This window comes from Dermacentor variabilis, chromosome 2 (genome assembly GCF_050947875.1).
Source record: "Dermacentor variabilis isolate Ectoservices chromosome 2, ASM5094787v1, whole genome shotgun sequence".
NCBI classification, from domain to species: Eukaryota; Metazoa; Arthropoda; class Arachnida; order Ixodida; family Ixodidae; genus Dermacentor; species Dermacentor variabilis.
Genome location: NC_134569.1, coordinates 109,168,930 through 109,241,018, shown reverse-complemented (window position 1 = coordinate 109,241,018; position 72,089 = coordinate 109,168,930). Strand labels below are relative to the sequence as shown.

At 45.9% G+C, this 72,089-nt stretch overlaps 1 protein-coding gene and 2 long non-coding RNA genes across 4 annotated transcripts in view; all 3 read left to right on the top strand.

Moving 5' to 3' along the window:
- Positions 1 to 5,461, top strand: part of LOC142570933 (uncharacterized) — a 23,760-nt gene extending 18,299 nt beyond the window's left edge. For both annotated transcript variants that reach the window (XM_075679232.1, XM_075679231.1), the window contains one exon: positions 4,844 to 5,461. In XM_075679232.1, coding sequence (XP_075535347.1) covers positions 4,844 to 4,995 — 152 coding nt within the window. In that variant the 3' untranslated portion in view covers positions 4,996 to 5,461. The remainder of the gene's footprint in view (positions 1 to 4,843) is intronic.
- A 28,105-nt stretch (positions 5,462 to 33,566) lies between these two features.
- LOC142570932 (uncharacterized) lies at positions 33,567 to 55,187 on the top strand. The gene is made up of 5 exons (XR_012825717.1): positions 33,567 to 33,806; positions 43,450 to 43,610; positions 44,687 to 44,778; positions 51,649 to 51,747; positions 55,089 to 55,187. It is a non-coding gene; the product is annotated as an uncharacterized LOC142570932 (long non-coding RNA).
- Positions 55,188 to 68,841: 13,654 nt separating this feature from the next.
- On the top strand, positions 68,842 to 70,798 carry LOC142570931 (uncharacterized). Its single transcript, XR_012825716.1, has 3 exons — positions 68,842 to 69,416; positions 69,871 to 69,951; positions 70,468 to 70,798. It is a non-coding gene; the product is annotated as an uncharacterized LOC142570931 (long non-coding RNA).
- Positions 70,799 to 72,089: the final 1,291 nt, after the last annotated feature.

The window sequence follows — 72,089 nt, the reverse complement described above, 5'->3', positions numbered from 1 at the left end:
TGATGGGCGGTGTCGTAGGGTTTTTTGACATTCCCATACCATGTGGTAGAGGGTATTGGGTGTGGAGGAGAAGGCGCATTTGTGAGTATAGCTCGTAGGATACATGGCGTGTAGCAGGGTGCCGTGCGGGAATGTGCCGGTCTGTAGTCTTCGGAAGATGACCGCCTCTTCTCTTGTCAGCTGGGGATGCGGGGGTGGATAGATCCTCCTACCCAGTCTGTAGTGGCTCAGGATATCGGCGTATCTTTTCGGGACGCTATCTTGTTGGTCTACCGGTGCTCGTGAACCTGGTGGGATAGCCCGGAGAATGTGGCCTTGGGCAGCGGCATTAGCCGCTACATTACCCGCCAGGGACTCGTGTCCCGGGGCCCAGACAATGTACACTTCTGGAAAATTGTCTCGTTTTTCGAGGATGCTGAGGGCTTGTTTGGAGGGTATTTTTTTCAGATCATGCTGAATTTTCAAAAGTTGGTTGTGGCAGAAAACACATCTCTAGTAATTTGGCTCGATTACTCAAAGAAGCAGGCATTACTTGCACTAGAAATCAAAATCTGTTATGAAATTATCAACGAAAATTCTCTATGTAATTTTCAAATTAATTACTTCACGGCATATATTGCAATCTACGAATTGCAGCTGCTGAGTTTTCACGAATTTTCAGCATGTCACCAGTTCCGGTGCATAAATTTCCGAAGTTGGCGACGAAATAGATTGGCGACAGAATTACGTTTGTGTTCGAACGCATAAAATGACGTTTTCATAAAAAAAAAACAAGAAGCGGGACAACAGTGCATTTTTACCGCGAGTGTGACGGCTAATTAATGTCTCGAAACCGGTGCCATGTTTTGTCTCTAAGTGGACATGCCTTGCAAACTCGCCGGCTACAAGTCCTAAATTGCAATAGGGACCGTAAGGTATCTAGTTAAAAGATAGTAAGTGAACCTTTCTTTTATTTAAACGACTATGCATTCTGCGATTAATGTCCGCCGGTTCGAGTAATTCAGCTCAAGGAATACAATGGCGCCATATGCGATAGGTGATTTTTAAAATTTTCGTATAATATAAAGATAAAAAAACACCCCGTATATCGGTCACCTTGTGCACGTCGTCGTTTTCTGCAGAAACTATTACAGATGCAATAAACGGTAATTATAACATTGGACATATAAAGAAAAGACATCGTGCTGAATATAGTGTAACCAAGCATTACGCGTAAGCCAACTTATTGTGCTATATCGGGTTCAGTTTACTCATTCATAACCAATTTATACAAAGTTAAATTTCGCTCCAGTTGGCCTTTAACTAAGTCCCGACGTGGCTAAATTTGTAGCTGTAAGACAATATTTTAACTAACCGCAGACATTGACCAACGGTCGTTCCTGTCCGTGTTCGCTGATGAAGCGAAATAGGGAAAAATAATAGATCTCCTCTGCGCGCCAGACGTAACACTGGAAGTAAAGCAGGATTTTGCAGTCGTACAAAAACTGTATGCGTTCTTATGACCAGAAATTAAGGACATTTGAGCACTCCACTATCAGTTGGCATCACCAGAAGGCGCCGTGAGCTCTAATAATCAACGACTCTGAGAAAGTCAGCGCCAACTGTAGGACCGAAGGCATTATGGAATATGTGAGGGTCAGTTTCGGCTTTGGGGCTTCCGGTTTAACGTAGCGATCCAGTGCAATTCGCCTGTAGATTCGTCGCAACTATCCGGAGGCTCGTAAGAGGCGTCGACGCTGGAAGTAATTTTTTTTTTTTTTTCGTGAGACTGCGGCTAGTTCTCTCTTTTTTTTTTTATACACCCCCTGCAAATGCACCGGCTTTTCCCGCTGTGGTGTGTGTAGTGTTCTGAGCGGTGATGGTAGAAAAAGAAATGCAAATTGGAAAGGCTTGCTGCGTGCCGGACGAATATGTACAAGGGCATGCTTAAGGATCCGCATTAGTCTGTCTGCTCGATAATTTATATCACGAAAGTAAAATAAAAGCAACGACAGAAATTGGGCCACCATTAAGGGGGCGCAGTCGCACTGGGGTACGTGAAGCGCCTTGTGCGTGCTGTAGAGGGTCTGTGGGCCCTATAGGGTATACAAGCAATGACGTAGCCGAATGCACAAGGGACGTTTATTAGCACATTGCAAAGCTTATACAAACTTCACTTAGGATACAGCTGGAGGGGCTCCTACTGTGTAATCTTGCAATCGTGTCCGCTCCCTATTCATATTGGGCCCGCCGTGGTCAAAGGTGGTGGGCGTGAACTGGCATCCCCCTTGTTTCGCTGCCAGAGTCCCTTCACGCCATTTCTACGACCCTATCCGTGTCGAACGTGGGAGCGCCATAACCGACCAACACTCTTAAATTTCCATAACAAATTTCGCAATTGTAAACCTCATAACTACTTATGAGCACGAGTCTGAGATTGATGGATTTTACCTACTATATTTGAGTGAGCTCACTCAAATTTAGCCACTCCCGCTCAGAGTGACTATCGTACTGCTGAGCTATGTCTCTTTCGATGACGAGTGACAGGGTAAATTTGGCTTCGACTGGGTCCTGCGGGACGCGACAAAGGCGCCATCTGTATGCGCGATATATGCACGACGAGTAATCGTTTCTTTTATCTTCACAATGATATCAAACTAAGGCGCGTGGATAGTATACACTTGCAAATATACAAGCAATAATAGTAGTGCATGTTTTCGCTGCATGCGGTTTTAGAAAGCGACCCCATACGCTGACCGAACTGAACAACGTATCACATTATATAGAGCTCCGGGATGTCTTAATTATAGTGTGAGCTCTTGCGGTAACGGGACACGATCACAGCTACCAGTTGCAGTGTATAGCACAAGCGAAGTGAAGATTTCCTGCATAGTATAGTACCGGCGCTAACCTCACGACAGGCACACAAAGCCTCGCACGGCGACCTATGAAGTCTGGGCCTATGCGCGGAAATGTCTGAGGTCAGCAAAGCAATTTATTTTTCACTAGCTCTTCGGGTATACGCTTGCCGCAGCAACCACCGCTCTGCGAGAAATATCTGAGTAGTTATTCGCCAGTGAAAACGCGCGAAACACGGATAAACACCATCAGATGGTCGCTGCAATCAATACAGGTGGCGCAGCGTTTTGTGAAACGTTGTGCTCTCGCGTACTCTTAAAAATAAAAATAGCACAGTCGCAGGAACCTCGTAGCTGCTACCAGTATATACACCAAGGCGAATTTGTCAGCACACGCTCGGAAGAAAGTGCGAGCGGCACGCAATGTTTACGTGCAATCTGTCGGCGGTGCCCGACAACTTGTCAGAACGTGTCAAAGGCCACACCCACAAATATCTGTTCAAAATACCATTTTCGGCATTCTAACCAGCACGTGGTGTATTCCAGTGCAGAACACATACGTCGAAGGGCCCCACGAAGAACTGTTTACGCGCCACGTCGGTGTAAGCGCGATTTCCGTCGGTATGTGTCCGCGCATACGGGCAGCCGAAATGCAACAAAGTAACTGCGTAAAACTTATCCAGGGTTCCGATGGCGTGCCACTGTCTTCTCAGTAGTATGTCGTCGCTATGTATTTCATGCGTTTAAAGAAAACAGTTCCAAAGCTTCGCTGCATGCACCCGGCAGGCAAAAAGCGGGAGGGGCAACAGAGCAGGCGGTTGCAATCGACGCACCGACTGCGCTTAGACGTTATGGCTGCATAACACGCACAGCTTTCCGGGGCAACTTGGGGTTGCACGCGTCTTGTTAAGCGATAATTCAATAACTGCCTCTCCTCCTATGGTTAGCAAAGATGGCCGAATAGAGCTTTGGCAGCAATTAGACGAGACACGTCCTATACCTGGGTGGCTGCAAGTGAAGCACGCGATCGACGATGCTTTTGCCCTCAAGATTCCCATAATACCTTACCGGCGGCCCCCCGAGGGCGCCTGCCACTTTATAAAGTCGTCTATTGAAGTTATCGTGATGACACGATCAGTGACGTATCCAATTCATCCGTGTGCATCCAATGAGCTTGAGCCGAATTAAACAGAACAAACATTCACCGCGTCAGGGATACGAATCGGCGAATTTACGTCGTCTCGTCAGTGTCACCTGCGTTCCTCGAAAGTGGCCGTCCGCAGCCGAGCCGAACCCGATTGTGTAAAAGTCGGCTTAATTTTTTTTTTTTTTGCGTTTCATGGTATTTTGCGTTTCGTTGGATATAGCACGATAAATTGCACTTAACAAAAGGTCATAGAAGATGCCCGACGCAGCAGAAGGCGAATACAACCAAGTCAGCGATAGGAACGGATTAAAGGAAAATTACACGGCAGTGGGCGTGGTTGTTCAAATGGCTGAAATGCTGCCGTTTGTGATTTGGAGCAACACCAGCACTCGAGTCGAGTGGTAATGGCTGTGCACTCGAATGAAGGGCATTGAGTGGACGTGGTAGTAAGTACACGTAGTAAGTTGATATTTATACATTTTTCCTCCTGTTATCTTTCTTTCACTGCCGAGTCTGCGTTCTGGTGGTTTTTTTTCCTCTTTCTTTCTGTTTTTTTTTTTTAAGGGCTGTGCGCAAGAGCGCATAATTTATAATGTTCTGCTCACCTGAACTTCTTTTGGAGTCTGCTAAACATATTCAAAATTTTCTTGTTTTCTTGTCTTGTTTGTTCTTTTTTGTTATTCGTGTCAGTCATATTGGCTGTCAGTTATGCTATTATTTCTTGCACAAATTTCTTGTAGCGATAGAGTTTAACGGACAATGCAGTGGTGTCACTGTCCCTCCTGCGCACATTGCATCTTATGAGAGATGCCGGTCTTCTCTCTATGTAAGTTTATTCATTCATTTCAATCTTTTCTAGGGTACCATGTCTGGGCCGAACAAAACTACGTAAAAGAGCATCAGGCAATTCCCTACATATGCGTGCTACTGTATGAAATATACGCCGGTGTATTGAAACACTGGATATACGACTGGGATGTCTGCCCCAAGAGCACCAGCAAGAGTTCATAAAACAACTCGTATTCCCAGAAAAAAATGACGTGTGCGCGTCTGTGTTTTCAGTATAACGACAAAAACTATATGTGAACTGGTCTAAAACGTTTAGAGTTCAGTAGAGAAATTACGTCTGACTCAGAAAGTAGTATTCTGTTCGCCGTTTGAGAAGCGGTATAGAAGATATTAGGCGTAACCTAGTTAAGCAATGAAGCAGCACAAAAGTTCATTCAGAAAGTGCATGCTAAACGTCATCCACAACGTTAGCAAAGCATACTCAATCAATGGCGTAACTTTTCGGGAATTTCGGCACTGTGGAAACAAGTCAGCAAATATGCAATGTTGAAATATGGCCCTTAGAAACTTTACTTTCCTGATTGCGGATCTCACGGCCAGTTTTACTGTATTACGTTTACCGCAAAGGATGCCCGCAGCGGAAGTTCTTGGCAAATGGAACCGAAGAATCTGGTTAATTAGAAGGCATAGAAGCGGTTAAATTGATGGAGCGTGCTGGTTTGCGCTAGTTGGTAAGACATATTAAGAGATTAACAGCCCAACTGCCGACGAAGACAAGAAAGGCAACAGGATATGGAAAAAAAAATTGATTTGGCCACGCATTCGAAGCGGTGTGATTGCGAACCCAAGTTTGAGCGTTGCTCTGTTGTTGGCAAGGGTGGAAACAGAGTCACAAAATAAATAACAGAAGCCGCTGAAATGTCGTGCTGGGACCCATTAGGCGTCAGTGTTCCTTCACCTTCTTTAACTAGCAAGGAGCTACATTTCTTGAATGTCACACATGCAGGCCATACCGATCAGACAGGTGCCTCAGCGTTTTTGGCTTTTGCCTTTTGTTTATTAAATGCGTAAGCATTTCTATGCCTACCCAACGAGAAAGCCCTTCCGCCCGTCCGTACCCCCATGCGTCCGTCACGTGACGCGATCGCTTTCAAGGTATGGCCCACAGCAGCGAGGGAGTCGACCTTCGTGCTGCATCTCGCTCCAACACGACCTAAGCGGCGAGAACACAGCGCACACGAAGCTATCAGCACTCGGCCCACTGTGTCGCCATCGCAGGTCGCTTTCAAGATAGGGTTCGCGCGGGCATGCCATGATGATAATGGTTGATAATGGTCCGCGTGGAGAGGAGGCAGCGTTAATCGAATCGTGGGGCTTTACGTGCCAAAACTACGATCTGATTACGAGGCACGCCGTTGTGGGGGACTCCAGGAATTTGAACCACCTGAGGTTCTTTAACATGCACCTAAACCTAAGTGCAGGGGTGTTTTCGCATTTCGCCCCCATACAAATGCGGCCGCCGTGGCCAGGATTCGATCCCGCGATCGTGCTTAGCAGCCCAGCACCATAAGCCCTAAGCAACCACGGCGGATAGGAAGCAATGTTAACGACCACGTCTACGTACGAAGTCTACAAACGTGACACTGTTCACTTAGGCCACGTACTACAGAACGCTGCGGCCAGTGCTCATCTTCCGCGAAGCAGCGGCGTCGTCACAACGCGCAGTCATCCAATTTGAAGACAAAGAAACGCATCATGAAGAACTAAACAAGAAAAAGTGCACATAATAAGTGCTGTATATATTTGCTTGATTTACAAACTGTCTCTGGTCAGTTCATCCCACGTCCACATCCTCTGGGAGTTACCTATAACGTGTGTGAACATTGCTACTAATCTACTCTTCTTCGTCCTCTCATGCTGTTCTCAGTTAACATTTCAGTATTGCAAGCGCGCTTCTACATTTCACGATTTTTTCGCGGTATTTCTCGCAGATATTATTATTATTATTATTATTATTATTATTATTATTATTATTATTATTATTATTATTATTATTATTATTATTATTATTATTATTATTATTATTATTATTATTATATGGAAACATACAAGCGCACAAAAGAAACATGGAGGGAGCAAGCTGACAACTGCCACCGAGAGGGGCAGTTGTCAGCTGGCCTGCCTACTCTTTCGGGAGGAGGGAATTAAAAGAGAAGAGGAGAAGCAGATAGGTAATAAAATAGGAAATAAACAAGTGACTAAGACACGGTCAAAAGAAAGCAAGAATACGGAAGAAATGTTTATAAACGGGAGGCCAAATCAGTTTTCTGCATGAAAGTTAGCAATGCTCTGTGGACACGTTGAGCAGCACTCCCTCTCGGAAAAAGGCAATCGTCAAGGGTCATACACTTGAGTCCAATCAGTCCATATTCCTTAATTAGCAGTGCACGTTCCTTGACGAATGTGGGACACCCCAATATCAGGTCTCCAAGAGTCTCACAGGACCCGCAGGACGTACACAACGGACTGTCCACACGTACTGTGGCTTCTGTGAGACACTTGAACACCTTATATTGGAGTGTCGCGCATTCGTCACACAACGTGCACCGCTAATTGTGCCAAACACAGCAGCATACGACGACGAAACAGCAGGTGATTAGTTGCAAATGCTTACGCAACATTTAGATAATTCCCACAGGAGATTATGACCGTAATTTTCATTTCTATTTGCCTTACTTGGTTGATCATATGTCGTTGCGCATCAGTGTTTCATGTAGTTGCCAATGTGCACACGATTCTCTTTAAAAAAATAGAGCAGTTTGATATCAGGTGATCCGTCCAGCGAGCAGGAACGAAGGCCATCCAATAGATACCGTGTATGAGCCATCTAGCGTCGCCGCGAAAATACGACAGCCGTTCGTCATCAGTTGGATATAACAAACCCTCCACGGTAAGGGAATTCTAACTTATGCGCACAATCTGCTTATACGACATGCTATCGCCAGGAAGCCGTCGCGGCGCTTAGCCGACGCGATTGACAACGGACTAGACAAGCGCGCTGTGTCTCTCGACGTCAATCGAAAAAGCCAGTCGTCGCGATAATTGCATGTGATTTTACGACTTGCCGATATCCGTGAAAGCTTTGAAAATCGCAAACGCTGCCAGAACCATGGTATGTTCAATAAGACCTGAGGCGAGGGGACGCATAAAATGGTTTGTTCACCAGCCCATGGTTCCGAGCCTATGTGGTGCGTGCTTAGCGTGGGTCTTGTGTGTTCGAATTTATTCAATTTGGCAGTCTACTGTGCACAAAACGCTGTTGGAATAAGGAGTCACATAACAGAAGGCGTCATTTTGCTGGCGGCATGCTTTCGTTATAAAAAGCCGCGCGGTTGACTGTGTATTTCGCCCATGTGTAATGTGCGACCACTGAAGTTACCTGCAGCGCCAATGCTAGTAATAAACTTTGCCGCAAGCAGGTATCCTGCATGCTGCAAGAGGTCAGTTGGGCGCGTTATGTTGAACTTACTGAAGACGCATGAGGAATTCATATTTTATGCTGAGTGAGACTGAACTGTCTTGCTCATGTATTGAAATAGTGTGGTTATATATCTGATTTTATGTCTCGTGTTGCGGTTTTCAAGCACGGTGTGAATCTTAAAGCATGCTTATTTGTATGAACTCGGTGGATTGTCAAGCAGCGAGTTGTGCCTGGGCATCGAATATTACAGCCACTGTGTGGAATTGCAGGGGCGCTTTGCATACGCCTACTGTTTTGGACATGCCTGTGCATTTGCTCATGTGAGTTCGCGCTTCAGAGTTATGTCATATGAACAGTTAAATTAAAAATTAAATTATGAGGTTTTACGTGCCAAAACCCCTTTTTGATTATGAGGCACGCCGTAGTGGACGACTCCGTGAATTTTGACCACCTGGGGTTCTTTAACGTGCACCTAAATCTAAGTACATGGATGTTTTCGCATTTCGCCCCCATCGAAATGCGGCCGCCGTGGCCGGGATTTGATCCCGCGACCTCGTGCTCAGCTGCCCAACACCATATATAGACACTAAGCAACCACGCCGGGTAACAGTTAAATCACGCTGCCTCTGGGGGTTAGAAGCGTAATCTATGAATTTTGCTACTGCATGGCAGATGAAAATGTGTTTATCACTTTAATATTTTGGTGGAGAAATAAAGTATCCAAATAAAACGTTGCCTTAGTTCCATGTTACCAGTCTTCTGTCGTACACAAAACAAAAAGTTGTTCTAATAAACTTATAACTGCGGTCTAACTGCAACGTTTACATGCCTTCAAGAATGTAAAATGCTAGATTTCAAACTGCAGTAGTAGTCGAGTCAGTCGAAAATAAACTCCATTGGGCACTTCATAAATGAAAATAAGTTCTTGCCTTTTAGTAATCTTAGATGCAGGCCGCAGTGAACTGTTTCTTGTTGGTACTGAAATGTGGGTAAGCATAACAAGCGTTGCTGCCCATTCTTATAGGCACATCCAGTGATATCCATTGAACTGGAGGACCACATTTTCATCCCTACTGAGCATCATGTTTGCAGATATGATCCTCAAGTTGAGTTACTGGATGTTACTCTGGCTAATGCCAAAATTGCTACTTGGCTTTCTGCATATCTTTCAAACCGATATCAATATGTTTCATTCAAAACCCATGCCTCTCGGAGGCTTCCCGTTAAGTCTTGTGTTCCACAGGGTTCGGTGCTCGGACCACTGTTGTTTCTAGTTTTTAATAATGATATCGTTAATGACATTCCCGTGAAAATTAGATTATATGCAGATGATTGTGTAATTTATTCTGAAATAGATAGCGTCAGTGCCCAACTACGACTAAATGAAGCCTTTGAAGAAGTTGTAAAATGGTGTAGTGACTGGCAAATGGCTATAAATTTTGACAAAACTGTATTTATGAAAATTTCGCGCAAACTTAGAAATCAACACTTCCAGTACTCGGCGTGTAATGTCTTGCTATCTGAGGTTGAGCACATCAAATATCTTGGTATTTGGATTTCTAAAGATCTTCGATAGAACAAACATATCAACACTGCATGGAATTCCTCCAATCAAAAGCTTTCCTTTCTCAGGAGGGCCTTGAGACTGAGAACACCTGAAGTTCGCCTTCTTGCACTTAACGCAATTGCGCTGCCACTTTTAGATTACGGATCAATAATATGGTATCCTTTCACTAAAGACAGATATTAATAAAGTAGAAGGTATTCAAAAGCGGGCGGTTCGTTATATATAAAACAGCTTTGGACGCACGTCGATGACAGCCTTGCTAAGCAGAGCCAATCTGCCAACTCTAACCCAAGGGAATCGTGTTCTCAGTATAAAATTTTTGTTTCAGCCCATTAAGGGATACTACAGCGTAGATATTTCTGAGATTATTTCCTTTTCAACAGGTTATGCTACCGGGCAACGGCATGCACTAACAATTACCCCCTTCACTAGCCGTAAAAATTGCTTTAAATATTCATTTTTTCCTAGGGTCGTAACTGACTGGAATCAGCTGTCCAACGATGTGGTGTTGCAGCCATCCCTGAATTTGTTTATGTCCCCATATTGTGCAATTTTCTTATTTTTCGCTTTGTTACATTTGCACTTGCACTAGATGCATTGATTCAGTTGTACTCGAAGCGTATCTTTTATTTGATATCTGTATTGTCTTTTTACTAGTACATCTAATTTTTCTTTTGTTTGCCCTGCTAATCATGTCATAACGATGTATCCCCATCCTGCAAAAATACCGTAACGGGATTGCAGTATTTGTAAATAAATAAATAATAAATAAAGTTGTGGCTTGAGCAGTAACACAACCAAAGAGGGTGCGGGGGGCACATTGGGAACGTGCTTAGGATGTGTCACAAGTGGTGTTTGCGGCCCACCAGACTAATCACAGACTTATCACATCTCACAATGACCAATATTCTATTTATTAGTAGGAGTACTGTAACAATGGTGCTGAACGAGGATGAACTGTTGGGTATTTCCTTTTTTTTATCTAAAAATTTAAATTAGTTTAGCAGTTGACTATTGCAGTCAGTTAGATGTTTCGCATTGACTTCAATAGGAAGACTATGATCTAAGACTTTCTTTTAGTGCCATAACCTTATTTCTTGACTGCCTTGCTGTACTTTTACACCATCTCCTCGTGTTGACTTTTGCACACGATATTTTTCAGGCACCCGCTTTATATAACGCAAGAAGGCAGCTGCAAGGACACAAGGATGTCAAAGAGCCAGCCAAACGCGACACCACGTGGTGGAGAGGAGCGCATTCCAAAGAATCAAAATAGATTGCTATGCAATTTGGACGAGAAAACTAGAATGTCGATATATTGGGTATTCCATATGACTAAATGTCACCAAAGCTTTCAAAATACAGTATGTCACACCAAGATTAATATTCCCACGTGCTCTGGACAGTCATCTTAACATTGTATTTTGATCTAATGACTCTGATGGGAAAGTCAAGATCAACTTTGCTCTCTGGAGACAAACACATAGGAGCAAGTGTCATCGAAAAGCTAAAAATGTGTTTAAAATCAGCTGACTAGTTTTACGAGAAGTGACTGCTTTTTGTCTTGCCTCTCAGCAGATATATCCATGTGATAAAAAAATAGTGGTACCATGACATTGCATATTTGCTTAGTGACATAACACATACTTGCAATGAGCGCGGTGCCTGTGTTCACTATAAAAAGCAATAGCTCATGCTTGTTTAGGTGCTTACATAATTTAATAGCACGTAAATGCAGCGTACAAATACAAACCACTGTCATTCTGTATTTTAAATGCTGACATGAAGCAGACAGATTTTCATGTCTTCTCTCTTATCTATTTTCACACCTAATTTTAGAAATATGGCTCCCGCTTAGGTTCCAGAAAGGGAAATTATTGGGGGCAGAGTATCCCATGCTTAAGAATTCATTAGCGTTAACGTGCACGCTCATGAAACCAGTTAATTAGAACCGCTCGCGGCTCGCGAAATGAAAGCAAGGAGCAATTAAGGTGTTTAACTGTGTGCGGCGTGGTGCGCACCTTACGTCTTAATTAGAAGCCACAGAGTCGCTTGCTATTGAAAATTAATTTGGCACATGTAAAATTGTGGTTTCTCCTGTGTCATATGAGTGCTTCTGGCCGGTATTTGATATTTTAGCGTGACTCATTCTGCTTGCCAACTAAGTAAGCTTGTGGAGGCGGGGTTGTGGTCAATGCAAAGAACTTCGAGCATTTGAGTGGAACACTTGTTCATCAGTTAGCGGATGGGAACATATAGTGTTATTCAAGCAAAAGCCCCGAGTTTGTGGGCTTCTGCAGACAATCTTTATAAGGTAAAATAAAATCAATGTGTTTTTGTACTTAGTAAACTTCAAGATAGAGTGCACAGTGAGGCGATGTATTAGTCTGCCCAGACACAAATATGCTTGTTTTGAGACGGAGATAAGATCCTGTGAAGTGCGATGATTTTTCTTACCTTAGCGAACTTCAACCATTTCAGCAGGAAAAAAGCTTTGGCTTCAGGTAGTTGGTTCATTGTGCAAGTGTGTGCATAGATGCATGCAAAATCCACTTGCATGGAAGGGATATGTAAAACAGAATGGTGCCCTTCCTTATTTATGATTTGCTTTTTTGTCTTTTTCCTGCACTTCCTTGCATGTACTTAGGCTCATGCAGTCTTTGATGAATCATATTCATAACATCTGATTTTTGGTTCACATCTCAAGTCATGCTATACTTTAGTTAGATTGCATTTTCAACTAGTCACAATTATTGATCATGTAATTATGGTGGCTGCTCCTCAGAAGTATAGCATTCTTACCGTAATGCCAAATGAAAAGCTACCATATATGACAAGAAATTGATGCGCAAGAGTTTAATGCCAATGCTTCTTGCAATTTTATACTCATTTACTACACACTAGATAATAATGTAAATTTAATTTTACTTAATTGTGAGAAAGTGTAACGGATCAATCCCAGCAGCACCAGGAAACTACTTTCGTGAGGACGCCAACCGAATAGGAAGTATGATATGCCTCTGTACTGCTTTGAGACCGGGCGGGATATTGCTGCAGAACCACGACAAGACACACTTAGAAACAATGGGGCGCAGCCCATACAGGAATAACTTTGTGAAATATAAGCAAAGCTAGCTAGACCTGAGGCCTCACATGAGAATACACAACACATTTCTAAATGCACTGTACTCTCTGTTAGGAACATTCATACGCTGTACAGGACGTTATAAAGTGAGCTGCTGTCTTAGAATATGACACACAAAAAAGTTTCTTGCACAATTTACATTACCAGCCCTATGCTTAGCGGCTCATCTGGTAACCTCTGTCATATAACTACATGCGTTTTGTGCCAGGAATGCGTTTGCTGGCCAGTAATGCGGCGCATACTTCTCCTCGATCATAGTGCTGATACTTTTTGAGTTTGCCATGTTTGTTCTTTAACTTTCCATTGTATACTTTATTTTTGCAAAGAGGCAGCCAATTGAAGATAAAGGATATTTCTACACTGTAATACTGATGAAACTTTCGAGAATATACTTATGTTTTATTACAAGATGTGTTGTAAAGCTCGTGGGCATCATTGTAATCTGATTTTATGTGTGTGACAGTATGCTACTCAAATTATTATTCACTTTGTCTTCTGACTGATCAATAAAGATTTTGACGTTTTAAGAGAGAAAATGTTTCATTTGAGTAACTCGGCGACTACAGATTACATCCAATTCACCAAGCATAAGTGCAGGAGCTGCTTATGAAGGAATCAAATATTCCCCACATGTAAGTATTGCGAATGCCTTCTAACGTGACCGTGGATCTACATCATGCTTTCACACTATTAGTAAGTGCACTAGCACTCTGTTCTGAAGGAGTACAAGCACTATGTGGGAGTAGAAACACGGCTTGGAGGAGTAGAAGTACTCGGTTTGGAGGAGTAGAAGCACTCTGTCCGGGGGAGTACTATTACCATTGTGAGGAGAGTACGAGCACTCTGCGGAAGAGTACTAGCAGTCCCTTGCGGTGGAGTAATAAAACTCTGTCAGGGCGATTTATTCTGCTGTTGAAAAGAGAGTGAAATATGGGACTAGCATATACTCCCTCGAAGAGAGTGCCCGGAACTCTCTTTCTTTTTAGAGTGTACCCTAGGACTGGTTGAACCTATTCTAAAACTACCTAAAATGAAAACATTGATCCACAAACTAAAAAGGGTATTCGCCGGTTTCTTCACAATCTTTCAATATATGAACACATTTCTCATTATCTTCACCACGACATTGTTTTGGATATTCACAATCTCTAGAAAAGTTATGTAAATTGGCAATCTTCTCATTTAAACATTATTCAGTAATTTCTTTTCCCTCACATACTAATACCCAGTTAGACTTTAGTGCATGTGAATTTTGTTAAGATGAAAAGCCGAACATTTGGCAATCATTTATTAAAATTGCAGATTCTTAATTTGTTGAGTGAAATGTCTGACTTATTCGACATGACACAACAATAATTTTTTATTGCAGAGGAAGCTCTAAAATTTACCTTTTTATATAATTAGCAGCCCTTAGTTGTTTCACTTCTTTTAACGGATCGCTGTAGTCCGCCATTCTAGGTATCGCACAAGTATCGCTTTTTTATTTTATTGGTTTTTACGTTTTCCCGTCGTCAAAGGTTTTCTCGCTGTAGTTACAGTCATCTGGAATACTAATATTTTTTATTATTTTTGTGTCATTTGTATGTTATTCTTCTGTGGCCTGTTGTGTAACATCGCGCTAAGAACCCAGTCAGTCGTACAATATTCCGCCTTTGGCTAAACAGACGAGTGATTCGGCATTCCGCTCATTTCTAAATTCAGTCTTCGTCATCGGGTATCCAACCCGCGACTTCCTGGTTTGCAGCAGAGAATCAGAGCCGGAAAAATACCGTGGCAAGTTAGTTGTTTCTACTTACTCGTCCTGTCCTTGCCTCTTCTAGTCAGTTACTGCTTTGAGTATCCGGCGAAATGCCTTCCTACGCGTTAAAAATACACCGAGCATACTTCACAACATTGTGAGAGCCGAGTTGTTGTAGGAAGAATCCGAGAGCTTGCGGGAACATGTGTCATGTGCGAGCCGGTGTCAACGCTGCCGTGGGTGGTTCCACCTGCGAAAAACCAGCCGCGGCGAACTAGTGTCTTCGGTTCTTGGCTTTTCCGAATCGGCCCTTGAGTAACTGTAAAGAAAAAAAGTATGGCACTGGTTTTCCCGGTTACGCACTTCCTCACGGCTTGCAAGCAGACTGAGACTCAAACTGTGTGGTTCAATAAAGTGAGTGAGTATTACCTGTACGACAATGAACCGGGTTCATTATATTGCATAAATGTAGGTGAGTTTACCGTATCATTCACTAGCACCACAATACACAATATGATAGGTACACTACTCTATTGTTTTAACCTACATCTAGCCGTTCTCGTCACCGGCTAGGTCGCACTTAGTGATTAAACACACTTACTGAGATTGGCTCCAAATATGTGGTTGGTAAAACTTTCGGCGTTTCCTATCAGGAACGATGCCACTAAGGAGTTACAAGAATATTTTGAGGCATTACATTCCTGTCGAGGGTCTCGAGGGCTCTAGGGTGACGGAATAGGCGATAATGCCAGGGAATCGAGTGATCGGTGAGTAGTTGGATCTTCGGAACACGGTCCCCTTCTTGATGCGGGGCCCGTGTGGCATAACTTCGGGTTGTAGAACGGCTGGTGATGCTGATGTTTGACGGACTAGATGGTGCAAAAAAGAGGATGCAGACAGTCTGCATAGGACAAAATGGCGAAACACGGGAGTCCGAGATAACGTCCGAGATAAAACTTGGGAGTCCGAGATAACGATGACGCGTCCTTAAGTTGATGTGAAGGTAATGGCTAGGACGATGGCTGCCTCTTCAGATCCCCTGACTGCAGCATGTTAGAATGAAGCCGACGTAATCTGCTGAAGAGTACAGTCGACCACGGCTACTGCGAGAGCTTGACGATGTAGGAGCGCAGCCGCATCCACATAGAGGGTGCCTGGCAGGTCACCATTTCCTTGTTATAGTGCCCTTGCGCGGGAACTATGTCCATTGGCGCGATAGTCTGCATCCAGGTTTCCTATTATTGTTTCAACCAGAATGCATTGCTGGACATTCGAGGGTAGGGCTTGAGTGGTACTCAAGTTGGGGTTGCTGACCGGGTGCCCAAGACGGCTGACAGCGGTGCGACCTGGTGAGGTGAGGGCTAGGCACCTTCACTGAGTGGTCAGATGAGCCTCGATGACCCTTCCAAATGTGCTTCAGACAACGAGGGATTCACGGTCAAAGGGAGACGTGCTGGGGGGAAAGCCTATAACTCATTTGTGGACGGTCCTGGCTAACTTGACCACTTTTGCCAGCTTGGTCGGCGTGAGCGGTAAACAAAAGAGGTCAAGTTACTCAGGATGTATAAACGCGGCCTCGGCCCTCCTTCGCCACATATGCCTTTCGCCTTAAATCCCTCGGTGTAAATAACATTACACGTAAAAGATTCTCTCCGGACTCCGTACGTTGTGACAGCCAAGATGTTTCTGTAAAACAAATATACATGAAAATGATGCTACTTTTACCAACATAAAAACACTTCGCGGTCGTCTTTGCCTCTTTGTTACGCATACTTTATTGGCAAAGAAATACTTGCACCATTGTCCTCTTTCTATAAGCAAAAACAGCTGGGGCAGCACTCAATAATTTTCTTGCGAACAATGACCTGGAAGGTGCCTCGTAAAGAAAGCATGAAATGTCATGAGCATTTTTTTTGGTTCGGTGGTATTTGTGTGCATTGGTGTGATTTTTTTTCTAGTTTTTGTTTACTGGGGTTAACTTTCCGGTTCAGTAACCTTTTATGCTATTCTTGAGCTGGATTTACATTGTGAGCGAAATGTTTGCTGTTTTTTTTTATTTATTTAAAACATACAGCAGTCCGAAAAGCAATCAGGTGGGTATAATAGAAAGAAAACTAACAAATAAATGCAAACAATATACAAAAATAGAAGCAGCGACAAAGTTGTTCAGTAGTAGAGCATACTGTATTAACTATACAGTTAAAGGTCATGCAGCACAGCAAAGCACTGGTCACATACATTCATATGAGATGGGATGTTGACAGCCATCATAGTTTGAATACTGTGGTCATGAAGAAAAAGATACAGAGTTTTCAAATTTAGGATTGTCCATTTCCAAAAAAAAGGCTTCGGACGGTAAAGCATTCCATTCGTTGGTACTCTGAGGAAAAAAGGAATACAGGAAAAGATTAGTGCGCGCGAACTATTGTACAAGGGTGTGAGCGTGCGCATATCTAGCTTGTCTGGAACGTCGGCGTCTTAAATAAGTTTCAGGAATAATGTTGCATTTACGGAAGTAAACAGAGTGAAGAAAATTTAGCCTAATAAGCGCTCTTCGGTAATGTAGGACAGGAATGTTGCTAGTGGCCATAAGCATTCTTGGTGAATCATTGCTCTGGTAACCACTGAAGACGAAGCGAACCGCTTCTCGTTGCACCAATTCAAGTTTCTTAATGTATTTCTTTAGGTGTGGGTGCCAAACAGCACTTGCCTATTCTAATTTGCGTCGTACAAAAGCATTATAAGCCAATATATTGATTAGGTTATGGTGCTGTCTTTAGCTTGTGCCGCAAGAAGCCGAGATTTTTGAACGCAGATGAGCAGATTTTATTAATATGGCTGAACCGTGTCAGCCTATCTGTAATTCTAACACCTAAATATTTGTACGCATCGAGAAAGGACAGTTGTTAAGCAAATACGCATGATTAAGAGGGCATTTCTCATTTGATTTCAACTTTACCCTTCGTGCTTTCTTTTTAGTGCAACACTATAATTTAAGAGTAATTTTATACACGTGTACTTGTCCCTAAGCTTCTAAGGTTGTCCGGCGAAAAAAAAATGTGGACCTGACCCACATATGGAATTACTCGCCGCGATTGCAGGGCTGTTCAAAACGATAGACGCGTACTTGTGGTATGTACTTACAATGGGCACTTTTCTTGAAATGAAGCAGAAACAGGAAAAGCCAGTGCAGACCGTATCACGCCTAAGCTCAAAGCTAGCCAATGTGGACGCTGTTATTGAAACATTTGAGGCCGTTGGTGCTGCTTATTTAGTTAGAGGGAGAGAGAGAGATAACTAAAACAGTTTGTGAAGCCGCCGTGAATAAGAATGTCGAGTTGATCTTGCGTATAGATGACCCCGGAAACCTGTCCAGACAACTTAAGATTCCACGGCATTCCTGATATCCCCACAGAAACCTCCTAATCAGAGGTTCCTCGCGCGTAGTCTTCTGTCCCGCCATCTGAGCCTTCAGGTATCAGATGACATTTCTAGAGCACACAGGCTCGGTTCCTTCGTAGCTAAAAACCATAGCAGTTATTGCCCAATTATCATCTTTTGTACGTAAAGGCAGTCTTCTCACAAAAATCAAAGCTTAAGAATGCAGATGTATCAATAAATAAATATTTTTGTAGAGCAACACAGCAAACACAATAAAATATAGGATATGGCCAATCACCAGGCCAACCGTTTTCTCTTCGTTTTAACAAACTTGTCAACAAAAATGCCATGTCTACAATTCCGCCGCTGCCAATGTTTGGAAACGTGAATCCACTGGAGAAGCATGCGCGACTGATAGTAACGCGACCGCAAAGGCCCCTCGCATACACTAGCATGAGCTAGTCCGTTAGAAGCACATTAGAAGCATAAGCGACAGCTCCCTCGTCCGCATTTTCTCACTTCAACATTGTTTTAAATTTCCACTGTAAACACCATACACATATACAATATATTTAAATATATACACGGGACAAAGTTTATAACATTTTTGAAAGAGACGGAGGTAGCCAAGTTTCTAAACGTATGGATAGGCTATGCCTAGACAATGAATACGTTGCTGTATGTTCACCTCACTTCTACTTGCGTTACGGGCTTTTTTGACGCTGAAAAGAAAAGAAAGCTTGTAGACTTCAGTGACCCCTTCGGCACAGTATTTTATGAACGGCGTGTGAAATGCACGTGAGTGATATGTGTCAGAGTATTACTTCTTTTTCATGTAAGCACTGATAACTCTCAAAAAAATGCTTCTAATAATTTACGACATTTATTAGGAATAGAAACGTCGTCATTTGCATGCAGACGTCAGAAATATATAAAGGGTGTCCCAATCAACCATCATGCACCAAAATTTTTAAGAATAGCAATGCGTTATTCGAAGAAAACCTAGTGCATATTATTTCCAGTACATTGGACTACCTGCCAGTAGTTATTTCGTTACTGAGATTTAATTAGGTGAGTGTAAATAATTATCTAACGCGAGACGTACTATCCTAATTATCAAAATGTCACTGATGCATTTCCAGGCACAACCAAGGGACAACTAACTGCGGCATTTAAAGCGATGTACTAAATGCGTACTAATATTTTGCGACTGATAAATAAACCTCGCGAAATATAAACAATACCCCGTGACTGCACTCCCACCTGCATCATAAAGGATCACGCTCGAACAGGTTTCCCCTGAGTTAACCAGAACGAAATAAAGGAAATAAGAAAAACATTGTGATCGAGCTAGTGCCTTACCTACCGCTCCCTGGCTGAAGTAGCAACAAGCACCAAACGTTGCGCGTTTGGTGTTTGTTGGAAACAAGCTGTGACAGCTGTTGTTTAAGCGTAGTGCACGGACTTTTTTTTTGTCTTGTCACAAGACATATGCCCACAAAACTGAATTGACAACGTCAGCGCAAGTGTTTAAAGGTGCGTTTTGTTTCGTCCCAGTAGCCATGTCTTTCTCTAATATGAGCAGAAGGAAAACATCATCCTTGCCTTCGGAGCTGCAAATGACAACTAGAGGAATCCCACATGGAATAGTGGAGGTAGCCCAAACGCATCGACTGTCATCCGAAATTATGAAAACCTGAAACAAACTGACAGCTTCCAGAAACAGCGGCGGAGGACTCCATTTTTGAGTCCTGGCCTACGCATGGATCGCATGGATGTTCTAGCGTTTATGGCCTTAAAACCTTACGCTATCGTGCGGGACGTGGCCGCCTAGGTACACATTTCAGAGACATCAGTTTGGAGAATTCTAAATCACTCGGTCTTTCACCCATACCACCTTAACCTGCACCGATACTTGGAAGATAGGGACCTGCAGGATCGTCTAGATATTTTGAATTGGGTCCCCACAAAAGTCGATGAGTCGCCGCAATTTTTGAGCAACATCATGTGCACAGATGAAGCCAATTTTTGACGAAACGGCCAGGTAAATTTGCATAATGTACACTATTGGAGTGACTCCTATCCACATTAGGTAAAGCGCATTCCGCACCAGTACCAGTAGTGGTTCAAAGTGTGGTTGGGAATTTACTCCGGTGCAATAATCGGTCCCATCTTCGATCACACACATTGACTGGACAGTGCTACGCGGACGAAATCCTTGAAGGAGTGGTGTATTAGTTTCTCAGCGGAGTGCCATTGTCACGTCGTCCACTTCTATGCTGTCAGCAAGATGGGGCACCAGCACACAGAAGCAGCCAAACATGAAAGTGGCTGGATGCGACTTTTCATGCGCAATAGATTGACGGCATGGGCCTTTAAATTTGCCGGCTAAGGTCGTCCAAACCGGACTGAACGTGGAAAGGATGGACGCGAGATTTGCACTCCTATTATAGGCAAAGAATTCCATCACGGCCAGGTAGAAAACGTAGAGACTAAATCACAGACTACGAATAAAAGTAGCGGCACTAAACCGGGAAATCGAAGCGCACTCGATCACCCTTTCCAAGCGACAGTGGAACCAGGTGTGCGCGTCGGTAGATGGACAAATGAGAGCCCCAGGTAAATGAAACCTCCTAAAGAAACTGTTAGACGACAGGCAATCCAAAGGCAATCAGGGATTGGCAATCGATCGGATCCTGAACAAGCAAAAGGAGCAGGGCAAAACGGAGAGCGAGCTCCTAAAGGAATTGGCGGAGACGTATCTGCCACGAGGCCCATCAGGCGACGGCGACTATCCACAATACGACGACGCAGAGGTCGAAGAACTCAATGCGCCTTTCACAGAATCGGAAATTTTTGATGTCTTACAAGGCCTCAACGGACGCTCGGTGACGGGACCGGGCGGGGTCTCGAACAAACTGTTGAGAAACCTAGACGGAAAGTAGGTCGACAAGCTCAATGAAGAAATCAACAGAGCGTGGGAAACGGAACGAGTACTAGAGGTTTGGAAAGAGGCATCGGTCATACTAATGCCGAAACCCGGTAAAGCACTTGCGGCGGAGAACATGCGGCCGATATCGCTCACCTCGTGCGTGGGCAAGACGGCGGAACATGCCATACATAACCGAGTATCGTGGTACATAGAGATAGAAGCCTGTTCCCACATAACATGGTGGGCTTCAGACCGGGCCTCTCCACAGAGGACGTAATGTTATTACTCAAGAAGCATATAATCGACGGCACGACCAGAGGCACCAGGGGCATACTGGCCCTGGACCTAACGAAAGCGTTCGACACGGTCACACACAGATTTCTAATGGAAATGATCTTGGTGATGGGGCTCGGCCGGAAATTCCACTCTTGCATAGGCTCCTTCCTCAGAGACAGGAAGGCCACGATTAAAATAGGACAGACCACGCCCGTATGGTACACGCTGGGCGCGAGGGGCACTGCGCAAGGGGCGGTCCTCTCCTCACTGTTATTCACTCTAGCAATGAAAGGGATCTCGGACCGGCTGACGAGAGTGACTAACGTCAATCACGCCCTGTACGCAGACGACATTACGGTGTGGTGCCCGGGAGGGTCCAACGCACAAGTCGAGCGGGCTCTTCAAGAGGCGCTCGACGCAACGGAAGAGTACCTGAAGGAAACGGGACTCCACCTGTCACCCAGCAAATAGGAACTGTTGCAGTACAGGCCCTCGAAACAAGACATGAGGAATTTGACGCCGATCAATCAAATTACACACGAGCGACGGCCAGCTGATCCCCAGAGTAGAGACTATAAGAATCCTGGGACTGCTAGTTGAGGCTAAAGGCGGTAACACGCAAACAGTCATGAAACTGACGTCCAAAACGGAGAACATGCTCCGGCTGATCCTCAGGGTGACCAACCGCAGGGGAGGGCTCAGAGAGAGCAATCTCATCAGACTTTACCACGCCTGCTTCATGAGTCACGTAAGTTACGTAGCCTCGGCACTAAAATGGACCAAAGAGACGCGGCCAAGATAGAGACACTGATGCGCAAGAGCATCATAAGGGTGCTAGGTCTTCCGATCACTACAAGCACCGAGCGGCTCGATCGGTTAGGGGTCCACAATTCGCTAGCAGAAATCATGGAAGCACAGACCAAGGCACAGGTCGTGCGGCTGTCGACCACCAGGGCGGGCAGACGCATCCTAGAGAAGCAGGCATAAATGCAGAGGCAGAGTGCATCGCACACAAGGTCGTGCTCAGCGCGGCGGTCAGGGGCACTTTCAAAGTAGAACCACTTTCGAGAAACGTCCACCCGCAATTCAACGAGGGACGCTGAAAGGCGAGGGCCCGAGCACTGTTGAAATCGACCGTCAACTGGGCAGGTCTGGTGCCATTTGTAGACGCGGCCCAGTGCGGGCGCAGCGACTGGTACGCGGCCGTCACGATACGCTGGGATGGGACGATCAGTAACGCGGCATCGGTCAAGAGGGTAACGTCCGAAGTGGCCGAACAGGTGGCAATAGCCATCGCAGTGAAGGATCCCGAACGTCCTTAGGTGTACACAGATTCGCGATCGGGGGCTAGAGCAGTCGCTTCGGGCTTGACATCGCGGGAAGCGGCGGCCGTCCTCGGCAACGAGGGAGCCGCGGGTCATGACATCGTCAAATGGTTTCCGGCCCACATGGGGTCCTACGTGCACCCCGACTTTCTCAACGCCAACGAGCTGGCGCACGTCCGCACGCGAGGACTCACGCACCGCGGCGATCGTGGCGAGGAGGGAGGGAAGCACCGAGACCCGCTGCTCACCTTCAACGAAATAACAACGCACTATCAGCTGTCGAAGAGGACCTTCCCGCTCCCCCACGTTAAACTCAATAGACCACAGTCATCGATATTCAGAATGCTTCAGACAGGGTCGTTCCTCTAGAGAGGCAGACTGAGCCTTTATTCACCAGTGGTAGAGCCGCAATGTCCGGATTGTGGCGAATCGTACTGCTCGCTAGCGCACATGCTCTGGCAATGCTCCGCGTTAAGCGGCGCTGTGTTCAGTAAAGAAGAAGAATGGGTGGACACCCTGCGAAGCGACCTCCTCCAGACCCAGCTCCGGGCCGTTCAGGGGGTTCACGAAAGGGCGGAGGCTCACGGGCTTCCCGTCCCAACGTGGGTGCGGCTCGCGACCCCTGCCGACCACTAAACCAAGAGTGGGTGGGGAGGGGTTCCTCAGTACTCAATAAAGTTATTTTCTCCTAGGTTACCGACGTCTCTCGAGTCGATTTCTTTTTTGGGGATTATGCGAAAGATTCAGAAAATTAAATTATGGGGCTTTACGTGTCAAAACCGCTGTTTGATTATGAGGAAGGCCGTAGTGGCGGACTCCAGAAATTTCGACTACCTGGGGTTCTTTAACGTGCACCTAAATCTAAGTACACGGGTGTTCTCGCATTTCGCCACCATCGAAATGCGGCCGCCGTGGCCTGGATTCGGTCCCGCGACCTCGTGCTCAGCAGCCCAACACTATAGCCACTGAGCAACCACGGCGGATATATGTGAACGATCGTGCTTACATGATCGACACGGACGTCATATTAGCTCAAGGAAAGGACAACGAATGTCTGCTCTAGAATTCAAGCGTCAGTCATCAAGAAAGCCACTGAAGATGTGATAAAGTGGACTCAGTATTGCGCGGTTGCAGAAGGATACGTATTCGAACACTTCCTCTCGCCAGTCGCTGGTGTTCAACGGCGCTTACGAATTCATAGATAATAAGGGCACACTGAAATCTGAGGTTTCTCTCATTTTTTTTTGTAGGCGTCTTGATTGCCAATCGGTTCATATATAAGTGGTGTATTTACTTCCTTGAAAGCGTCGGTTTTGCCTTTTCTCTGCACGTGGGTCGCTTGCCGCCCTGTTTATTTCGCTTTTATTTTTTGCCACGAACCTGTTTTTCCCAGCACGTTATACGCTCTCATAAAAAAATAAAACCGTCACTTTAATTTAACTTTGGTCCGGAGCGAGCTTCTGCCGCGAAATATAGCTGCGCGCGCACTCTTTCAATGCGATGCGTGCAGAGACGGTATTTTGAAACATTCTATGCCTATTCTATTGCTTTTCACATTTCGTGCGTGGTCAGAGAGGCGCTTCGGCCGCGTCATCCAGGGGCTTTTGTTAGCAAAGTTATGAGTCGGTCTTGAGAGACGGATAATAAGTGCGACGTAGAGAGGAAGGAATAGCTGCAAAACCGCGAAATCTCGTGTTGGTGTTCCTTCCGTACCATTATCAAGGCGATGCGCTGTCTCTTCGGATTCGCCACCGGCAATGCAGTTGCTTTCAATAAGCTTATTTGATGACGCTGTTTTATGGTGAGGATTGTTAGCGCAGTCACGTGGAATTTTTCATATTTTGTGAGGTTTCTTAGCCACTCGGAAAAAAGATGTGTGTAATTATTACGTCACTGAAAACACCGCAATTAGATGTCATTTGGGGTTGCCTACAAATGCCTCATTGGCACTTTGATAATTAAGACTGCGCTTCTCTAGTCAGATAATTGACTGCAATTACGGAATTAAATCCCACTAACGAAAGAATTACTGGTGGCTGCTCCACTGTACTGGAAACGATATGCACTAGCTTTTCTTAACGTAACGCAAAGGCTCTTTCTTTGACTCTTGATGCATGATAGTTGAGACATCCTGTATAATTCACTCGAAACCAGAACCAACAGCAAAGATGCGCAGCAGCGTTATACTCGGACTCATAGCAAAAAAAAAAAGAAGAGCGAGATACAGAGGCTGCAGTTTTAGGAGTATTAGTGGTGTCGAAGTAAACGACAATTGCACGAAGGAAGATTACACCACTCAGAGACGCCAGATTCTTGGTGGTGCGAGAATCTCCCACTATGAAGTCTTTAAATTGTCATATGAGGCATACGCTTCAGTGAACGATTCTTCGAGGTAACACGAAGTGTCTTCAAGTGCGATATATATAAATATATATATATATATATATATATATATATATATATATATATGTATATATATATGTATATATATATATGTATATATATATATATATGTATATATATATATTGTTGCAGGAACAAAGCAATCGCTCCAGGCTGACCGCGAACAAGCGATCGCTCCAGGCTGACCGACTGGAGCGATCTCATATGTCACGTCGGACAGTTGGCGTAAGATCTGGTACGGACCAGAATAACGGCAAAGTAGTTTTTCCGACAAGCCGACGCGACTTGAAGGCGTCCAGAGAAGGACAAGGGAACCAGGTGAAAAATGGGAGTCTCGGTGCCGAAGGTCGTAGCGTCGCTTTTGAGAAGCTTGCGAGACTGTGAGGCGATGATGGGCGACTTCTCCGGCCTGGGCGGTTAAGTCAATAGCATCGCGAGCGTAACCAGTGCTGGGTGATTGTACTGCGGAAGGTAGCAACGTGTCAAAGGGCAAGGTGGGGTCGCGGCCGTACAACAGGTAAAATGGTGAAAATCCGGCAGTGTCGTGACGGGACGAGTTGTATGCGAAAGTGATGTATGGTAAAGCGACGTCGCAGTCGCGGTGATCGTCGGAAACGCACATGACCAGCATTTCAGTTAGCGTGCGGTTGAGTCACTCGGTGAGGCCGTTCGTTTGAGGGTGGTACGCGGTAGCAATCTGGTGTTCTGTAGAACAGGAGCGGAGCAGATCGCGACGACCTTTGATAGAAAGTAGCGGCCGCGATCTTTCAGCAACTGGTGAGGGGCGCCGTGGTGCAGGATGACGTCGTAGAGTAAGAAGTCGGCGACATCTGTAGCGCAGCTGGTTGGTAGCGCTCATGCGATGGCATATCTCGCGGCATAATCGGTTGCTACAGCCATCCACTTGTTTCCTTTGATGGAAATGGGAAAGAGGCCAAGGAGGTCTAGGCCCACCCAGTAGAAGGGCTCTGTAGGGATTTCAATTAGTTGCAGCAAACCAGCGGGAGGCATAGCAGGCGTCTTCCGGCGCTGACACACGTCGCAAGAAGCGACATAACGGCGCACAGAGCGATAAATGCCGGGCCAGTAGAAGCGTCGCCGCAGGTGGTCGTATGTACGAGTGATGCCTAGATGTCCAGCAGTAGGAGCGTCGTGAAGTTGCTGGAGCACGGCTAGTCGAAGGTGCTTCGGAACGACTAGGAGGAGCTCCGGGCCGTCAGGACGAATGCTACGGCGGTATAAAATTCCATCACGCAAGGTGAACATCCGGAGGGACGGGTCATTGGGCGAGGAGCTTAGGCGTTCCATAAGTGTTCAAAGAACAGGATCTTTGCGCTGCTTGTTGCCAATATGGAGGAAGCCGGAGAGGGATAAAACACTGATGTCCGAGTCTGTATCGGTGTCGTCCGGTTGATCCACGGGATTGCGGGACAGGCAGTCAGCGTCTTTATGCAGGCACCCTGATTTCTACATAATATAAAATGGATATTCTTGTAAACGCAAGGCCCAACATGCAAGTCGTCCAGTTGGGTCCTTCAAAGAGGAGAGCCAGCAGATGGCGTGATGATCGGTTACGACGCAGAAGCTCCGACCGAAAAGGTACGGCCGAAATTTCGCGACCGCCCATACGAGCGCGAGACATTCTCTCTCAGTAATGAAGTAATTTCGCTCGGGCGTGGAAAGAAGGCGGCTAGCGTAAGCGATGACACGGTCTTGGCCCTGTTGACGCTGAGCGAAGACAGCGCCGATGCCATGACCACTCGCGTCAGTTCGTACTTCAGTTGGCGCAGAAGGGTCAAAGTGTGACAGAAATGGGGAAGTTGTAAGCCGCTCAATCAGAGTAGAGAACGCTTTCTCCTGCAGTGGTCCCCAAGAGAAAGAAACGTCTTTCTTAAGAAGGTCAGTGAGAGGGTGAGCTATGTGGGCAAAATTTTTCACAAATCGCCGGAAATAAGAGCATAAGCCCAGAAAACTGCGGGCATCGTTTGTTGAACAAGGTACAGGAAAATTTCGCACGGCGGGAACTTTCTGTGGATCAGGTTGGATTCCGGCGGCGTTTACGAGATGACCGTGCATGTTAATTTCACGGCGACCGAAATGGCACTTGGAGGAGTTTAGCTGAAGGCCAGCCCTGCGAAACACGGAGAGTATGGTCGTGAGGCACCGCAGATGGCTCTCAAAGTTCGGCGAAAACACAATCACATCGTCGAGGTAACAGAGGCATGTAGACCACTTCAAGCCGCGCAAGAGAGAGTCCATCATGCGCTCGAATGTAGCTGGCGCATTGCATAATCCAAAGGGCATGACTTGAAATTGGTACAGACCGTCCGGTGTGACGAAAGCGGTTTTTTCGCGGTCCATCTCATCGACGCTAATCTGCCAATAGCCGGAGCGGAGGTCAATTGATGAAAAGTATTGGGATCCGTGAAGGCAGTCAAGAGCGTCATCAATGCGAGGCAGGGGATAAACATCCTTCTTTGTTATCCTGTTAATGTGACGGTAGTCAACGCAGAAGCGCCACGAGTTGTCTTTCTTCTTCACTAAGACAACTGGTGATGCCCACGGGCTACTTGAAGGTTCAATGATGTCCTTGTCCATCATCCTATCTACCTCTTTTTGTATGATGGCCCTTTCTGTTGCGGAGACACGATACGGCCGCCTATGAATGGGGCTGGCGTCACCGGTGTTGATGCGATGCGTGACAACAGATGCCTAGCCAAGTGGACGGTCGTCCAAATCAAAGATGTCCCGATAAGATGACAGGAGGTGACGAAGAGCTGCTGTTTGCTTGGAAGGAAGGTCTGGGGCGATCATCTTAGAAACATCGTCCGTGGGCGTTGAGTACGGAGGAGTGGGTGACAATGGTCCTTTGGTACTGAGGGAGGATTCAGAGGTCAAAGAAGAAACCTCAAATTCTTCCAAAGGAGTGATATGCGCAATGGCGATACCGTGTGGCAGCACATGCGACGAAAATCCAAAATTGAGGATGGGCATGCGAGTGCAGTTTTCGCGGATCCGGACTAAGGTGCTCGGCAGGGCAATATTGCGCGACAAAACCACGTCAGCAAGCGGCGACACGACGTACTCGCCATCAGGTACGGGAGGACAGGGCGTCAGGAGGACATTTGTAGCCGCTTGTGGAGACAGCCTTGCAAACTCCGCAGAACATAAGCAGTGTGAAGCACAAGTTGTTGTGTCGGCAGGAAGCGGCAGATCCAAGTGTACAACACCTGCGGAGCAGTCAATTTGGGCAGTGTTTCGAAAGGAAGTCGAGGCCGAGAATTAGGTCGTGCGAACAGTGTTCAAGGACGATAAATAGAACAATGGTATAATGGCCCCCAATGGTCACACGTGCTGTGCACATTCCAAGGACAAGTGAAGTACTCCCATCGGCGGCTCGCACAGTGCCCAGTACGGCGGGTGTCAGAACCTTCTTGAGCCTTCGGCGGAGAGCAGCACTCATAACTCAAAGCTGCGGTCCTGTATCAATGAGAGATCTAACAGGAACGCCATCAACTTCGATGTCCAGTAGGTTTCCACATGTAGGCAGGGTCAACAGAGGATTTGTGGGCCGGGTCGTAGTTGCAGCTTCACCTCCGGGCGCTGCACCGCCTAGTTTCCCGAAGCGAAGCGACCGGTTGCAGAAGGGGACGAAGAGCGGTGAACGAGAGGCGAACGGAACCTACGACATTGCGGAGGCGGTGAGCGGCTAGATCTTGGTGCAGCACGGTCGGCGTTGATGTTCCTAGTCGGTGTATAGGGCGAGAAAGTGCGATTGTCTTGTACATGGCGGTAGTGACTTGGAGACGACCACTGAGGAGGCGACGACCAGCGGTTGCGGCAATGACGGGCGATGTGTCCAATACCGGAACAATTAAAGCAGATGGGTTTATCATCCGCTGTGCGCCAGTCAGCTGGGTTGCGACGGGGTGGCGGAAAGCTTTCCGTCTGGGAGCGAGCGGCCGGAGAAATCTCGTAGGTGTTTGTATGGCGGACCGAGCAGAGAGATGGAATGCCCAAACTTGCTATTTCCTCCCGAACGACCGCTTGTATGAGGGAGATAGCGGGCACGCTTTCCCGACACTTGGGACGAACTGGAGCCGGAGCCATGTCCTCAAGCTCACGCCGAACGATGCGCGTGATATCTTCCGGTCCTGCGAGCTTAACGAACCGCGGCGGGGCAAGAAGATGTCGCGGCGGTATTGGGCAATCGGTCGAAAGTTTGTGCGACGCGGCGGCCCTTAGCTTGTTCGAAGCGCCGGCACTCCTTTACAATTGCATCTACAGTGGCACAATCCTTACACATCAGGGGATTGAAGGCATCGTCTGCAATACGTTTCAGTATGTGACCAATCTTGTCTGCCTCGGTCATTTTGTCCCCAGCCTTCCGACAGAGGGCCAGCACATCCTGTATGTACATGACATAGGATTCTGTGGACGTCTGAGCGCGGCACGCAAGTTCTTTTTTTGCTGCCAGCTGACGACCGACAGGTCTGCCAAACAGGTCTCGCATTTTTTCTTTGCAGACATCCCAGCTCGTTAGGTCAGCTTCGTGTGTGTCGTACCATTGCTTCGAAGTTCCTCGTAGATAAAATATCACGTTTGCTAGCATCATTGTTGGATCGCACCTGTTGTTCTCGCACACTCGCTCGTATATCGTTAGCCAGTCCTCGACGTCGGCGTTGTTCGTGCCACAAAATGTCCCTGGGTCCCGCGGATGAGTGAGGATGACCGTTGGCACGGGTTGCTGAGGCGTTGTCGCTTGTGTCGGTTGATTTGCCATTGTGGCGGCAGGTAGATGACGTCCGCTGCGAAGTTCTGTGATTGTACCCCACACCTTCCACCAAAATGTTGCAGGAAGAAAGCAGGCCCACGAGTGTAAATTTGTAACTGATGTTAATGGCGTTCAGGCGATGATGATGATGATGATGATGATGATGATGGCCTCATGTTATGGCTCATACCCACACTGGGGGATTGGCCAAGAATTGGGTGCTGAAATGTTCACCTATTCTTTTGAAGTGCCACTTATTCGATGAGAAAAAAAATTTAACGAAAGAGAGATAAGAAAACATACAAAAGCAAGGCAAAGTTAAAAAGTTATTCGTTTTGTTGACTGGATGTAACTGCAAACGGCATCAAAAACGTCCCTGTGGCTGCCCCCTATAACTGACGCACCGAAAGATAGTATAATTTCTGGTGATAACATTAACCCTAATTTTGCGAACGGAAGTTCTAGATGTCTTTTACCAGGCAACTGCCAGACTTCGTCTTCGTCTAGTCCAGTCCAACTTCTTCCTTCCCTTCACCGTAACAATATATATATATATATATATATATGTATATGGAGGTGGAAGGGGTGGGGGAGTTTGCAAAGCTGGTCAAGCCCAAGTTTTCAGCTAGTCAGCAATTCAGACGCAAACATTTGAATTTCAACCATTTCTGAACATTTTCTGAGAGCTAACAGACACATTGAAGACCTCATGTACTAGAGTACTTCTTTAATGGCTTACAAGGAAGGACGGAAAAAGTGGAGAAGGAAGGCAGGGAGGTTAACCAGTTTAGCTTAACCGGTTTGCTACCCTACACATGGGAGCGGGATGGGGGAATGAAAGATGGGGAAGTGAGAGAGAGAGGGAGAGCATAGCAAAGCACACACATCGTCCGTTAGAGTCCATCACTCTTGCGTGGTACGTGCTATCACTGTCACAGCCGCCTGTCCAATCCCGTCTCTTTCGAAAACCGAAGTAGTCCCTTCGTCGCCTTCAGCTGCGATGTCTTCTGTCGGCGGCACGTGAAAATCGTTTCGAGGGACGACGGTCTAGTGTCAAGGTGCGCTAGAACGGATGCCAGGGACTGTCGCTGAACATTATATTCAGGACAGTCGCACAGAATGTGTTCCAGCGTCTCTTCGCAAAGACAGGCATTGCAGAGAACGTTGCCGGCCATTCCAATGCGAAATGAGTAAGATTTCATGAAAGCCACCCCTAGCCATAAGCGATAAAGCAGAAGCGCCTCTCTTCGGCGGAGTCCAGTTGGCATACAGAGATGCATCAAAGAGGGCAGATGGTATTGATGGTTGCTCCGGTTGGTCAGGCTGTTTTGTGTGCACCATAGAGAGAGCGTGATCTCCCGTGCAAGCACTCGAAGTCTGCTGGCTGCGTCGGACCGTGAAAGTGGTATGGCCTCTTCCTGTGTGTCTTAAGAGCTGTCCGAGCGGCTTTATCGGCGTCTTCATTTCCTATGACGCCGCAGTGGCTTGGCAGCCACTGAAACATCTCGTGATGTCCTTTCTCATGTAATGTATGGAGTAGGCACCTAATAACTAGTACGAGCTGTTCGAATGGCCCGCGACGCAGAGCTGATAGCATAGATTGTAGGGCTGCCCTTGAGTCACTGAAAATTTACCATTGTCGAGGTGGTTCCTGATTGACGAAACAAAGTGCAGAAGCGTGAAGCGTGAAGAGCAGCTAGTTCCGAAGATGTCGATGTCATTGGGTGGTCAGTCCTAAAGCTGATGGCAATACCTATTGCTGGGACGACCACAGCACCGGACGAACACTGGATGTTTGTGGAACCATCAGTATAAATATGCGCACTGTCCGCTCACCTCTCGTGCAGAAGAAGCAGAGACAGTTGTTTCAGCACAGGCGACGACAGCTCAGACTTTTTCCAGATTCCTGGTGCGCTCAGATGGACTGTGGAGCTGACAAGACACCAAGGGGGTATCGATGGTTTAGATGCAGCGGTGAAGCCCGAGGGAAGTTTGTCGTTGTACTTGATGATAGTCTTAGAGAATGATGCTTGGTGCCTGTCTGAAGGTAGTGTTGCAAGGTGGTGATAGGGAGCACGTGCGAAATGCCTGATGTGCGTTCTTAAGGCTTCCACCGTGATGTGAGTTTGCATTGGATAGTCCCGAGCAATCGCAATAGTTACCTCTGTTGACGTGTATCTGGGCAAACCAAGGCAAACTCTGAGTGCTTGAGCTTGTGCTGACTGCCGAACACGAATATTTGTCTTGCAGGTGTTTTTCAGTACAGGTAGACTATATCTTAAAAAACCGAGAAAGAGAGCTCTGTAGAGTCTCAGCTTTGCGTCTACTGACATCCCCCTTTCCTTTAGCATCCAAGATTCAAAGACTTACAAAGGCTTACAAAGAAAGCGTTGCGGAGTAGTTGCTACACAGCAAAATACTATAAGTATTCAGTGGAAGTGCCATGTTAATGTAGGTGTTACGCGATGTTGTTCAATGCGTGTTTTCATAATGTGAAGCTGACCCTGCTTCATGTCCGCTGTATTGTGGGGTGTCCTAGCGGCTGTCTGTCAAATGCTACGACTTATTGTAGGGGGACGGGCCTTTTTCTGCATTTTCCTTAATTCTGATAAAGTGTACTGTAAAACTCCTAGACCTAGAATAAAACTTCACTTCGCAACGCTAACCGCATGCTTGGATACTTGCGCCGAAACTTCAGCATAGCACCTACGCTGAAATTAACAGTGTATAAAACTCTAGTTCGCTTTAAACTCCCATATTTCTCCTCTATCTGGGACCCCGTAGTCAGGGTCTCACTAATGCACGCAGTCGAAGGGATTCCAAATCACGAACCTCATTTCATTCCCACTAATTATTCACGTCATGCCAGCGTGACGGACATGAAGAGAACACTTAATTTACTTGACCTTTCAGTGCGCCGTAAGCGTTTTCTCCTCTGCCTTTTTCATAATGTCAACTATTATAACTGACTTTTAAAAGCCAGCATTTTTTTCACCCATCATATATTTAACCTAGTTCAGATCTTGTCAGCACTTGTCAGAACTTGTTGAGCTCTTCTTGCATCCTTAGGACATATGTCGGCTGAAACCACTTTACTGCCTCCACTTTTCCTTTCGCATCCAAGATTCAAAGACTGTCGTTTACATATTGTTTTTGTTAAATGTTTCTGCCTATAGTGGTATATCATCAGACGATTCCTCTCTGTAATACCTCCACACCTTGGGAGTATTAGAAACAAACAAATAAAGTATTTCTTTGATTATTTCTTATCTATTAACATCTATTAACATATTTTTAGTAACATCTATATTTTTGTTTACTTATTTGTTCATAGCTGTGATAACAGAATAGTGGAGTCTTCAGAAGCGAAATTTCTTATTTAGTCGCGCTTAACAACAGAGACTAGTAAAATTTACCCTGAACCTCCCACCAAGCAGTTTCTTATAGCTCCACTGTAGCTTTTGCATGGACGCCCATAGATTAATAAATGATAAAAATCTTCCGTAGGACAGTTTTAGTTCATCTTTGCATTTCGTATTTCGTGTCACTGCAGTTCGCGTCGCAGTATTTACGTGCTTCATCGATCATAAAAGTTCTAGAAGCTTTTTCTTGTAATCTCTCTCTGACATGCCCGGTCAAAACAAGTTCCAGATGGCTTCTTGCTACCCTAATAAAATGTCACGACTAGAACTCTGCAATGATTTGGAAGTCAACAGATGCGAAGGTCAAGAATCATGTGGCAGTTTTATCGTAAAGAGCAAAAACCCCAGAACATCGCTCCGTGACAATCCTGCAACCCTGCCAAAAAACCAAATTGAAGACCAAAAACACATGAATGTATATTTTGCAGCGAACTAGTCTCGGGATTTGCGAGTGCCTGGAAAAATAATGCTGGTAATACTAGCCCTTCTATTGGCATGCGCATGCGGCGGATGCTCCGGTAACAAGAAACAACTCTGTGACCCCGACTTGATTGCGAAACGTCTTGGAGACAACCCGAACGCGTGGAAGGTACGTAGCAACAGCGCACATTGGATGTAAGGGCAGTGGTTCAACTTTGGGAAGCAGTAGTTGGTGTTCCCGTTACTTTACTTGTAAAGCCTCTGACTATGTTATGGCACTTAACGACCTGCCGTGCTAGCTTAGCGGCTGAGGCATTGCGCTGCTGAGCCTCGAGGTCATGAGTTTGATCTCTGCCGTGGTGACCGCATTTCGATGGGGATGCACGTTTTATGTGCATGTTTGGTAACCTCAGGTGGTGAAAATTAATCCGAAAGGCCCGACTACGGCATACTTCATAATCATATCGTAGCTGTGGCACATAGGACCCTAGAATTTAGCTAATTTTTAACGAAACTTTACATCATGCACAGTTCCTTAAAGGCATCTTTTTCGCCTGCTGTTATCTTACGCGCACAATAAGTACAAAGGTGCGTTACAGGTGATTTCGTTCCTTGGATAATGCTATTTATAATGTAGTTTATCTTGATTTGTCCCTTGGCAAAGCGGCATTAGCACCTGCAGTGTTCTCAGCGTTATCGTGCTTTTATCAGACAAGAATGATTCATGGCACTGATGATTTATTAAAGTTATCGCCGCATCGTAATGTATGTGGCATAGTGGGAAATTCAACCCTCGACCATGTGACCAGGGGCGAAGCTCCGTATTAAAAAAAAAAGTTGTTTGTTCGTACTAGTTTTCTTTTTTGTTTCAAAGAAAATGGTTCAATTCAGGTGGAATTAGAAAGCGAAAACCCAATAGAACAGGTACGTTCGAAGCTGATAACCTTCGTAGACATGATGGGTTATTGTAACATTTGAATATCATAAACCCCATTTCGCTCAAAAACTGGAATCATGGAATAAGCAAGCTCAAGAAGCTCAGAAAGTCGCCACACTGACTTCACGTCGGTGCCCCGAAAGATGCAGCCGCAGCAGATCCAGGGCCAGTGTTGCCAACTAGAAATTAGAAAAGCTTCCATTCCTCACCTCAAAAAAAAAAAATTCGAAACGCGCGATACGAACACCTAAAATCCGCAAAATGAAAGCACGCTCAATCGGAACAATCGGAATCCCGTTCTAAACTTGCATTATCGAACCTATATAAAACACATTGTAAAAAACTTGCACTGAGCAGAAACAGCTGTTTCTTTTTTCGTTCATAAAGGTTTAAAGATATGAATAAATACTATTATTAACCGCTTTTTGCGCGACCGAGAAGAACGGAATGTATTGCGAAGCAAAACTTAAAAAAAAGAACAGTTCCGTGAATGAAATTACAGAAAAACGTCCTTTATTTTATCTTCGTACAGTCGCACGTCCTCTGTGCGTTTTTGTTCCCTGGCGGCACTGGATCTAGGATACATCGGTACCATCGCTGACCCTGTAGACCCCCATCGAGCCGATCTTAGTAACAACTTGCTCGGGCAGCCTGTAATTGAAGCAGCATTTACCATTTCTTCGGAGAGCAGCCTACACAATAAGGAAGACATTTATCATCTTAGTGGACATTCCCTTGTTTAACTTAGATTTCAATAATTTCATCAGATTGAAAACACACTCTACGTCCACGTCGGAGGACGCAACAATAGCACTGGTCAAAAGAAAATAGCCAACTGAATGTTGTGCGCATTTCACCCGAGCCATTTCACGAGCTAAAATTACCCAAAGCGCGTCTGCGAAACTGCGAAGAATGAAACTCCATGAGCATCAGTTCAGAGGAGGCACAGAGACAGTGGAAGAAGGAATGCAAAGCACACGATTTGTGGATGATGACAATAACTTGCTCTTACTTCCAAAAAGGCATGGGAAAAGCTACACGTTTGCGACACGCGAAGCGCAAATTAGTGTCAAAAAATGTTGTTTTTGTAACACCAGAAAAGAAGCAAATATTACATAAAAATCACTTAAAGACCGACCACCTAGAAAATAACAAAACTGCCCGTTAGGTAGCTCAGGAAAGCGCTAAATTCAGCTGAGAAATCGCTAAACTGGCAGCACTGCTTAGGGCTCGCAAGCACTAGCGAACAGCGAAAAGGGCGCGGGATAGCTGCTTGTTTTCATGTGCTGTTGATCCATCTTCAAATAAGTATATTGACATGACGTTTCACACTTTTCATTCACTTGCGTTCATTTAAGATTTTCCAATTCGAAACTCGAAAAAAATGCTGGAAAGCACAGGAGAGCCACAAATAATTTACAATAAAAGCTTTTCTACGAAACAGTTTCTGGTTCGCGCCCAAAGAAGTATGCGTGTCGTCACGGAGAAAGTGGCCACGTGGTGGTAGAGCATCGAAACGTTTTGCCACTTACTCCGGTTTATTCTTATCGTCTGCTATGGTGCTACCTGTCACGGGCCCCAATGTAGAAGCATGCCAGATTACCCAGCGAGCGGTGGTGAAGCAGTACAAAACGTCTCGATGTTCTTCTACAACGTCAATATCTTCTGCACCCTGACGCCACGACACATACACGTGTTGTCCACTTCTCTACTCTTGTGTCCTGTCTGCACGCCTCACCTCTTTCTTGCATAATGACACATACACCTTCTGGGAAACAAATCCGGTTCTTAGAAAGGCTACCGCATTTGATTCTTTATTTGCCAGTGTGTTTTATAGAGTTTTGAGCTCGATGACTTTCACTAAATGCAATAAAAAGGCACAAAATTTCAGTGATTTCTTCGGCTCCAAACTGACGTCCTGCAATGGCAGCGCTCACAGTTGTTGCGTCTCGAGGTGGCGTTTGGGCCCGGAATCCACCAAGCCCACCGACCAGTAGGTCCGGTAGCAGGAATGAATTAAAAAGGCTTTATTTTACTATATTTTAGACTTGCTCCAGATAGGCAAGCCCACTACATGCAGGAGCATATTAAACGTCTGAGTTGACATTAGGACACGTCAGCAACACCGCTGCACCAAAAGTTTCTGGTTTTAATACCGTCATCTTCCCTAGGTGACTAGACTAGGGAATCTGGTGACTGTATCGTGGCCAATCACAATTGTCGAAATGGTCGCAATATCCTGCTCAAGATATCGCACCATTCCGCCGAACTGCGCCTCCGACGTTGTACCTTCGCCGCCGAATATTTAGCAACTTGTGAATCCGAGGTCGAAGCCGTTCCCCCGGTAGCGTTCGACGTTGGCCCTTTTCATCAATTAGTAAAGGTTGTCGGGTTCAAGTAGAGGAGTATTTTGTTGACCCGTCAAAAGTCGGCGTCAACGCTGCGTTGACTTCTGGATAGGCGGGGATTAATGGGTGGAGTTGCCTAGTGGTCAACTTCTAATTAATTCCCTTGGCCGTGTTGAGACATAACACAGTGAACACCACCATCTGAATTTCGCTAGCCTGATTTTTTCCCTCAAGTAATAATTCTGCTTGCTCTCTACGGGGGAATATAGAAAAAGCCCGCGGTTGTAATCTTCTTACTAGAAGTGGAGCATGGGCTCGGTCATATGTTAAAGTACTATTTTAGATAATAACTTGAAGGCAGTAAAATGTTTACTATATCTTTAATGATAAATACATTGCGCTATCGAAACGTTTCGAGACTGCCCGTTTCGAAGAAGGTAACGTATTTACGTGCATGCAAACACTGTCAGCTTTGAAATAGCCCCTTTGTGCACAAATAAAGTGCTCGGTCTTTTTTCCGGAAGGGTTCGAGCAACCTTCTGCGACTCGAGCTTGATTTAAGACAATCGTGCCAAAATGGCGACTTCTTAGCTGGGTTTCTAATTCCTGGTAGAGCAAGAAATAAGTAGCAGCCGAAATTGACGGGTAGAGTAAAGAAAAAACCATGCTGTTCCCGGCGAGAAAGTCGTGTGTGCACGGTGATCTGCGACAGGTTGCATTGTTGTGGTGCAGCGTCCACCTCCTCGTGAGTCCCAGATCAGGCCGTTTTTCTCCAAACGACCTCGCCAAACCCGGCAGTAAAACTCGCTGTTCATAGTCTGGCCACTTGGGACTAACTCCTGATGCACAATACCGTGATTGCCGATAAACACCATGAACATGCATTCACTTTGCCGAGCTGCCGACACGCCTATCTTTTCTTTTCTTTTTCGTGGGGACGGGCTGTTCCGCTGCGGCTAGTATTGCACCATCTCAGGGTCGTGCCTGTACACCTCAGTTTCGTCCCTAGTGATGATCCTCCACATGAAGGAGAGATGACACGTAAGGATTTCCGTCCGCTAATTTCCCTCTCTTCCCAAAATTAGAAACCCTGCTCAAAGGCTGCCATTTTGTCGTGATTGCTTAAATAAGGCTCGAATTGCAGAATGGTGCTAAACTCCTTCCTGATAAGAAATTTTCAGGAAGGAGTTCGCAAAAGCAGCAAGAACGCTGCGAGCCCTGTATATATCTGCAAGGATACTATTTCGACGGTGACAGCGCTTTCGCAAAACCATATCAAGCCTCCAAACTTTCTGATACCACCGTACAAAATCTTAGATACTAGAGAAAAAACTGTGCTGTTTCGCTAAGTAAGTCGTGGCTTTATTTTCTTTGTGGTGCATGCGACTTCCATTGTATGATAGAGTAATATATTTCGTGGAATTCGGAATGCCTAAGCAGACTTTAGTATTATCAGACTTCGCATATCTAAGTAGGTTAGATGATCTAGATTTAACGCAAATGAATAGCTTCATGCAATCTTATGACCCCAGCTGTGTGGCAAAAGGTTTATGCAATCTTTTCTTCTTTTTTTTCTTCGAAGTGGCCCAACATTTTACGATTTGCTTATATTTGATTTACGCAGAGCTTGTGCATCACATTTACTTCGTTATTTCTTGTGATGTCATGTTGAGGTCCCCTTGTGCGAAGTACTGTAAACAGTCACAATTTCTGTTGCCATTATTCAGTAAGGGAACATCCGTGGACCTACCTGCCCGATGTGTCCGCAGCTTGGCGTTTGAGAAGACCTCTAAACTTGAGCTCTCCGCAAAACATTTTCGAGGAGGAGGAGGAGGAAATAACTTTATTGGGTCCTGAGGAACCCCTCCCCACCCACTCTTGGTTTAGTGGTCGGCAGGGGTCGCGGGCCGCACCCACGTTGGGACGGGAAGTGCGTGATCCTCCTCCCTTTCGTGAGCCCTCTGGAGGGCCCGGAGCTGGGTCTGGTGGTCGTCGCTTGGCAGGGCGTCCACCCAGTCTTCTTCTTTAGTGAACACGGTGCCGCTTAACGCGAAGCATTGCCAGAGCATGTGTGCTAGCGAGCAGTACGATTCGCCACAATCCGGACACTGCGGCTCTACTTCTCGTGAATTTTCGAAATTCAGTGTTTTCCACCTGAGTACGTTGCGTGGGAAGTAAAACATAAACGTGCGTGCTCGTGTATGGCCAACCCAATGCAACCATGGAGCATCTAAGCGCAAATCGACATAAGATAGTTTCGCCAGCCGCCGGCATCGTTCTTACGCATTTCAAGTCTAGCAGACTTGAAATCACTGTGGTAAGTCTACGTCAGCGTTACTGAACACAGCGATTACCGCGGTTGTTAAACCGTCATGATACACATAACCGTTGTGCTTCGACATAGCCTTTTTGCCCCGTGAAGCAGTAATATCCGAAAGGGATCGCGTAAAAACAATCTCGCCGCTATTTGTGAGGACGCAATTTCCTTAAGACGAGTGAGTGCGTCCAAGAGGACGGGACGAATAAGACAAAAAATAACGGTTCTCTTCGTTTTCTCTCGCGAAAAAAAAATCTGGCTAACGCTGCAATGATACAACGCATGCTCGTGCCACATGCTTTGACCATGCGAACAAACATATCTATAACCCAGCATCTACCACTGCTTCGGACGTCCGCACCGTCGAAGGCCGGTCGCTCACCAATCGACAAATGTGATTCCCACTGTATTACTGTATTATTCTGTTATCAATAGTCGAAATTATTCCATTCGTGGGAAGAAACCTCGTCTAACAAACAAGGTATCTACAGACAATAATTTCAACGCTTGTCACAGTAAACAGCACAACTTATTCCATAGAACGGCACCCACGCTGTTAGAATCGTCATTGGTTTCGTGATTACTCACCGCTGCAACAACACAGCTAAGAACAACCGTGAGAATGCTGCAGCAAGGTCCCATTAGTGAAACTAATTCCATAAATACACAAGTGATCTCTGAGGTTTACTGTAAGCTGAAACAGGCGCGCACATATCGACTTGGGTGTTCAAAGTCCACCTCAACGCCAGCAGAAACTCCGGCCATGGCAACTTAAATCACTTCAGCACGTCTCACAGAACCGTTTCCCCCGTAGGAGACGCCACTTCACGCTAAATAGACCGCGCGACGCGAAAACAGCCACTAAAAACTGCCTGTGAGCGTATACCTGGCATACAACACGGAGCGCTCGCCCGAGCCTGCATGCCGAGTGTCCATAGATGACTCCACGAATTGCGCACCCAATATGGCGGCGCCCATGAAAGAACGGTCTACAGTCACTAATGCTCTATCTCACGAAATGAGTTGGGAGCGAGTACGCGTGAGTCAGAGTGCTCGTGAGCTAGTGTGCTGACCTATGTTCCAAAGTCAAAAAAACATTCATAGGTGCTTCACCGACACATAATCGTCTATGATGTTTTACCAAAGGTGTGTACCCATCATTCGGTAGAGGTGCAATCGTCAAATGATAATAACTTATTAGGAGCTTCAACGAGTGTCCGTCGAAACATGTATGAAACTCAGAAAAACATTCATTTGGGCTAGATGGTGCGTACTGGAACTAGGAAGGAACAGTGCCAACTAAGACGATCACGAGAGGGAGAACGACATACGACAAGTGCCGATTATATGCCGACTTAAATAACTTCAGTACGTTTCACAGAACCGTTAGCCACGTAGGGGACGCCACGTCCCACGACCGCGCTTGTCTTTTGTCCTTCTCCCTCTTGTGATCATCTTAGTTGGCACTGTTCCTTCCTAGTTCAAGTATGAAACTTCTTCTCTTTGCTATGACTTTTATATCACACCACTACCACTTCGTCTCCAGGTGATCGGCAATGACCTCCGGCACCACTATTTTGCAATCCTATAATCACCAACAGCGCCCCCTACTCACTGGTTACGTTACACACCTGAGCAGTTGTACTGCAGTAGCACATGGCGTGCTGTCGTCAGTATCCATCGGCATCTATCCATCCATAGACACCGCTTTATTAGGAACATCTGCATACAGAGCACTGCACCATACATCTGCACAAAGGTGGCCACTCTGTCACGGGCCTCTGAGCACCAGACCACACCGCGCCTCCTTCTTCCCGGCACCCGCAACCTCCTCCTTCTTCCGATCTACGCCGTCACTTACTAGTCTTCCTAACACATAGCTCCGTATAATCTCTGAGACGTTTTGATCTGTGACGTGTTATCGCATTAATGCTACAGCCGGTATACACATCCCTGTTTTCAAGTTTAGCCCACCCGTATTTGATTACACTAGTTCTAGGTTTGACCCTCGTTACGATTAAGACGTTTGCGAAAACACATATCGTGCACCGGTGTCGGAATACGCCCACTCACGACTTTGCACTGCATCCGGGACAAGTCCGTCTCGAAACATGTGGACGCATTCTGTTTTGTACAGGTCCATTACAACGCTGACGCATTAAAGATGTAAGCGCCCAGTTCCCTCCAAAATAGCGCTTTCATTAATTGGTTGTTCTTCTTCAGTTTCATTGATGTTCTATACGTAGCCATTTATCTACCAAATCACGTATGTCGCACTTCAAGCACAGCTTTGAAGAGAACAAAAAAATAAGTCTGCCAAGTGTCACCGGCCTAACGCTTTGAAGATATGGAGTATGGACCCTGCTATACAGGACGTCATTTCCCTTGACCTTTTGATATATAAGTGATCTGCGGCACTAATATAAATAGAACGAAGCGATAAAACTGTCATCGTTCTCTTGTCGTGTTGTCTTTTCTTGTGGTTCACGTTCGTTGCACCTGCCATAAGCCTCGACTCCTTGAGGTAAGGGGTCACTTTTCAGTGAAACTGTTCATGTGAATATAAAAAACGGAATCAGTCGTAAGCGTAAAAACCATGTGAAAATGACAAGAAGTGGAAAAATCAGTACAATATGCGCCCTTGTAGATGCCAAACCTACATCCAGCGAAGCCGCTTGCGTACGCAACGGTCACGAGTGTAGTTCCTCAGGAATCTCCTGTTTAGGAGATAAGTGCTGTTTGCACTTAGGCCATTGTGTTAATGCGTCTCTCGCTCAAGCATACATGTCAGCGTTGTTTACCTGTTCTGTGGCGCTTCTAGTTCCTGTATAAGTTCTTCCTCAAAGCTGTGTGCGCATTGAGCCCTCACGTCCAAAGTAAAACAGAACAAGGCTAAACCGGAAGCAACGTTTGCAAGAGCGCAGGGAAGCTATTCTATTTGACATATGAGCAACATTTTAAGGATCTCGGTAACTTGTCGTCGTCACAAGAATTGATCGAAATCTCTACCTACGAGCGACAACCACAGGGGCCATACGGACCACTGAAACTAATTCTGTAAAGCAACTAAAGGCAATTTTCGTTTTAATTTTGACTTTCGTAGATGGCAAGAACCACAATTTAATTATGAGGCGCGGGGTGGTTTGCGATTTTGGATTTATTTTTACCACCTGGGCTTCTTTAACGTTCACCCAATGAACGGGGTGTTCTTGTATTTCCCCCCATCGAAATGCGGCCTTCGCGGGCAGGATCCGATCCCGCGACCTCGGGCACAGCAACGCCAGGCCAAAGCCACTATGCCACCGCGGAGGAGTAAACTAAGGGTACAAAAGGAATGAAACTTCAGTAAAACAAAGCAGGTGTACCACGCGAAACATACTGGATAACTTGCAAAACTTTGGCGCAATTAGAGGAGTCCAGATAAATGATCGAATTCGCACTAACTGCAGAGGAAAAAGCAATCGCTGCACAAACACCGAGTGTGAGATCATAATGAAAATTTACAAGAATAAAATGAATATTGAAGCATGCCTGAAGTAAATATCAGCAAGGCCCCTATAAGGTATTACAAAGAGGCGAGCTAAATTTAAAAGATGTTCCTTTACAAAGAAGCGCAAATATTTAGAGCTCGTACCTCGCACGGGTATACTTCAGTATCATTACGAGCCGAATGAAAATGCGTCTTTACTGGAATGTACGAATATTTATTTAGCACTTTAATAGTGGCGGAGGAGACGACACATGAGCAGTGTGCATGACCGCTGCAAAAATATAGCAGCCACATGGTGCGGTGCGTCAAGGTGGCACGATCTCTAAAGCATGTTAATAAAACGCGCTGGAAGGTTCGCACATGTTCGGTGATTCCCCGTAAGTAACATGAACGAGCAAGCTCGGAAAATTACGCATCCTCAACGCTCTAATTAGTGACGCTGCATGGGCTCAAATTGCACTATGCTGCGCCATGCCTTGAATGGTTCCGAAGGGGATTCTATATATACAGATAACTGCGAGGGAGGAAAGGTGTAGTCCGTTACATGTCACGTATAACACATTTTTGACATTAAATTACGTTTGCTTCAGTTCTTGAAGTGATCCTCATTTATCGGCAACCAGAATTATAAGTTCCAAAACCGGAAAAAGTAACTTTTTCACAGTGTCTGCAGTGTAACGCCGGCGTATTGCAGAATTGTTTTCATCTTTTTTTTTTCAGTTAATTGAGCAAAGCAGCCCCAGGTATCATTTGATGTTCCACTCAAATGCGAGCCTAAAAGGAATGTACAAATGTTTGTGCACCTCATCCTCCGGTCCAGTCCATCACGAAAAATGGAAAAGGACTGTAAAGTATCATTACTCTGAAGTTGGCGAGTCAACGTAAGTCGGCAGATTGTTCTCACGCGCGGACATGATAACCTACCAAGAGGAGCACGTGCTATCGGCGATGCGCATAGCCACCTATCCGTTTAGAAACGCTAAAGTTAGCAGCAGCGGCTATCGTCAAGTGGTTTACGCGTAGCACGCGTAGCAATGTTATTCCTTACGAAATCTAACTGTAAGACGAGCGGATGCAGTTAAGCAGTTAATTTGCAATAGACGGTTGCTTAAGGTACCACGTGATCGCGGCTGATTCTCGTCATTACCTGTGAATGCCTTTTCGCAATATAACAGGCATCCAAAACTGATATCGAGAATAATTTTTGCATAGATTCAGTCCTGCTTCGATCGGGGCCCTGAAATTCTGCCAGCAGTGGGTACTGCAATGAAACACCAAGGGCTGTTGAAATCAGGCAATTCAAGACCTTCAGGAGCTTTAATTTACGCAGCAGTCTGGATTTTGTGGCTGACCCGTCGACGAAGACGGACTCAGTGCGTTTCTGCATTTAATGTTGAGTCAAACAAGTGCACATATTTTTGTATAAACAAAGCCATCTGCAATTAATCATTTCTAGGTTAGTCATGTTCATTTTTCCACGTATTTCCGCTCCCATTGTACATTTCACAATACCTTAATATTTACCTAAGGAAAAGTCAACCGCAACTGACGTCAAGAACAACCTCCACATCCCCGTTGTACACTTTTGTGTCGATTTAGTATCGAGTTCTATTGATATGCCTGCATCCGCTGACTGACATGTAGGTCAACTTTCGTTTTCTAAAATCCGTGTCCGCAGCATTTGAGTCTGAGTCAGGCACGCACATATGGTGGTATTTTTTTGCTGCTGAATTTATTTTAATTTATCGTATTTTTCGACGCGCAACTGTTTAAGTCTCAGAAATATTGAGAGCAGTGCTTTCTCCTGCCGGTCGATGCAAAATATGTTGGGCCACATTTAATAAATGCAATCTTTAATGTTTTAATTTATCTTGTTGCCCAGTTGTTCTTTCTCCTTCCGTCAACAGTGTTGAGCAGCACAGCAACAATAAAAGGCTATTTTGACATTATTTTACAGAAAACACGGAGCATATAAAGTATGGTCAAATAAAACAAGTGAAAATTTTGTTTACGACAATGAACTTAGCACGGCCTACTACATAAAAATAAGTAAGCAACTATTATGTTCTATTTTAACATGTTAAAGAAAGTAATTTCTTTAGTGTCTCTCTCTCCCTTTTTTCTTCACAGCAATGTTTATTGAAAACGAAAAATCTTGCACACTGCGTCAATAACGTTGCGAAATAAGAGAACAGCTTAGCACCATTGTGCCTCGTTTGAGGCTTGCCAATAGGCATAATGCTTGCTTTGAGTTGTAGTATGTGTGTTGTATACGGCCTGTGTTTTGCAGGAATCGCGGCGTGATTTGCAGTACGCTTGAGGGTACATCAAGTAGTCGTAGTAGACGTGGCACCTGTCCGGACATTGAGAACTCGCACTGTACGATTTTATGAAAGGTGCGATATTTTTTTTAACTGACATGTTCTGAGCACAAGCAGGCATCAACATGACCTGTTTCAGTAGCGTAACAAGGGGACCTGGCTGCTGAACGGCCTAACTAGTGAACCACCTAACTGGTGAACGACTGTGAAAAAAAGAAACAACGTTTTAAATGCAGCTCAAAAATAACAAAAGTCACGCGTATTATCATGCAAATAGACGCGCCGGCTGTCCGCATCATATATAGTCAACACAATATGTTCGGTCAGAGAACCGAGAGCATTGATAATGTATATGCGATGTTTGTTGCAGGGAACGGAAATACGAGAACAGTGAAGCACACATCAGAATCCAAAGGGATGTGCCGCGTCTTCCTTCCTTATATGTTTTTTTTTTAGTTCTGCGAGTTATAATGTAAAAATTTCTGAGATTAATAGATGGGATTCCGTTGCAACCATTCCTCGGGATATCTCTTGGATTCTTCTTTAGTGGCGACGAGCGTATGCATTAGAAATCGTAGGAACAGAACGCGCAGTACGATTGATCAACCGGAGTTTTTTACGCTAGTACGCGCAGTGAATGGCACGGTATAAGAGCTCACGGAACGTTACGAGTAATGAGCCGAGAATTTATCGCAGCTCACCGCACCATAAATAAGTATAACAATACCACTAAATAGAATAGTCGCGACGATACCAACATGTGCACTCTATACTGCCCCTTCATAAGACTTCCGACAGTGACGATGCGGAAGCATGCGTGACTTCCATAGCACACGATTGACACAGTAGCGGAGATGAACGCGCCTGATAACGCAGCCTTTTTATCATCCCATTCACTGTTTCGTGTGCCGATAACGCACCGGCAAAATCATTTTCTTACTATTTAGCCGGGGGGAGGAGGGGGCTTCACATCTGTACCATTCCCGTTAATAATTACCTATGATTCGTGTTCTTGAGAGTAGATTCGGTTATTTATGCCCTCGCAGCTTGCTGCTAGTCGTGATGAGCGTTGGGATTGTGTGGGTAGAGAAGCCGCTGTGCAAGCACTGATTGACATGGAAAATAGTAATATTTTTAGTTATAACTAGCCCGGCGGCGTGGCTGAGTGGGACGAAGATAATAACTGTCGTTATTATCTCGTGTACAAGTGCAGCTTGCCTTGCTAAAATGTTTTCTGGCTGCCCTATTCACCCTTACTATATATGTCCAAAATTTTACCCTTTCACTGTTGAAGAGAAGTACTTGCAAAGTAATAATTCCCACTGACATGTTTTAACATTTGCTCCCATGTAATAATAACTTAGAATACTAAATTGATATCTTATTTTATTTTATTTTTTCCTGTTTCTTGCGCAAGAAGTCAGGGCGCGGATTAGCATTAAAAATACACAATTTTTATTTGTACTCAATAATAGACAAGTGTTATTGAAAGATATTCATTTTGAACGAAAGGGACGCTTCCTTGCAAGCGCTTGCTTCGTCAACGGTGCCTACCACTTGATGACCGGTGATGTGTGGTAACTAGTCGCTAATTACGTAAATAGAATTGCTTACTTAACTTTTGAACATTCAGTTTCAGCAGGTTGATCGTAATCGGGAAATTAAAGCAAGCTCTCCGTACAAGCCATATCGACTTCTGGATCTGGAAAAAATCCGCTTACCCGCCAAACTGTGACACGACGAACTTCTAGTATGAGAGCGCGCGAAACCGAAATTGGGAGGCTGCATCGAGCGCATCGCCGTGGCCCTCGAAGTGACGTACTGCTTACGTCACCCAACTGCGGGCAGCCCACGCGCGCTGCGACAGCGAGAGTCACGGAACTGCGGCTGTATTCGCCTTCGTAGAAACACACGGTATATGCGCATTCGCGAGGCTGCTGCGTACGTGGCACGAACGCGTACATTCTGCTGTATAGTTTTCGCCAAGTTCAGGTGCTCAAAGCTGTGTCACCTGTTACAGCTTGTCTCGTCAATAGAAGTAAAGCTTGTTCTTTCTCCTTGAAGTTGGTCAAGTCTCTTCATTGGGATAATCGGCGTTGATGAAGCAGGAGGCAGGTTGGAGGTGCCATTCTTGACGATATATTGCAGTGAAAATATTTACACAAGTCAAATACAGGTTTTGCAGAAGAAGTGATGATAAACGCAGACGTAAACCACGCGTTACTCTTCTACATTTAAGTTAGAGCCTATGACAACTGTTTCTACATACGAACAGCTGAGCCTCACTGTTCGACCACTCAGTGGTTATGGCCCAGACTAGCGTTGCATCGTACGGAGTCTTACTGACCTATCAGTTTAGTGATAACAGCCTAGACTGAAACGAATGGGCTCCAGCCAGTCTTTAAGTTCACTTCGGTAAACAATAAAAAAGGGAGGTGGAAACTGCTGGCCCGCCTCGACATTACCCTAGCCTACGAGTTGAAACTGAATTTAAGCCACCACCTACTCGGTTGTGCCAAATCTCTTTATCAGAGTTGTCAAACTTTAGGCAAGCATCCGGCACCCTTTCCTATTATGGCTCTCTCTCTCTCTCTCTCTCTCTCTCTCTCTCTCTCTCTCTCTCTCTCTCTCTCTCTCTCTCTCTCTCGCTCCTATTCCCAAGTTCTTAGCGATTCCTCATTGCATTTCACTAATTTCTGCCGTCACGTTTCTGTGTAAGTTAACCGCAGGCCCACTCTCACAGAACAGCGTAAGTGACACGTGCACGGGCAGTTTACAAGCGAGCACTTTTGTCGAATTCTACGCTTTCACTACGCTGGCCTCTACGAGCTTTGGACGAATGGGCAGTTCTCCCTTTAGGGAATTCTTGGCACCGTCTCCGCGCAGGTCATAGACCGTGTAAAAGGTTCTTGCCGTTGTGTGTCCCTTGCGGCAGGCATTTGGGCCTGACAAAAGCGCATGCGAAATCATCGCCCCCAACCTTCGGTGACGCTGAACTCGCTCCCAAATTCATGGGTAGTGATCAGTAGGACCGCTGCATACTAGCCCTTCAGGCGCCGTGAGTTACTGTGCGGAGAGAGAAACGAGAAAGTGCTCGTATACTCTGGTGCACCGCGCCACCTATTCTGCATGTTTGAGAGAGGAGCGGCTTAACAATATAGCAACTGGATACATGCATTTCGTTATTTAAAAAAAAACGTGATTGCATTACAGACACAGCAGGAGGAAACTCCCTCTCCCCCGCCCGAAAATGAACAGTGCTCAGGCAGTTACATTAAGGCTCCTGCAGACGAGATCCTGCCTTACCCCCAGAGCGCTTAGTTGGATAGACCCCAACTTCCTGCAGTCGTGCTCCAGATGCGGTCACGCACGCTGCTCCTTTGACCACATGCTCTGGTTGTGCCCGTACAACACGGGCTCCGACCTTCAATATAAGTCCAAGTGGGACGCCTTGCTGAGGAGCTCGCAATTCACGCACCAACTACAGGCCGTCCAGAGGGCCCGTGACGTCGCAGAGAGTCACCACCTCCCTGTCCCGTCGGGGGCAGAGCCACCAACTTGATTGCATGGGGTGCCTTCGGCTCCCCCCAATCAAGTTCCTCAGAATAATCCAATAAAGTTCTTGTCCCTGGACTAAGGTGAACTTCGCAGAGGCCGTGACGGGCGTCTCGCGAGAGGGTCACGGAACCCCCTCCCCCATGCCTAAACCCAACACAGACAACACAGATATCGAACACTTTAAGAAAGAAAACGCAGTTATGCGTGATTTAATCCAAAAGCTTACCCAGGAGGTTCACTGCCTCAAACAACCCAAAACCCAACCCACACCACAAACCCCAGAACCCGCTAGCAACAGCCAATCCGAAGAAGTCTCAAGACCAGCCCCAAAAGAGCGAGCCTTCCAAGAAGGAGCTCAGAGCCAAGTACGACCCGAAGTCAAGGATATGCTCGTGACACTCCAAAGCATGGTAGAAACTTTACACAATTATCTAACCATGAAAGCTAATACTCAAACCCTTTTTACACAAACCGCTTCCACCGCTCAAGCCGTAGCCATGGGCACAACAGGTAACCGTTGCCGCCACCTTGCCACCTCTGGCGTCCCCTGTCCTTCATCATGGCCCACACTAACACACTAACGCCATGGAACAGCAACAACGGACACTCCCATTACTGACATAGAATCATGGTCATCCAAATTACCATCACGGTAAAGAAAAGTCGAATTGGAGGCACTGTTGGGTACTGCAGCACATCGTTTCTATGAGAAGGAGAGCGGCGGGACTATTTGAGAAGTGGAGGGTGGCGTGGTGGTTACGAGGGGCAAGGGAGATTTAGGTCCACATCCCACATTACATGTTTTAGATGTTCCCCCTTGCCCCTCCTCTCCACACAGCACTGGACAGACGGACAGACAGGAAACCACAAAAACTCTTCCAAGCAAACGCACCTCGCTTCGTAAGAAAGAGGGCCCCACCGGGGTGGCGGGGGATTCCTGTTTTTGCAGCTCGACAAGCTCTGCCCGAATGATCAGGCTAAACGCATGCTGTTCCATTAGGCGGGGGGCCCCGTCTGCTCGTTCTGGTTTTCTCGCTTCATACATGTAGCTCGAAGTTCCGTTGCCCATGGTTTGATATACTAAGCAGGTTAGAATAAATGGGCCCCCTTCTCTTACTGACCGAGGTGAGGCCCTGAGCTACGGCCCCCTTAGCCCCCCCCCCCTTAATCCAGCGCTGGTGGTCCCTAGCATTCGCGTTCTTTGTATGACCATAGAAGACAATGGAGCCAACTCTACGGCTATCTCCAAGATCCATCGACAGAGCGCTAATTCATCCAGACTGCTGGAGCGACTGACCAACCGACGAAGGGGTATGAAGGAAGAAAGTCTCATCCGCCTTGTCCAATCTTTTACCATCTGTCACATTACTTACGTTGCCCCCTTTCTCAATTGGTACAAAGCTGAAAAGACTAAACTGGACATCACAATCAGAGAAGCCTATAAGCAGGCCTTAGGACTACCCAACCACACCACCATGGAACTACTTCTACAATTAGGTATCCACAACATGCTAGAAGAGTTAATCGAAGCGCAACGTCGATTCCGACTGGACCGGCTTACCCTCATGGAAACGGGCTGCAGCATTCTAGCCAAGCTTGATATCACCTACCACCGCCAACATGGAGACAAACACCCAATACCACGCATCATCCAGCAATAGATACATGCCAACCCTATTCCCAAAAATATGCACCCAGACCACAACAAAGAACGCAGGAAGGTACGAGCTATCTCCCTCATCAAAGCTTATGCGAACACCGCGGGCGTCAACTTCGTCGACGCAACTGAATACCAAGATGGACGTCGTATTGCGGCGGTTACCACGGCAGGTGGCTTGCTCCGACATGCTGCCAGCATTGTTACCCAAAATGCTGAGACGGCCGAGGAAGTGGTCGTCGCCCTGGCCACTCTTTACCCAGCCTGTAACACCATACTCAGCGATTCTCGCACAGCAATCAACAACTACATCAAGGGTCATATCTCTCAGCAATCACTCCGTATCTTACAGCAAGCCCCGCACTCGTCTGAAAATCAAATCACCCTCGTCTGGATCCCAGCACACGCCGGCGTGGTCCACCCGCACCTCACCAAGCTCAACGAGGTTACACACTCCGTAGCACGAGGATTAGTCAACCGTGCCGGAGACGATGCAGGTGCACCCGCAGGACGCGACCGCCTTAATAGATACAACGACCTTGTGAAATCATTTTACCTCGAAAGAAGAACCTTCCCCACCCCTCACCGCAAGTAAAACAGAGCACAGGCAACCACCCTTCGCTGTTACAGACCAATACATACCCCTCCCTCACACGCTATCACATCCTATACTCCGACATCTACCCGAGCCACGCGTGCAAGATCTGTAAAACTCAATCAGCAACACACCCCCACATGCTATGGCAGTGCAAACATCAATACCCAGACCTTAATCCCGTGACCCTCTCGTCGAGATGGCAGGCCGGCCTGAGCAGCTCCCACCTCGACGACCAACGCTGGGCTACCCAGCAGGCCTACGAAGCGGCGAGGAGGCAAGACCTCGACGTCCCATCGTGGGAGGTCTAGACGCAGCCGACTAAACCGCTGGTTCTCATTCAAATTCTCTCTTTCTCTCTGGATTAAGGTGAGCGTTACTGAGCAAACAAAGGTCACTGATCAGTTACAAGACTGGCAGAACAAGTAATTAATTAGGTGTCAATCGTTATGTACAAATCAGATGAATATGCGCTGGTTATAGACGTTTCGTAGAAACGACAGCAGTCAGTGATAGCGACCTGCGGAGCGCGACGCCCGCGGGGCTGTAATGATTGTCCGGCAGCGCTGCCATTATTTTTAATACGACGACGCCGTACAGCCAAAGGACACACTTTTCAACATGACGTTTTGGCCTACTAGAATGATTACCTGAGCACTTCGAGTTATAGTGAAAGGCGGCACGTATCCTTTATCTTGGTAAACGGGAAATGTGAAATGTTTCTTGTTCTTAGCGTTAAATAAAACGACTGTTACAAGTTGATCGTTGGTTTCTTTTTTTTTTTTCAGACACGCTATCTTCCTTTTATTTTCATAAGATGATTAGCAACAACCGAATAATTTACAAGGATCAGAAAACATGTATACTTATGAAGTCAGAGGAACTTGGTAAAGTATCTCTGTATCTCTTCATTGTTTAGAATGCCCTAAACTTTGAAACTCGGGACCGCTCTGCAGACTGCTTTTCAAAAACACGACACGTGTCATTTTTGCCGCAATTACAGGGAGTGAAAGCGAGGCAATAAAAAACTGGGTGCTGGTTCGATCTTCCAAAACACACGTTAGTCTTCGTTGACTCAGAACAGTGCTGTGCCTCACGTTTGCTGTTTCGTTCGTGGCCTCTCTGACATCGTACAAAACGAATTCCGAATCGTAAGATTTCCCTACATTTAATGAACTAATACTGCCAATGGTTTCGGGCAAAGAGCCGTTTGTAAATAATGCTGACGCCTCACTTTCCCTCATGCAGGTAGAGGAGAAAAATCTTCCTGTGAAGATACTACAACGTCAACTTATGCATAGCTGATTACACGGAACGTTTTCTTTTAAAGGGACACTAGAGAGAAAGATATTCGAGTTGTATCAATAAGTTGTTCTTATACAATACCGAAACAGCCACTCTTACCATGACAAAGATGGACTACAGTCTATCCTAAAGAAGCCAAAGGCTGAACATAGCAAGTTTCAAGACGGTTTAGGGAGCCACAACAGCCCAAATCAGAAAAAGAAAAAGAAATTTTGATATCAGTGACGTCACACTGTTGTGCAGCGCTGGGCTTCCGGCTCGAAATTCAAGAAAGGAAAATTTGACCGGCTGGCAGGTCCAGCTCAGTGCAAACTGGCAGGACATTGTATTGTGGGTGATCAAAAACCAGACAGGCGCTGGTGCCTGGTGTCCGCAAATTATATTTTTAGCCGAGCCCGCTGAATCAGGCGGAAGCCTGATTCTGCCGATTACACTGCTCGCGCACCGTCAGCGTGCTGGGCGTGTCCTCGTCGTGCTTTGTGAACGGACCATTGTGGCACATAATAGTGCGCTACAGGGCCCCCCCTTCAAGCGAGGAAGCGATGAGTTAGACGAATGGTGGAACGCACGCGGCTAGTAGGACTCCATGACTCGGTCGGGAGGGAATGTGACAGCAGAAGTGGCTAAAGCGTCAGAGTCCAAGTAGGCAGGCTTCAGACGGTCGACGGAGACCGTACCTTCCCGGCCGCTGATGAGCAGTAGAAGGTTTGTAGGTGCATGCTTGAGTACATTGAACGGACAATCATACGGGGGCCGTAAGGGAGGACGCGCAGTGTCGTGGCGCACAAAGACGTGCGTGAAGTCCTCAAGGCTAAGGTTGACGTATACACGCCGGGAAGAACGTCGTTGTCGGGGGGGAATGTAAGTACGCATAGCGCTGCGTAGACAGTAGGCGTAGTCAGACGTCAGCAGGTACGGCGGGCGAGTCGTCGCAGAAATCGCCAGGGACTCGTACAGTAGTGCCAAACGTAAGTTCTGTGGCGCTGGTGGAAGAGTCACTGCGAAGAGCGGTGCGGATGCCAAGAATAAGGAAAGGAATGCGGTCGATTCATGATGAAGGAAAAGTAGAAGACATGAGTGAAGTTGGCGGTGAAAACGTTCGGTGATCCTATTGGATATCGGGTGGTAACAGCTAGTCCTGATGTCATTGACTACGAGGAGCCGAGATAGACTGGCGAACAATGTTGAGTCTAATCGACGACCAGGGTCAGTCGTAATGGTGGAAGGAACACCGTAGCGGCTAATTTAGAGTGTGATGAGTACTCGAGCTACCGACTCCACCATTATGTCCAGGAGGGGGATCGCTTCAGGCCATCTGGTGAACCTGTCCATGCAGGTTAACAGGTACCGACGGTTCCCGCAGGGAGGAAGGGGGCCAACAATATCTACGTGCAGATGGCTAAAGCGGGCGTCCGGAGACGGGAATGTGCCAAGAGGAGTCGCAGTGTGGCGATGCACTTTAGACTGTTGGCAGTCGAGGCACGCGTGTGACCAGCGACGAACGCCTACGTTGATACTGGGCCACACATAACGAGAAGTGACGAGTCGCTGTTTGCGCGAACGCCAGCATGAGACAAAGAATGAAGGGCACCAATGACGGCCCGGCACTATGGGCGAGGCACGTAAGGACGAGGACGTCCGGTCGACGCATCACAAACGAGAGGCACGTCGCAGTGAGGAAGTCGTCCTTGGTGTGCGGACAATTGTGGCACGTAGTAGTGCGCTACAGTAATTACATCCCTCACGCGTTGAGAAAGGCAATTTGTTTGATGAGGTGTTATTTTCACCAAAGCAACACAAAGCCGAATGATGGGCGATTTCGTTCTCGTTCATCATTGGGAAGCCGCGGCGCAGAAGACGCAGAGGCGCAGAGGAAGAAACATAAGAATTTCGCTTTGACTAACAAGCAAATTATTTGAATCTAATTTATTAACTTTAACATCCCGGATCAACATGCTGGCTATGCCGTGTGCCCCAGCTAACGTTAGCCAAGCCGTTCAAACGAAAATAAAAGAATTTCGAACACATTGTTTAAGATACAATTAAAGACCTACGGTGCTTGGTATTCAGCGTTCTGACAACACCATTGGTCCTAAAATCGTATCTCGCACCTCGTTTTTTAAATCATTTTTTTCGTTGAAAAGCTTGGCCAGCGTTAGCTGGGACACCTTATATATCATAGTGAGGGTCCCGGAATAGATGTCAACCATGTAGAGCTCTTTAACGCGCACGTAAATCAATACACGAGCATTGCGTTCCGCAGTCAACCAAAATGTGGCCGTCAAGTGCGGGGGAGGGGGGGGGGGAGCCGAACCTGCGACCTCGCGCCCACTTGCGGGATGCCATATATCCACTGACAATTTATTGGATACAGGTGTACCTAATAGTAAACAGCTTTATTGACCATTTCTTGTGGTTACACTGTATAATATATAAAGAAAACATCATTGCAGTAATCCACTCACTTAGTTCGAACAAACAGCTACATAGTACACTTGAATGTACTAAATTTTCGATTAAAATAAATTGATTTAGTTGATAATGTTTGTAGATAAAGTGGGTTCGAGTCTGCATAGACCATCAAATAACAGTTATTTCACGTGCCTATTGGAGCTTTATTGCAGGCAAGAGGAACATCTTTGCGCGCAAAGATTAGGATAACTGACACATTTATCACTATTATGAAGTGTATTTAATATACCGGACAGGCGATTTTCTCCTCGATCACCTCGAACGCAAATCTCTTTCTCGTAATTTCATCGAAAGTATACAACGTTCCAGTACATGCCTCGAAAATTAACCAACAATGATATCTGGCATAAAAGACTTGATAAATGTTAAACAATAAGACTTTTCCTGAAGTACTTATGCATTCCAGAATCCAAAAGCATGTTCGTGTTTTTTTTCTTTTTTTTTTTTTCAGGTCACCAAGTCTGGGTGCAGACGGACTACTTAGCAGAGCACAATAAGATACCTTACATGTGCATCATGTTTTACGAAGCCTGCGCTGGAAAGCCAAAAATTTGGGCGTACGATTGGGACTTTTGTCCCTCTTACGGTTACTGTTCCAACCTGCACAAGAAGAACTTCTAGATATCAAACATTTTGAGCTCTTTGTTCATGTGCGTTTTGAATATAATTCAGTAAATCGTTCTTTCAGGTGACGTTGGGGCACTCTTATTTGTGCTCAAGCCGTATCAGCGACTTATTGTTTATAGGTAGTTCTTCTGTTACATTCTAAATTAATGGTAGCCCTGATTTTTTAAAAGAAACGACTGACTATACAGCAAATTAAACAGCAAACCCCATTGTTCTTTAAATGCGTATAAAACTATGGCGGCACGTCGCATAGGCGCCCGCTACTCCTTCGCACCGACGGGCAAAAAAAAAAGAAAGAGGAGGAATCTGGGAAGAACAAAATCATAATTATACCAAAGCACTCAAAACGAGTTTCCGCATGTAATCCACACGGCGTGACGCAAAAGCTAGAAGTTCACAATTCAAGTTGATACGCTAGAACGCATGCAATCCATGTCAAAATAAGAATTGAAAAAAAGAGGAAGAAAAGAATATCTGCGGAGCCCACATGCAGTGGAAATAGGATGAACCGATGCTATCCTTTGTGTTTGTAAAGAACGCCGTTTCCACTTAGCGACAACTTGCGAGTAAATATCACATGGCCCAGTTGAGCACATTTTCTCTGGGAACTACCTGGCTCAACATAAACTTGTTGCGCTTGATCGTGCACGTGCCACGCATTGCGACGATGGAATGACCACGAAGGCATGAAAGTTACTGTACGAGGACGGCGGAATGACGACGACGGCACGACGGCAATGGCATGACTTCACTACATCTACAAGAAACGGTGCGACGACCGTGGCGACATGACGATTGCATGACGGCGATACATCGACGTCAACAGCATGACGACCACGGACTGACGACGACGGCTTAAGGATGATGGGGTGACGACACTAGGGTGACGATGATGCTATGAAGGCGACGGCATGACAACAGCGTGACGACGGCGTGCTGACGACGCGATGGCGATGCTGAAATGATGTCGACGGTATGCCGACGAATGAATAACAAAAAATGGGATGATCACATGACATGGCGATGCTACAATAACGACAATGGCATGGCGACGGGACGACGGCGGCACGACGGTCGCGGGATGACGACGCTGGACTGAGGACGATGGTATGACGACGACGTTGTGACGAGAACGTGATACCTATGTTGGAATGATGCCGATGGTATGGCACGAAGGCATGACAACGACGCTTGGACGATGGGATGACGGAGTTGAAATGACGATGATGGTTTGACGATACGTTGACGATGCTAAACTATTTACAATGGTATGCCAATGCGGAAATGACGCCGCCTGTATGACGACGACGGCATGAAAGACAGTGGATCACTACGAAAAAAATGACGATGGAATGATGACGACGGCATGAGTGTGACTTTGTGACAACGTTGCCAATACGACAATGGCATGATAACGGAATGAAATAGGTACAAACGGCACTCCCTGTCTGCTACAAAACCATTACGGGGCCTCAATGATTGGAAATGAATGTTTACCCCCAAGCCTTTCCCCAAGGGTGCTTTGAAATAGGTGCTTTCTGATGCCACATGGAATAGTGCCGTCATGGGAGACAGGCCTCTAGATCACCATTTTTGCAGGGTTTTGTTGTGCCCACAGATAGGTTTCGGCGGCATTGGCATTGCTCTTTTCCCAGGACAGTTCACCCTTATAAGGGAAGCCCAGCTTCAAGCAGGAGGATGCCTGTGCTCATTCGTGCAGCCAATCGGCGGCAGCGTGGCTTGAACCAACGTCCTGCCGCAGCCGAGGTGGACATTCCAGCCTTATAGCCGCTGATTAGTCACTTCACGAAACCTTCGCTTCTCATAAATTACAATGCACGCGTTGGATCTGTATTGTTTCCCGTATGTGGATGCGTTTCTTCTTAAATACCTGCTCATTCCTGCGCCGGACAGAACCTAACTTTTTCCTACAGAGCTGCAACCTGCTGTCATGGCCGGCGAATGCGCCATTGGCCTGCTGAACGAAAACGGAGACAGCGCGTCTCAGCGCGCTGTTCCTCCGAAAGTGACTAAGTTGTGGAGACACTGCGCGAGCCTCTAATTTGCACAAGACACTTATTCTTCCCCGGCTCTACCGCATAAATGCAACTGAAACACTGCAACAGCAAAACTGTATAGGAGTACATGTGTATAAGTGTACAGCACGTACTGTACAGAAGACAATGATAAGCCGCCGCCATATTCCCGCATTAGCGTCTGTTATTGTATCTCCTCAATAAATAAAAAGAACGGAAGCATTCGAGCCTTACATTTGAAATGTCCAAGCCCTCTAAGCCCAACAAAGAAATTCGGCCATGTGCCAGAGCACCCTAACTACTTTACTGTCCAGTTTTTTTTTGTTTTTTTTTCTGCGAACCATGCACTTTCGGCACCAAGAAGACTGACGAGTCATGACGTCACAATACATTGACTAGTTCCGTTCCTGCGTGCGCTAGCAATTCCTACATGAGAGTGCAACCAGAAAAAACGCGTGCCGTACTCTTTAGTACTTTTTTTTTCATAAACAACGTTATCGTACGTAGCCTTATTGCTACACGACATCAGAAAATTTCGCTCGGTGTCAGTACCCCACGATAATATCCGCGGCGCCAGGTCCGACACTTTAACATCATCCTTGTACGTGCGTGAAGCGCATGTTAAAGTTCCTAAAACCTCGAAAATATGCGTCAGTGCTTCTTTGACACCTCTTTGGTGCCTTTTACTACAGACAAATGGCTTGCAATGGTTTTCAGGTTATGTACGTTCTTATTTTCGAACAAAACACAATTATTGTCGTATTAAAGGGCCGTTAAGCTTGATCTGATTACCCTCGGTCAGTCGGCATAACTATCTCTTCCATCGAATCGAGCCGTTTTGAGAACTTTAAACGTCGCAACCATCCTTCATCAGAGTACGGACTAGAGCCACTTTCTTCAGAGGTCAGATGATGCGTCATGAACGGACAAAAAGCTTGCGCAATAATTTTAACGAGGCCAGTGCCTCCGACGTAAGGATTGTCCTTTATATTCAAAGCAGTAGCTGTAAATATATGGAAAAAGTTTTCAAATGCACCGACAAATGCGCACACTAACAGTAAAATCAAGATACATTTTCAACAGTGGTTGACTATACATTATTAACGAAGCTGAAAACGAAGGTTATGGCTTAACATTTGACGACCACTGTTACTGCAACATTACATTTTAAACCAAGCAACACAGGCACGTATTCTAGCTGTACTATATATTTTTCAGATATTGAATAAATGTATGATTATGCGGTGTTCGCGTTTCACAACAATGTTGCAAAACAATTTCAGACAGCTGAAACGTTGGGTAGGTACATCCACCTATATGCTACATTACGAATTGTTATTTGCTGAACGACGTGAAGTGTCTTAATGCTAGTGAGCGACGTAGTTTCCTATACAAAAAGAAAGAAAACAATAGGACTTACTCGAAAGAAAAGCGTGCATGGCACTTCATTATTTTACTACGCCACTGCGACTGCTTACCACGATTCCAGCTATACACAATCCAACTACTTGCGCCAATTTATTTCTGTGATTTCTAACGCCTACAACACGAATTAATTTCTAACGGTTACCGCTTAATCATGCTACGATAAGTCTGCATTGAAAATTATGGCATGACTGAGCACGGCAGGACTGTTGGAATGAAAGCGTGTCTTCAGGGACAATAAGTGGCAGCTGTGTGCGACCTTGTTGCCTGGGGACGAACGGGGCTGGGGCAGAATAGACTGACGGGCTGATAGGTACTGCATGCGAAAAACACCAGCGCTTGACCCACACAAGACCCAAAAAACTAGATACAGGGACGAGGCGCTTACTAGCAAGGTATGCAATCATCAACTAGCCTGTCAATCTATTCAGCTGAAGCTGCATGTAACATAGCGTACCATGTTTCCCAGCTAACATTAGCCAAGCTGTTCAAAGAAAAAGAAGACTCAAAAATCACGGTGCAAGAAATGGCTATAAAACCTGCGATGTTCGTCCGTCAGCGGTCTGACAACCGAACACTGGAGGTTTTAAAATTCTATTTTGCACCGTGTTTCCTTAAATATTGTTTTTTCTTTGAACAGCTTAGCTAACGTTAGCTAGGGCACCTTATATTTTTTACCCCGTGCAATGAATTCAATTGCTAGCCAGCTCCTCATGCGTGTCTTCTCTCCTGGGCCTGTGTGTGCGTCAAGCGCTGCCGTTTTGTATATCAGCACGCAGATATATATATATATATATATATATATATATATATATATATATATATATATATATATATATATATATATATATATATATATATATATATATATATATATACGACTAGGTATGTGCCCGAGCACACGACTTACAACTCCATAAATACACAAGATAAACACAATCACTAAAATCTTTGCCAATAACAAATTCCTCATCACCAAATGTTATATGCACCAGCGCCTCAATGCTAATCGCAATGACCCATAAATAATTATCCCCAAAGGATGCGTGTTGCCTTTCTTATTTAACGTCGCAACGCCGTCAGGGTCCGTACTAACAAAACGTTTACGCAGACACTCCTCCGGTAGCTGTCTAAGTATGCGTAAGCATTGTGCCACTTGCTCATCTTTGTGCAGCCCTGTGTCATTACCAGTATTATTGAACTTGATCCGGCCAGTATAAATGACAGTGCTGCGGCGACACCAACCGCTGCAGATGGCGACGCAAGGTGAATTGATGACGCAAGCAAAGTACTGCCGGTGGCGGCGCCAGGTGCGCTGACGACGTTCCGGTCATTATAAGCTGTTAGCGCTCTTTAGCGCCTTATCCATCCGCGTCGAATCATTATGAACAGTGATCAACCGCCCTTTGGCGGCGACTGCGTCTGGCGCATGCCGCGAGGGCCGTGTCATGAAAGCGATCTGCGATGGCGACAGAGATCGCCGACTGCTGAAAGCCTCTTGTGCTCTGTGTTCTCGCCGCTCAGTTCGCGTTAAAGAGGCACCGACAGGCCCCAATCTTGAAAGCGATCTGCGAAGGGGGCTCGGTGCGTCGAGAGCTGACAGCTTCGCGTGCGCTGTGTTCTCGCCGCATACCTCGCGTTGTAGCGAGAGGCAGCACGAAGGTGAATTCGATGATGCGGGCGCAATCTTGATAGCGATCGTCTTACGGGACGGACGGACGGACGGTTTTTCTCGTTGCGCTTGCGCATTTGAAAAACAGTCTTGCGCTGGAACTGTTCGTAAGAGCAGCTAGCCACTATGATAAGGGTACAAAACAAAAGTACAATTTTTACTAATATAACGAGATCATTACCACAAATGACAACAAATCAAAAAAGGAATTGGCCAAATGTGCCCGTGATTATATAAATACATAGCTCGCTATTCACTTACAGTTTCAATGCCAACTCAGGCTTATCTCCCCCGCTTCCTGTTTCCGGTTTGCTTGTGTTATATGGCTATGGTTATCTTATTACATGTTATCATAGTAATATGTCTGTGATGTCAATTCTCTGAGCAAACTGCCCAGGGCAACAAGGACATTCCCGTTTAAGGTTTCTTTTTTTTTTCTGTCAGCCCAAAATCAAGCGACGCAATTTCAGCAACGTCATAGTACGTAATCTAGGGCCCTATAACGTAATACTATTCCAATATGTTTTTATTCCGATCTCCTGACATAAAATTTTACGTAACCGCCGACGCAAGCATCGTGGGGTCATCCCTTAGGCTTGTCTGCACAGACCAATCAAACGCTCTCCTCGTTTATAGGAGGTCATTTTTGTTTGCTTTAAAAACGAATAATATTGCCTACACTGAGCTGCTTGTCTTATCCGATTCGCCGACAAGAGGCGAGGAGCATGCTCAAGTGGAAAGGGATTCAATGTGGCCGATCCAGTGAACTGAAAATCGATAACCGGATGAAGAGGGTGGTGCCAGCGCCTGCGATTGGTCCGCTTTCCCTTACTTAGCTTGAGATCGCTGGTCGAAAATCGCGGCGGCGTGCTACGGAAGGTCAAGAATGCCGCTAAAAACGGATCCTCAGCTAAGAACAGTTGGCAGAGCGAGGTCGTAAACATGCTGAAAGTGCTCGAAACGCTACACGGCCATGCAAAAAGTTTTATTGTACGCAAATAAACCCATGCTATCCGACACGTGCGTGTAGCCAGTGCCTGAGCGATCGGCGGCAGCCATCTTTTATTCCTTTCGGAACGGAGCACCCTGCGGATATTCAGAAGAAAATTGAGTTTCGTTCGGCATACTAATGCATCTTTAACGTGTACACGTCACTTTGACGCAGTAATTTCTTGCGGTTTTGTGACGTCGCGTGACAGGCAGCCGAAGTGGGTGCAGCCCGAAAACTTTTGACCAGTAGCCGAGGGCTAATGGCGAAAAGGCGTCGCATCAGAAATAACTATTTTTCTTTTGTTCAGTGAAATCATGCATAATCAGTGTGTACACGTCATATCAGATGGGGAGCTATCGCCGTTTTTGTGACGTCTCGTGACAGACAGGTGAGGGGGGGGGGGGGTCCAAAAATGTTTTTCATCAGTCGAGAAGGGCTGATTGCAGAATCGGAATAGAAGAGTTTGGAATAGTTTTACGTTTCAGCGCTCCTAGTTACAACTGTACAGCCATTGTTGACAGAGGGCGTTTTTTTTTTATCGGCAAGAATCAGAAAGCTGACGAGGACTATGACGACAACAAGCCATGTGAAATACAAAATCGAGAAAAAGAAGTTTCCAGTTTCCAACTGCTAGAAGCTGCTAAAAATTTCTGTTCGTTGCAAATTGCCTCATAAAATCTTTTCTTCACTTGTACTGTAGTGAGCGGAAATGCGTAGAATCACTAAAGCGATTATACGATTATCATAAGGATATTCATTATCGTACTGCATAAATGTAGTTTTTTTTTCCGCCGCAAATGATGGCACTCCTGACAGCTCCGAGGTTTCGCGATCACAGTTGCCCTTTTAATTTAGCATTGAACGAAGTAACTTCATTTCAATGTAGAAATGTCTCGGAAACTAGTTTCTTTCCTTCTTTCTTTTTCTTGTTCTCTTTTTCTATTCTTCCTCTTTCTGTTTTCTTTTCTTTTTCTTCCTTTTTCTTTCCTTCTTCTTGGGCGGGGAGGGGGGAGGAAACGTCTGGCCGGGCTGCTCGCAGACAACTCCCCACGATCTCCTCCCGAGCGCCTGTCTTTAAAGGCAATTCGTGCGACATATCTAACGAAACCAACAAAACGCGCCTGAAATAAAGTTTACTTCGTTCGGTCATTCTTTCCAATGCTCACAAATGTCACATGTTTCTCTTTCTTTTCCTGCACACAAGAGTGACGTGAAAAGAAGTAATCTAGTACCGTAAGATAATGACGAGGCATTGTATCGGGTTCGTAGAGCTGAGACTAAACATTCGTCCAGCGGTGTCTGGGGACGTCATTGGCGTCCGAGCACAGATCGAGTACGGCCTAACCCGAGAGGGTGCATTGTCAAAGGTGGGTACGGGAATCGACACATTGCAATGGATATTTTAAAGCGCTCAAAAAATGCCTGATACTGTCGTGTTGATACTCTTGCACTGACACCGCCATTACTGCCTAAGGTCGTGGCGCCAAAAACATTAAACCGTTCAACACGTGTGTGCTCTTCCCTCCGTGGGGCGTCACTTAAACATTTCATGTCAACTTTATGCAGCGTTCTTTATGCGTTTTTTGCGAAACAAAAAGATGCTACGAAGGGAACCAGAAGTCGCTGTATTAACAGCTTGATGTTTTCGCCCTTCATTTTTCCATGGCACAGAAAACACTTTAATGCAAGTCTACATATATCGCCATAGATATTTCAGGCGAATGCACTCCTCTTCGTGCAAGATAATGAAGGGCTGACTCAATTACCTTGCACGAAGAGAAATGAATTAAGAATTGTCTGGGGTACGAACTTTTATCTGCAAACGCTTAGCTTTCGCGTGGTCCTGCACGTGTGCATGAATGGTGACTTACGGTGCTTCACCTTAAGTCTGCGCGGACAACTTCTGCGTCTTTTATTTATTTATTTTTTGCCACTGTGTGACGTTCAGTTAATAGTCCGATGTTACGAACATGACAAACCCCCTTTTTTGTTTTAAGTCTCATGGTTAGATCTGGAAGGCCGCCATGCACACCCACGATCGAAAATATGCTGAGCAAGAGTTCTGCGAAAAAATGCGAAGTCCCTCGCATCCTCGGCATGTACACTAAAACTGAATAGCAGTTCAGTCAGGTCAGCAGTTCAGTCTGACCATTGCAAAGATAGCACTGCATCCGCCAGTTTCGTGTTAACTGCTGTCGAAGTTGCCCACAGACTCTGTTTTTCCGCGTGACCCATGGTCTGCATGCTCTCGATCGTGGATGTACATTGGCGTGGTCACCACCTGCTTACGTTTCTTCTTGCAAAACCCCTACTTTAGTTGTTCGAACGCCCAAACGAAAATCCAACATCGTGTAGTGGTAAGGTCGCGAACCCTTTTAGTCCTGAATTTTCGTGTCAACTCTTCGTATTCGTGGCGCACTTCGCGGGGCGTTGTTCCTCATCTGTGACGGACACTGCACGTTCTATATCAAGATAAAAGTCAATTTTCACGCAATTACCAGAAGGAAAGAATGCGTTGAAACAATCCCCATCCAGTTTCACAACCTATCTTTATTAGGTATTTTATGCAATCGCTTGCGAGTTAACGCTGTGCACCCACAGGGGTCGGTAGGACGATGTTAATAGCTGCCGGAAAAGCACCGGCACAAATCTCGCTTCGTTAAACTCCTCACATAGGACGCGGCCGTCTAAGCAGACCGCCGACATTTGGAGAAAAAATATCAAGTTCGAAAGTCGGCCTTCGCGCGGCCTGGAGAAGTTCTCGCGTCGTGTCGCCTGCGCACAAATCATAAACGGGGTGCCGCGATGCTGTCCTCCTCGCCCGCCGCTCCGTACGGAGCGGCGGGCGAGGAGGACGTGCGTCGGGGCACTCTAGTCATAAAGGTACAACGCCCCACGAGCTGCGAGAACGGAGAGAAACGCATCGTGCGGCCACTGCATACACAGCCAAGGGCAACATGCGCGCGGCGCTGCTGAGCTTTTACACCATTTTACGCGTCTGCGTCATCCACGCAAAATTGTGCACGCCCCGAGACGTCATCGCCGAAGCACTGGAAGATGCGCCCAACGCGCAAATGGTGAGACGATGCGGAACGCACTACTATATGCTTTCAGTTTTCAGTTCCTCGGTACCGTCTACCGAGGCGATCGGTCGCGGATGCGCTAGCTGACGATGACGACAGACCGCTGTCATAACAAATCATCTTGCAACACCGGCCTCCTCAGCCGTCCCAGCAAGGGGCTACAAATGCATCGTTGCAATTCTTAAGAAAAATAAAACAGCAGAAGCGACTTAGCACTGGCTGCTGTTAGTTGCAATCATGCCCTATACGAACGGCTGTAATGGTTTTGGTCTGGCTATGTCTTCCTCTTTCTCTTTTTGTCGATGTTATCATTATATGTATTGTCTTCTTTCATCCTTCCTTGAAATTTACGCATCGCTCGGTGCGGGATAACATTATGATAAAGGATGTAGCCGAGCACCAGCGCCTTTTTAAACATAGATAATAAAATATTTGAAAAATGTAAAAAGCGGGAGACTCAAATCCGTCATGCAAGCTTGCTATTCCGTGCTAGTTCTTGTGGAAGGGAAAAAAAGCGAATATCTCTTGTTAATCAAGGACTCGTACAATAGATGTAAAAGATTGTAATAGTCTTCGTACGATTCTTGAGGACATTCAGTGGCAATGACGTAAATTCGTGAAGCGGAAGCCTGACATTCACCCCTGCCCGCATTTTGGTGGTATTTTAGGTGGCTGTCCGATTTCGCTTTCACGAGTCCATTTCCAGATTTCGCACTTGAGCAGAACACTTTTGGTTCGCGGTCGTTTCGGCGCTATTAAGTTGTCCGTTGATTCCCTCTTGCGCTTCCATCCGGTATCGTCTCGCATAACTGACTTAGTCGCCCTTCAGCCGCAGAAAAGCGCCACTGGTGCTAGTAAAATATTAAGTTCAGCTGAAAAGCTTTATGTCAGAGTGTACGTGTACGGGATTCTCCTGCAGCTTCTAGCTAAGTTGACGTGATTGCCACTATTCATCAATTTTGCAATGTGTGCTACGTGGGGCAAGAGTGCATGAATAATTGTGGGAGCCGGGTATCTATCTAAAAAATGAAATGAAAATCTACAATGATTATCGCTGCTGGAGCGCCAGTTCGTGCCAGTTAGTTATTCTTGACATCATAAAGTGCGTAAAGCAAAGGACAACACAAAAGAGACACACGCAGGAAGCTATATATATATATATATATATATATATATATATACATATATATATATATATATATATATATATATATGTGTGTGTGTGTGTGTGTGTGTGTGTGTGTGTGTGTGTGTGTGTGTTTGTGTGTGTGTGTGTGTGTGTTGTTTGATGCTCTTATTAGATGACTATTGTGCAACATTTTTGGATCGGCGTGCAACAGAGCTGTCGATATTTCTTTTTCTTTTTTTTTCAGCTTCTGCAAGAAACAACGACGATGACCTTCTTTCTTCTCTACCATTCAGAGGGCGATCCATTTGCATCGAAATATCCTTGTCTACGCGTTGCAAAATTTTTAGAAATCGACAACAGGGCTATGTACGTGTACGGCTAAGGGCATGAGGATGACCTACAGTAAGTATTAAGCTAATTTATACAGCTTATTGTGTGGGCACAATAATACCGCCGCGCTTCTTGGTTTGCTTTCCCCCTTTAAATGGTCCTCCGTGATAACATCCTGAATGACGTAAGACTCTACATGAAAATTGTAGCTCCATGTAGTCAAGACCTCTACCTGTAGCCGCTTTGTGTTGCAGTAGTCAACGTCGCCTTCATTCATGGTTCCAAGCGCGGCGGAATGCCAAGATATTCTGCCTACCCCGTTACGGTCCGGGCAACCAAGCTTGCGTTCCAGGGCCGTGTTGTGTGTCGAACACACTTTGCATATTTCAGAACCCGCATCTAACTCGATGAGACCTGTGGCAGTGCTCGTGTGGCTCACAGGCACTCTGCACGCGGCCAGCACTATATATATATAGCCAGCATAGTCTGTCCTTCACGATGGTGGCAGGAACCCAATGTAAGCAAAGGGCTCTTGGAATTGTGCAAAAGGCGTATATAATAATGCAGTGATACCTTAACTACACGTCTGAAACACTCTAAAGGTTTTCGCACATGCGTATATAGGAGCGATGGCAATACGTTCACATCAACATAACTTTGTAGTGCCAACTCGAGAGAGAGAGAGAGAGAGAGAGAGAGAGAGAAACATTTATTTCATTCCAGCCCCCTGTCCGGGGCTACTGCGCGTTAGCATGGTGGTGAGAGGCTGCCGGAAACGGGGGCGAAGGTACGACGTTGGTGGCGTCAACTCTTGATTGGGCTGGGTACGCTTCTTGTGGCACTCCAATTCCAAGCGCCATGGTGAGCTCCGTTAACGCGGCCACATTACGTGGTGTTGGGTCAGCCAGCCACTCTTTTAATGTGTGTGGTCTTTTTGGTAACGTCCTTAGATAGAAGTGCGTGCTGACTTCCTGGGCAGTCCCAGAGTGTATGGGGTGTATCGGGATATCCTCCACAATGTGTGCACTTGGGGGAGCCGTCTTTTCCAACTATGTAGTGTAGAATGTTTTGTGTGGGTAGGCAGTGTGTTTGGGCTTGGCGCCAAGTGGCAGCGGCCTCGCGTGTTGAGGTGTGTGGTGGAGCTGGGAGAGTAGTTTCTTGTTCATGCCATTCCTCTAATTTTAGGCGTTGTAAGAGTTGGAGCAGTCGTAGTTGAAGGGAGGACCTTGGTAGGAACTAGGCGAGCAGGATTTATTTGCAGGATTTACATTTAAAACAAGACATACATCGACAGTCTAGCGTGACTCCCATATGGAGCCCGCAAGACTAACATACAGCAAACAGCTTACGAGCACACAGCTCACGAGTACATTTCTAGCATGACAACGAGCACTCAGCTCCCGACGACGAGCACCCTCTAGCAGCCGGCAAACGCTGCTTATAAGCACTTGATCCCCCCTTGATTCCCAGTGGACGGAAACGTTCGTCCAGTCATCGTTCGACGTCACCGTTCGAAGTCACCATAGATGACCCGCCCTTTTGGAGGAGGGCTCACAAACACGTGTTGCACAGGTTTCAGTGCCGCACACACACACAGGTGTAAAGGTCTGGAGCCGACGTCAGAGGGGCTTCGTAGAACTCTGCTTCGTCCCGGGTGGCGCAGCCGAGTACCACATTCCTGAGCTGACCCCGCACCAAGTGGCTGCCGGTTTATTCGCAGTTCTCTGAAGTGCGCCCCGTTCGGTTGGATAGGAACACGTGCAGCGAGCTGAAATAGCTGGCCCGTTGTCACCCCGTACGGCCATTCCTAACAGCGTCGCATGTTTGAAGATATTTAGCTCTAGAACTGAGTGCGTCTGTCCTCTGAAGAGGAGGTCCCGGAATAATTGCACAGGATAGAGCGTGGGCCTCTTCGTTTCCGTCGATGTTACAGTGGCTAGGTACCCATTGAATGGTGATGTGGTGCGTCGTATATCGATGCAGGATTTCACGGATGGGGTTGGGCAGGTTTCCTGTGAGGAACGCTCGGCATGCTGCTTGACTGTCTGTGCGAATGAGGATGCTGGTGTGTGTGTGCTGCGGTGCTGTGACTGCTTCAGTTATTGACACTATTTCAGCTGTTACTTGGCTAGGGAGGCCTGTGTACAGGCCTTGAGTATACGTATTGGTCGCGGCGTACAGACCGTACAGGCGTACAGGCCTTGAGTTGTGGGGTCTGTACCCGGCGATGCGTCTGTGTAGTATACAGTGGTGTCCGGGGGATTATGTTGGGTGCGTTTTGCGCTTGCTTGTCTTCTTCCTTGGTCTGTTTGCGGATCCATGTTTCGGGGAATTGGCAACGTGTGAATGTTGTTAAGCGCTTGCCACGGTGGAGGTGGCAGCGTTATTTCAGGCATGTTGTCATGAGAATGTCCGAGATCTTTAAGCAGCGCTTGACCTTCGTGTGATCGTTTCAATCTATTTATTTGTGATTCTGTGCGGACGTCCAATAGTCTGCTAAGATTTGGAAGTATGTTGGTTTGGCTTACTCTGTGATTTGGCGCGTATCTTGGCAGTCCTAAAGTGATTTTGGCGAGTTGACTGTACAGGTTATCCAGTTTTGTGCGCTGCGGTTTTGTGAGGTGAAGGTATGGCAGCTGGTATAGAATAGTGGGTACTGCAAATGCTGTGACTATTCTGCATAGATGGTGCTCGCGAATTTCTTTGTTTCTCCGTATGATGCGGTATAGCAGTCGTTTAAATTGGTGAAGTTTTTGTGTAGTTTTTTGCATCCAAGTCTCGGCCTTGCCATCATCTTGGATGTGGAATCCGAGAATGCGAATTGTTTTGCGTCTTGGGATTGGTTCATTTTCAATACGGAGATGGATGAGGTTGCGGTAGCGTTTTGCTGAGTGACCTCTTTGGTTCGTAACTACGATATATTCTGATTTTTCTGGTGAGATGGAAAGACCAATTTCTTTGAGATGGGAGTGGATGACGTTGATCGCTTGTTGTAGTGGGCTTTCGATGTCACATGGAGACCCTGTATGTGCCCATAGTGTAATGTCGTCTGCATAGATGCTGTATCCTAGGTCAGGTACGTTTTACAGCTGCGCGCTGACACTGTCCAAGGCCATGGAGAAGAGAACCGGGGATAAGATCGATCCCTCAGGTACTCCCCGCGTGCGATAACGCTTCTGATATTCCTCTCCATTTACCTTGACGCTGACCGTGCGATCGTGAAGAAAGTTGTGTACGTATTGTGTCATGCGCAGGCCTGGTTTAAGTCTTCGGAGGCCTTCTTGTACAGCAGTGTGGGTGACATTGTCGAAGGCGCCTCGAAAATCCATACGTCGTCCACACCCCATTCAACGTACAAGACAAGCGACATTAAACAATGCGTCGTTATATGGCTCTTTTACAGCTCGGATTTCCAGTTTGCAGAACTGAACAAAACAGTTGAAGCTTATCAGCACCATAACGAATTCATCGTCTCTATTGGTCACGGTAGGTATCTTGAAAAGTTACCTTTAAGTATGCTGCTACTGTAGATGCTGAATTAACTGTACTACCTTGTTTAGTGCACCGAATAAAATGTGTAATGCTGAATAACATTGTGATTTCGTAATTTACGCAGAAAGGTGGCTTTGCTAAGATGCCCCAGCGTGCGTAAAGCTTCCAGAACATTTGCACGTTCTCGATCAGCGAACGAAGGTTCCCAATTCAATGTGCCCAATTGCACGTGTGCGTGCGTGCGTCAATGTCAGTTGACGCACGCACGCACCTTGAGTTATAAGCACGCCTTACACAGATCTAAGCCGCACGCGATGACTTACCTCGATGAATAAATGCACACCAACGCTATTGTTTTGCGCAAAAGTAAGTACCTATTTCTTTTTTTTCCTTTGTTACGCCACGTTTATTTTTCTTTATTGTCAACTGCACATGCCTTACTTTCCAGGGCCAGGAGTGCGTCGTGAAGTCCTTCAGGTTATATACACTGACTATAAGCACTGCATTCTCTTTTGGACATCGATGTTGGGTACGGCTCTTTTTTGAAATGACCGAAATAACGATGACGGCACTGTAATTTGGTAAATGCTCCAGTATATCAATAACAATACTTATCCTAGTGTCGTAAGTGCGTTGCAACTATCGTGGTATACCAGGATATTTCAAACACTAATTAAGCGCCTCACGACGTTTTCTTTATTATTGCGCGTATTTTTTTTAATTATTGCAACATGCGCGTATGCTCATTAAACTGTTTTCTGAGCCGTGCAGTTGGCAACTGCGGTTTCTTAACGCCATATGTGCACCCTCGGAAATGTCACGTGTAGCGCGACTTTACTCCAATGAACATAGTCTGCATGTTCCGCAGGAATTCTACTCAATTTCCCTGCCACTGAAATAGCGACTATTAGTTTGAGCGGCAGTACGAGCATAAATGTCAGAAACGGATCGGTGGACATAATGCTGGACCGTTAGCTTTCAATCATGGCAAATATTCCGGCTTTCAACGATAAACGACCCCTTACATATTGCTACTTTTTTTCAGGCTATCAAGTCTGGGTGGAATCAGAGTACCTGAAGACAAAAGGAAAAACGCCTTCACTGTGCTCGTTCTTATACGAGTTGTTAGCGCCAGGCAAAAGACACGTGGTTTACATACGGGAGAACTGCATTTTGTAAGCATCGAACAAAACGCTCAATAGTGTGGGCGTTCTCTTTCCTTCCTCGTACAATTTCTTGGAAACCTCATATTTGTGAGAAGACTACCACGAAACGATGGTGTTTTCCAAGAAGTCGGAGGGAAATTCATTCATCAAAACAACCTTTTATGCGCCTGTAGAAGATATTGTATAATAAATGCTTTTCAGGAAGCGCGACCACGAATCGTCTAATATTCACTGCCAGCTGCTCGCATTTCAGTACACTACTGTACACAATTGACCCTGACACTTCTAATACGTCGGCGACTCATAAACTCTTGTCTTTTCCTTCTATTCTTTCCTGCTTTCCCTCGCATCCCCTTTCCCCTTACCACTGTGCAGGGTAGCCAACCGGGCCCAATTCTGAGATTTTTTTTCTACGCATTTGATTCATCCTTCTTTCTCTTCCATGGTCCCTTTATTTACGGCGAGGACTCATATGCAGATATGCAAAAAGTGGAAGGCGCAGCTGGCTGCTTCCTACGCATTTGTTGACAGCGAGGCCTCTGCTGCAGCCGGCGGTTAGAGTAAGGAAGTGCGGAAGTGTCACATTATCCCAACCGAAGCGAAGGAATCCAGAAACGCACACATTGAACGTACGTCTAGGCTTCCCGCCGGAACATCACTCCACTGTTTAGATCGCGCGAGCTGTAAGAAAGTCTTTTCTCTACCATACGCAGGAGACGGTCGGAATAGAGGTCGGTCGCTTGGAGTTGCATGGATTTTCGAGAAAGAGCGGGCGTCTGTAGCAGAAAAGGTCTGGAAGATAAAGGAAGCTTTAGCTCGGGTGCTCCTATCTAAATAAATGTAAACGGATGATTCGTTTTTCTCGGCAACCACTGCACCAAATTTGGCGAGGTTTGTCGCATTTAAAAGAAAAACGTAACATATAGTGACTGTTGGTGTCGAATTTCTTATTTAAGTCGTCAATTCTTTATTAAAAATTGTCAAAAATCAAATATTTTTAGAAAACCTAACTCTCAAGTTTACAACTCTGTAACTCAGCGATGAAAAAGATACCACAATACTAGTAGTATAGTAGTATTGTATTATAGTATAATATATAGTAGTACATCTAAAGCGGACAAAGTTACACATGAATCCCGAAGAAGTTTAGTAATATGAAAATACAGCTTTTTCAGAACCTTTGTAGACAACGTAAAAAATTCACGTAAGCTATACAATTCGTATTGAATTTGTTCGCTTTGAATGGTCTAATGGATTCCGTTTACCGAACCATGATATATGTTCTTGATGCAGAATTATTAATTTGAAAAATTCGTGCGTCTATATTTCTCGCACTTGCAAATTCTTTAAAATTCTTTTAACAAAATTCAGGCCGAAAACCAAATATCGCTTCAAGCAGTCATTAGTATTTGACTTTCTCTCTAAAATGCAACAAATTTCACTAAAATCGGTCCAGGAGTTATCTCAGAAAAACGTTTTTTGCGTTTTACGTGTATTTGAA